Here is a 61,242-nt window from a genome sequence, read left to right as displayed (position 1 = left end):
TGCAAAATGGGGCCAGGCACTGGAGAGCAAAGAATCTTGAGCTTCTGGGAACCATAGCACACCTTCTTCATAAAGCTATCATTCCACAGGCCAGAAAGCAGAGCCCAGACACCTAATACAAAGGAAGAAACAGAAGCCCTGACAAAATGAGAAGGCAGAGGGATTTGATCCAATCAAAACTACAAGACAGAACCCCAGAAAGAAGGCTAAATGAAACAGAGGTCACCAATCTTCTTGATAAAGATTTCAAATTTAGTCATAAACATGCTCACGGATTTACAGAAAAGTATTCAAGATCTCAGGGAGGACTTCAACAGAGACAGAAAACCTAAAATAGAGCCACTAAGTCTCACATGATACGGTAAAGGGACTGCTGTAGATAGAAATGACCTGAAGGCTACACAGCTTTCACCCGTGAAAATAAGCCCACAGTAAAGGTAGTAGACCAACTAATTACCAAGCAAGCACAAAATTAAAGCAAAAGAAGCACCATCAACTATACACAAAATCACTCAAGGGATACACAAAAAGTGCAGATTATGACATCTAATACAAGAAATGTGGAGGAGGAAGAAGAAGGGAAAAAAGTTCCTTTAGATTGTATTTGAAATAGACTAATCAGCAATTTAAGATAGACTATTATATAGTAAAGAAGCTACTCTTGAACCTTTGGTAACCCCAAAACTAAAGCCTACAATAAATACACACACACAAGAATAAATAAATTTTAAGAAGAGAGAGAAATCCAATTACAACTCTAAAGAAAATCATCAATAATAGGAGGAGAATATAAGAGAGGAAGAAAGGAACAGAGAGGAGATACAAAAAACAAGAGAAAAAAATAAAAATAAATAAAAATAAAATACAAGAGAAAACAATTAATAAAATGGCAGTAAGTACATATCTATCAAATTGTAGGAGGGGATATTTGACAAGGTGATTCCAAAGTTCATCTGAAAAAATAAATGTGAAATCCAGAGTCATCTGGATTCCAAAAATTCATCAGGAAAGTTTTTAAACAAAAAATAAGGCAAGAATCCCTTTTCTACCAGCTAACAAAAGCCACCATAATAAAAGCAGTATACTGGTGGTCCCAGAAAAGATAGATCAGTAAAAGAAAAAAAATTAAATATAGAAACTGACCCACATATGTCTAATAATTTAGTATGTGGTAACAATGGCATGTCAAATTAGCAAAGAAAGGATGAATTATTTAATAACTGGTGTTTGTATATCAGTTGGAGATAAATGTAAGGCTGGATCCTTCCTTCACACCTTGGACTGAAATAAATTCCAAATGGATTTAAGACTTAAAGAAAAAAAGTAAGTATACTTACCCAGCATTGTGGTATAACCACAATATCTACAATATAAAAATATCTAAGTCACAAATAAAAAAGCAAACATATTAATCAGCATTTGCTTACAACCCACATTTCTTTCAAAACTGTTTTCCCCCCATGGCAAAATAAATATAATAGGTAAAGAGTGCTATGAGAACAAAATTTTATAATGACAGCAGAAACAATATCTGAGTCACAAAAACTCAAGTACCTCATTTATCGGTGCTTTCCTCTCAAACTTACATAGCTAAATGCCTCAACCTTCTACCAAAATGCCACCATCTTATTTACAGAATAAGCTGTTGTACGACTTTTAGGTTCTTAGGATTGAGTGGTACAGGTCATCCCTTGCTTAACCTCCAAATCCACTCACAAAGTTACAAGTTTCAAAAAATTTTCCCTGCCCCTCAAAAGTCAAAAGCCCATAAAGGAAACCATTATAGTGAGACACTGGTGGCCTGTCTTAATACATAATTGTATTCTCACTATGAAAAGAAAGGAATTATTTTTTTAAGATCCAGACTGCCATCTTATGGCTATTTCACCCTATGATTTTATACCTTTGTGGTCTCTATCCCTCTGTCAGATAATATGTGAACATGTCTCTTATAAGCAAGACCAAACATAACTAGAAAAATAAATATGCCAGGCAAAAAAAACCATGGTGAAGGGAACGCAAATTATGAAAATTAAGGTTTTTCAAACTATAAACACGTTGGGCTTATCTGCAGTACTGCTGCCCTCTAGCAACTCAACAGTCTTTTTTAAAATGTGTGGGACTAAACCAGGAAGAACAACTAGAGAAGGATGGACTGAACAATATATTTGAAATGCTTTAAAAATAAAACCTTGCATTATATATAATTTACCTTAATTAATTTGTAAGATATTGAATCATTTTAATCCAAATCATTATAATTATCCAAAAGAATCCACTGGGTTCTCTATTGTCAAAACACTGACTTATCTTCTATTTTATAAAGACATTTGGGGTATTAATTCTTAAACCTTTTTTTAATGTTCAAAAGAATTTTTAAAATTGAAGTATAGCTGACATACTATTATTATAACACATGGGGTATAACTAAATTACTATAAAAAGGGAACTTAGAGAATCTTACAGGTTTTTAAAAAGTTCTTAAAGTACAAAAAATGCAAAATCTCAATACATCTTCACCTAAAAACTGTCATCTCGAACCCTCTGTGGAATAAGGTAAGGTATGTAAACTACTTAATTTATAAAACAAATCTAAAAACTTCATTATCAAGAAAGAGGGAGTTTTTAATAAAAGTAAAATAAGAAATATTTTATTAGGAAGGGAGAAGCTTCTGTTAGTGCCATAAATGCATAGAAACATCACCTATTCTCTCAGAAGCATCCAGGGCTCTCTTCCCAATCTTCTCTCCTGCTTCCACTGAATCTGAGGGAAAGGGAAATCAGTACAAACCTTCAGTGACAGCCTTCACGAATGACTTCTAACTGCTGTGATTGGAGCACATGACAGACACTGGTACAGTGAGTGCAACTGGCACTCCCCCATTTCCAAGAAAAATACATTCATATTCAAGCACATAATAAATCAAGATATAGATGATCTAATGTTACAAAAGAAATTTAGCCCCTAGACAATTATTCTTAAACCTACAAAAAAAAGGCCAGAGGGTGAATAAAGAATATTTGGCAAATACTGTTTAAACAGCACTGTAGAACTTTCTGTAAAGATGGAAATGTCCTATTTCTGCAGTAATACAGTAGCCACTATCCACATGTGGCTACTGAGTGCTTGACATGTCACTAGTATGACAGATAAGTGGAATATTTAATCTTAAATATTTCATGTCTTGTTTAATTTTAAATAGCCACCTAGCCATTTTCCCTTTAGGGTACAAATCAAAATTTGGGAGGGAGGGAGGGAAATGCAAGTTTAATTTGAAAAAGCATGTTCAATGCCATAACCACACATGGAAAACAAACCTACTATTTCTGTAATACTAACTACAAAAGGCAAAACTCAACAAAATACTATAGCTTCACTATTTTCTGCTAATCAGCCCAGGGGAAGGGGTCAGATCCCCAGAGTTGTGTGTCAAATGGTCAGCTGTCACCTCAAAGTCACCACTGCCTCCTTCTGTGTTCTCTGCAACCACAGGGGAGAAGCCAGGAAATACAGTCCCTTCCTTTGGACCCACACAGTCCTGAGTTAGATCTACCACAGAGACATCCGCCTAAAGGGTGGGAAAGCGGGGGAAGCAGCCCTGTGAGCAGACCGCTGGCACAGGATCAGCAGCGCATGCGGGTGAGCTCTTGCAAACCACCTGCAGCAGGCCGAGGGTCGCTGGTCCCCGCGACACACACCTGTCCAGCCCTTCCAATGGGCTTGTCAGCCTCTCGTTCTTTGTATCAAAACCTTTCACACTCGGAAAACCTAGAGCAGCTTCTGTTTTCCTGACTGAATCCTGATTGATACAGGTTGCAAATCAAAACTGTGGTGGGGAGGAGAAAAGTCTGGGATTCTTCTCTTTATAACATAGGTTTTTAAAACTGCAGAATTAAAAAAAGTTAAAAACCTTTTCATAGATCCTCAATGCGGAAAGAAGATACTGAAATACATATCTCATTATTCCCCTCAACACTCAAAACAAACCATATTCTATTTCCTTCTCTCTAAAATTTCAAAATGAAGTCACTGGAGGTCTAATTTTGTCCCTGGCCCATAAAAACAATCTAATTTTCAGAAAAGTCAGTAAGTACTAGCTTTTTAAAGCAAATCTACTCAAGAAGGTTCCTTACACATACTACTGGAATCAATACATTAAATGTAAAGGCTGTATTTGCTGTTTATCTAGAGGCTTTGTTTTAATGCCTAACTTTGACTCTTAATATTTTACAAGATTACAAAATCACACGGAGCAATGATTACTTCTGCAAACAGGAATATGGAAGTTGAGTATTAAATGGGGGCATTTCACTTCTTACACTATATTACTTGAAAAATGTTTTAAAAACTATTTTAAAAAGAATTTAAGGTTATTCCATAGGAATACATAAGACCTTTTAGTTAAAACAGGTCTTTTAAAACAAGAACATATTCATATCCACACCTATAATAATTTATTGATTATACCATGTACTCACTAATAAAAACATTAAATGATAAAATAAAAGTTAGACTCATGAAGTAATTTATACCAAGGTTAAAAAATTCTCCCATATTATATAAACTATGTAGCCAAACAGCTTTAGTTAATTCAGATAAAATCTAATTTCATAATTACTCTGGAATGCTGAGATATTTGATCAGTGATTACTAATGTGAGCAACAGCATTACTTGAAGGAAAATAAACAATTCTCTCAAATATCATACCATAGTTGGCTACTGCTTTTCTGCCTTTTCTTCTTATTTCTGCAACAACTTTATCAGCAGCTGAAGAGCCTTGACCAATTCCCCTGTGGACCCCTCCTAAATCATTCACTGCAATGTAAGAACAAACAAGAATTCATTTCTAGACCTTCAAAACACAAATCGGAAATGGAATTCTATTACTAATGTATTTCTTCAGTTATCTATCTTCCCAATTTCCTTCTACCCCCATTGCCATCTTACTAAACACACTATGAAATATGTACTTCAAAATACACCTGTTTATAGATGTATATGTGAAGCAGCAAAAATATTTAAACACAGGTTCATGTCATGAAATTTGTAACTTTGCAATACCCTTCCTTTTTTCAAAAGAAAAAGAAAATGATTCAACCCACTTTTAGGAAAAACAAAGGAAGAAATAACCTTAGGATCACAGTAAGATTAAACACACAGGAAAATAATATGGAGGTTTCTCAAAAAATTAAAAATAGAATTGCTGTATGATTAATCAATCCCACTCCAGGGTATTTACCCACTCCAGGATATTTACTCAAAAGAATTAAAATCAGGATTTCAAAAAGATATTAGCACCCCAATGTTCACTGTAGCACTATTCACAATAACCAAGACATGGAAACCTAAGTTTCCATCAATAGACGAACTGATCAAGAAAATGTGGCACATATATACAATATAGAATACTATTCAGGTTTAAAAAAAAAGAAATTTTGCATTATGCAGCAATATGGATGAACCTTGACAACAATACATTTAGTGAAACAACCCATTCACAGAAGGCCAAATACTGCATGATTCCACTTACATCAAAGTATCTAAAATAGACAAACCCGTAGAATCAGAGAGTAGGATGGTGGTTGCCAAAGATTAGAGGGAAGAGAGGAGGAGTTGCTCATCAGTGGGCACAAAGGTTCAACAATGCAAGATGAATTCATTCTAGAGATCTGGTCTACAACATAGTACCTATATTTAATAATACTGTACACTTAAAATTTGTCATGAGGGGTAGATCTAATATTAAGTGTTCTTACTACAATTTAAAAAAATTAAACACACAATGTGAAATAACTTCTCTATGTCAAGAAACCTTTTGTTTACAGGAATGGTGATAAAGAACTAGTATGAGACTAAACTAGTAGACAGAGAAGCACACTTTTAAATCATAACAGAACATTCTGTGTCATGGGCTACACTGAAAGAAAGAAAAACAATGAAAAGAAGTAAAAAATTATCCACAGAACTAATACGTATTCAGTCACTAATTTATACTTTCTTTATATGTTCAACAAATAACTGCACTTACCACTTAACATCTCCTTATATCCAATTATACATATTAATTGAGCATTTACTATTTGCAAGGAAACCTACAGAGGGAGACAAACTTGTCTAAGAGTGGTGCCTGCCCTTGATGAGTTTATAATCTGTTAAAAGTTAAGTGTGTGATGACTACAGCAATGCAAAGAGTTTAGCATAAGGTATAAAAAGACCAAATTAACTTAGTAATAGGCACAAAAAACAAAGTTAACTTATACAATAATTTCTGATAAAATTTACAAAATAACATGCAGAACTACCAAAAAGATATGTAGGTCAGTGCCAAATAACTTGAAAAATAAAACAATTAAAAAAAAATACTTCGGACAAAGAATTAATTTGCTAAAAAAATTTTTTTTTTCTTCTGAGGAATGGCTCCGTTTTTTGGACTGGGGTGAGGGTTGCATGGGAGATTGAGTAGACAAAAGGATAATACAGAGAAAAAGTCAGTGTCTAGACACACTTAAAGTCAGCTAAGCTAAGTGTTTTTTTTTTCTTAAGGGAGATGAAGTTTTCAAACTGTAGACTATATTTTTTCTAATATAGTTGTATCAGTTTTACTGCAAATAAAAAATGCTGTGAAGGCACAAATGGAAACAGTCTTATATTATCCCTGAAGAGATTAAAAAATATGTGGTTAAGATTCTCAAGACTAGATTCCTATTAATCATTCATTTCCATGCAATTATTCAAATGACAGGAAACAACCAGTACAAAATATCAAGATTTTAAAACGTACAGCCAACAGTCTTTTAAAACCCTTTTTAACCAAGCAAGGAAAAGCTCAAAAGCCAATTGGCAAGTGTGATATTTCAGTAGAGAAAATTACTCAGTTGTGCAATGAAAGACTACCCCCAAGTGGAAATTGTTCAAAGTGCAACCAACCAGGTGAACACTGAAACATGGGTAAATAATTCATTGACATAAATCATGTGCAGTGAACCAATATCAGAATATGTTTATTCAAGACAAGTCTCTACCTTAGCACTAAATTAACACTGACCTCATTCAGTCATCCTACTATCACCAGAGCTAACTCACAGGGACTACAACCTAAACTAGAAAAGCCCAGGTTACAGGCTGAAGGGCTTGGATACAACAACGTTACAAGACTTTTTACTTGTATACAAAGAAAAATGTATCTATACTACATGACACTGTTACCATACAACTGTAAGACTAAAATTCTAATATAGTAATAATAAATAAAAATGTTAAATACCATCACTACTTTATACTGGGATGTGCATACTTTGTGTTTTCAAAGAACCATTATGTACACTGCTGCATTTGACCTCCAAGCAGCTTTTCAGGAGGTTGGCAGGAGCAGTTGTTATTACTTTCAGGGATGTGGAAACAGTTGGAAAAGGTTAGGTAACTTGTCCCAGGCTCCAAGGCTGCATGAAGTGGCAAAATTCAGTCTTGAACCTAGGTTAACTACAGTGTCACTCTGCTCCTCTAATACTGCAAGTTTTTGTTACCCTAAAACAGAACATAATTGTTTCCACCCAACAACAGCAACAAAAATCGTGTTTATATGGGGGAGGGAGTAAGGAAACAACAGATCAGCCACCTCTCTCAAGCAAAGGGCTTTAAAACAAGTAGTAAAAATTGTTAAGATCATGATAAAGACAGTGTACTTTCAGCTGAAACTATCAAAATATCCCAGAAATGTAATATATCTGTATGTCCTCCATATAAAATCCAGTTTATAACCCTGAAGGGCTTGTTTCCTGAAGACAAAATAATTTGCCTACTTCTGACACTAAACCAGAGGACCTGAATACACATTTTCCCTAAGAAGAGACACAGAGAGCCAACAGGGCTATCAAAGACTAGATAAATTTCTTCCTAAAAATCCATCCCCAAGACTTTATTAAAGTCAGCAGTGGCCTGCTATAAGCCAACCACTAGACAGGGATGTAAGGATCCAGGGACCTCTAAAACACCATTAGAGCTTATAAACATACTCTGTAAATAGGTAAATGGACACCTCAATACTAAGCACCACGTTATCACGAATGGATGGCCCGAAAATGGGACTATGTATTTGTGAGATTGCCTGCTTCCTCACTTCCTCACAACAGTGGATAATCATTCTTTGCAGTCTGCCAATTAAATTATTATAAACTGTAGCTCATTATTCTAATTTACATTTCTTCCAACACTAGTAAGGTAACATTTTATTTTCATGGGTTATTGTTTGCACTGCTTAAATCACATTTTATTTGGGATGTTTGTCTTAAAGATTTTTAAGTGTCCTTTATTTATAAAACATTTAATTCTTTATCATACATACATATTGCAAATCAAAAATTATTTTATTGAAATGTTGAGCGAGAAAGAGAAGTAACATCTGAGCATAAATATTAGTTGATAAGCATATGTACACCATTTTTCAGTATTGTCTCATGGAAACCAGATAGAGAAATCTGGATTTGTCTTTAGTAATCCTATGTGCTGTACTGGTCTCGTTGCTCTCAGAGGCTGATTGTCTTGCTCCTTCTCTTTGCCCTTCACCCCAGCCTTCCCTACTGGCCCCAAAGACTAAAGCAGTCTACAGATTCAATGTAATCCCTATCAAAATACCAATGGCAGTTTTTCCATTGAACTAGAGCAAATATGCATGAAACCACAAATGAAACCAAATAGCCCAAGCATTCTTGTTTCCCTTTCTCCCCCAACCCCCAAGTAATCTCAAGAAAGAATGAAGCTGAGGGGGTACCACACTCCCTGACTTCAAGCTCTACTACAAAGCTAAAGTAACCAAAATGCTATGGTACTGGCACAAGAACAGATACATAGACCAATGGAAAACATAATTACAGAGCCCAGAAATATACCCACACCTACATGGTCAATCATCTTTGACAAAGGAGGCAAAAACACACAATGGAGAAAGGACAGTCTCTTCAATAAATGGTGCTGGGATAACTGAACAGCTACATGCAAAAGAATGAAACTGGATCACTGTCTTGTACCATACACAAAATTAAACTCAAACTAGATAAAAGGTCTAAATATAAGACTTGAAATCATAAAACTTCTAGAAGAAAACACAGTAAATTCTTGAACATTGTCATTGGTAAGTTTTTTCAGGCTATGTCTCCCCAGGAAAGGAAACAAAAGCAAAAATAAAAAGCAGGGCTACATCAAAGTAAAAAGCTTGTACAGAAAAGAATACCATCAACAAAATAAAAACGCAACAGACTCTATGGGAGAATATATTTACAAATAATTTATCTGTTAAGGGGCTAATATTCAAAACATATAAAGAACTCATATAACAACACCAAATTAGACAACCCAATTAAAATATAGGAAGAGGACCTGAACAGACATTTTTCCAAAGAAGACAGATGGAGGGGCAACAGACACAGTAATCAAGTCAATTTGGTACTGGCACAAGAACAGACCCATAGATCAATGGAATAGAATAGAGAGCCCAAATATAAACCCTCACTTATATGGCCATTTAATATAAAATAAAGGAGCCACGAATATACAGTGGGGAAATGGCAGCCTCTTCAACAGCTGGTGTTGGCAAAACTGGACACTTACATGTAAGAGAATGAAACTGGATTACTGTCTAACTCCATACACAAAACTAAACTTAAAATGGATCAAAGACCTGACTGTAAGTCATGAAACAATAAAACTCTTAGAAGAAAACATAGGCAAAAATCTCTTGAATATAAACATGAACAACTTTTTTCTTAACATATCTCCTTGGGCAAAGGAAACAAAAGCAAAAATGAATGAATGGGACTACATCAAATTAAAAAGCTTCTGTACAGCAAAGGACACCACCAGTGGAACAAAAAGGCATACTACAGTATGGGAGAATATATTCATGAACAACTCATTGGATAAGGGGTTAATATCCAAAATATATAAAGAACTCACACTCCTCAAGACCCAAAAAACAACCTGATAAAAAAATGGGTGGAGGACCTGAAAAGACACTTCTCCAAAAAAGAAATACAAATGGCCAATAAGCACATGAAAAGATGCTCCACATCGCTAATTATAAGGAAAGTGCAAATTAAAACCACAATGAGATACCGCCTTGTACAAGTTAGGATGGCCACTATCCAAAAGACAAGAAAGAACAAATGCAGGCAAGGATGCCAAGAAACTAGAACTCTTGTACACTGTTGGTGGGAATGTAAATTGGTGCAACCACTGCAGAAAGCAATACGGAGATTTCTCAAAAAAGTAAAAATAGAAATACCATTTGACCCAGTCATTCCAGTCCTAGGAATTTACTTGAAGAAAATAAAATCCTTGATTCAAAAAGACATATGCACCCCTACGTTTATCACTGCACTATTTGCATATGGAAGCAACCTAAGTGTCCATCAATAGATGAAAATAGAAAAGAAGATGTGGCACATAAACACAATGTGGTATTATTCAGCCATAAAAGGAAAGGAAATCCACCCATTTATTTGCAACAACATGGATGGATCTAAAGGGTATTATGTTCTGTGAAATAAGCCAGGCAGAGAAAGACAAATACCATATGATTTCACTTATTTGTGAAGTACAAAATCAAAGCAAGAGATGGCTTAAAGATGGCAGTGTGAGAAGTGAGAAAGAAACTTCCTCCCCAAATCACATATAATATGAAAATATAGCAAATACAACTAATTCTGAAATAGCAACAAAAGAAAAGGCTGTGGCAGACTGCCTACACCTGGGGAAAACAGCCGACCTCAGGGTAAATGGGTAAAGTATCAAAGTCGTGATATGGCAGGATCCAAGCCCTTTCTTCACTCCAGCTCACTGAAGGGAGGAAGAGAAATGGAGCAGGGAGGGGGTGGGGGGCTAGGACTACTGAACACACAGCACTGGAGATCTTCTCTGGGAGCACGAACCAATTACATGGTGCTCTGGAGATTAGTGGGGTTAGAGAGATAAGACAGGTGGAATACATGGAGACTCTGAGATTCCAGCCACTTACGGAGACAGGTACCAACAACCGGCCACTATGGAACACAATAAAGCAGGCAGTCTGAGAGACTTCCTAACAGCGAGAGGGCAGCTCAAGGGGCAAGAGCAGCACAGAGCTTCCTGCTCAGGAGAAAGGACAGGTAAACAAAATTGTCCCGGTACACTCTGCCCAGCAGGTTGGGAACTTTCAGGAGCTTCAGAAGCTCCACTGCCCTGGCTGGCAATGCAGCTATGAGGCCCTCCACCACAATAGATAGCCTTCTGCTCCTTCCTCCTGTTGCAAACCAGCTACCCCCGCCATTGCACCAGGCCAGCCAGACGGTGGCTCCTCCTACAGCAGCTACAAGTGCATACATAAAGGCTCCCCCCTGCACATTCGTACCACTGGCCCTGGCAGTGGAGGCAGGCACTGCAGCCAAGCAGGAAAGAGCTCTTGCCTCCTGACAGGCACCAGCGCTGCACATTTGTGACCCCTGCCATCACTCCAGGGGCTGAGCAGCTCCAGAGAGTAGAACTTCTGAGCACTAAAGGGCGCCACCTACAAATATGAAATGTCAAAGGAACCTGGTTCAAACCAAAGTCCCACAAACACCAGAAAGAGGATCAACTGAAACTGAACTCACCTGAATGTTCCCGCAAGAGATTTCAAAAGAAGAATCATAAACATGTTCACAGAGCTACAGAAAAATATTCAAGAACTCAGGGAGGAATTCAGGAATGAGACAGAAACATAAAAAAAATAGTATCTGAAATGCAACATACAATGGAGGGATATAAAAGCAGATTAGATGAAGTAGAGGAGATGGTAAATGAAATAGAAATTAAAGAACAGGAACACAAGGAAGCTGAGGCACAGAGAGAAAAAAAACCTATCTCTGGGATGAAAAAATAGTGAGATAACTGTGTGACCAATCCAAATGGAACAATACTCACATTATAGGGGTACCAGAAGAAGAGAGAGAAAAAGGGATAGAAAGTGTCTCTGAGGAAGTAATGGCTGAAAACTTCCCCAATCTGGGGAAGGAGATAGCCTCTCAGGCCATAATGGTGCACAGATCTCTCAACACAATGAACCCAAGATAGCACCAAGACATATAATAATTAAAATGGCAAATTTCAAGGATAAGGACAGACTATTAAAAGCAGCCAGAAAGAGAAAAAAGATCACATACAAAGGAAAACCCATCAGGTTATCAGCAGACTTCTCAACAGAAACCTGACAGGCAACAAGGGAGTGGCATGATTTACTTAATGCAATGAAGCATAAGGGTCTCGAAACAAGAATACTCTATCTGGTAAGATAATCACTTAAATTTGAAGGAGGGATTAAACAATTTCCAGATAAGCAAAAGCTGAGAGAATTTACCTCCCACAAACCATCTCCACAGTGTATTCTGGAGGGACTTCTATAGATGGAAGTGTTCCTAAGGTTAAATAGCCATCACCAGAGGAAATAAAATCATAGTAAAGAAAATAGACCAATTAATTACTAAGCAGATGCAAAATCAAATCAACCACCCCCAAAGTCAGTCAAGGGATAGACAAAGAATACACAATATGATACCTAATATATAAAGAATAGAGGGGGGGGAGAAAAAGGAGGAAAATAAAAGAACTTTTAGACTGTTTGTAACAGTCCATCATTATGTTTTTCATCATCAAAATAAAATTTCTTTTGAAAGTGCCTTGGAAAGTGACTGTCAACTTCTAAAGTGAAGAGCAGTTATTCTATTTTTAATGTGTGATGCTAAGTGCCTAGGTTTTCAATTAAGAGGAACTGTTTTTTTGCAAACAGGCACAACATATCAAACTAAGCCATAAACCTCTTTACATACAACATGCTCTGACACATGGCACACTTGTTGGGGTGCATCTTGCCATATGGACCTCGAACAGGATCACAGTCTGCAGTGCACACCAGCTTTCAGTTTCTCACCATGTCCTGGAATTCATGGCACTGATCCTGCAGGTAGGAGTGAAAAAGAAAAAAGATGTTACTATGATAATCTGATCTTTACAACTGAATATAAAATTGCATGGTTAGATACAAACTCATACGCTTGAGGGGGAAATAAAAACCTAGGGAAAATTACATCTTAGAGATGGAATACGTTTTAAAGGCACCCTAATTCAATATCTGCTTAAGAAGTGGGAATCCTCTGCATAGCATCCCAGGCAAATAATTGTCTTGCCATGGTTGGTAGTGTAACAGGGAAGTTTTCTACTCCTTTTACTCTTCTTCTGGGACTCTTATAATGCAAATGTTTGGATGTTTGATATTGTCCCAAAGCTCTCTTAACTTATCCTCATTTCCTTTTTTTCTTTCTTATTTCTGTTCAGCTTGAGTACTTCCTATCACTGCCTTCCAAGGCGCTGACCTGGTCTTCGGGACCCTTCAGTCTGCTGCTGATTCCTGCTCATGTATTTGTCATCTGGTACCACTCCCTATCATTGCTCATGGGTGATATACTCATTAATTTAATAAAATGTTGGCTAATTGTTCTCCAAAGCAGCTACATAGGTCAATACTTCATTTTATATCATGAAGGCTCTTTGTTTTACCCATATGCTTACTATCATTTGTATAGGTTGATCAAATTTTTACCAACTTGGTATGTGTAAAATGATCTAATTTTTGGTTTGGGTTTTCCCAACAGCTGACAAAGCTGAGAGTATCTTTGGAAATGTGCCTACTGTTTAGTGGCTGCCAAGAGGCCAAGCCCATGTGGGGGGCACAGCGTGAGGCAGGACCTACTGGAGGTAAGGAAGGCTGCAGCTGGCTGGATCACGGCCTGGCTCTAGAGCAGCAAATGCATACTGTCCCTCAGGGAGGAGACAGTGGGGAAGTGGAAGTAGAATGGAGCTAACTTGAGTTCAAACCCTGTACAGAGCTCTTTTGTTTCCAGGAGACTGGGGCCTAGAAGAGAAGCCGGGGAATGAATCCTTCATGCTTGACAAGCACAAGATTCATGATGGCCATGGGATGTAAAGCCAGGGGCTTCCTCTTTCCCTGAAGGCTCTGGGGAAGCGACGGGGGAAAAGAGTTGCAAAAGAGACAATGGGTTGTTGAAATACATGAGCCTGTTCCCTACAGGGGGGAAAATTCAATAAATGTTGGGGCTGTGTGGAATCACAAGGTGTTTGCAAACCCACTATAAACATACACCTCACATATAACTTACATGTGTACATAATTTATATGGTACTGTTAAGATAGGACACTTAACCATGTTCTGTGGGGCAGGCATGGGTCTAAGCCTTTTTCTCTTAGGTAATGCCTTATCCTCACCCTTGGGGAGATTTAGTAATGTGGTTACCCTAGATGCATAAAGTAATTGTCTTTTGTTTAATCCATATCATTGGTTCCAAAATTCAATTTGATGGTAGAGTTTGTGTTGGGTAAAAGGTATCTCCCCGTCAGTGGTTTGCTCTGATGCACGTGTCACGATGCTACGGAACCCTGTCTGACTCACATCATAATGGCCCTACTGGTGTACGTAAGCCCTGGCCAGGCCAGTGAGTGAGTGAGTGAGTGAGTGAGTGAGTGAGTGAGTGAGTAGAGAGCCCCTTCAGTTGTTTGTTGTTCTTGAATATACAGACCTGCTTCTTGGCTGTCATCACTTGAACCTCTGGCAGCAGAGTTCCAGGGAGGAAGGCACCTGATTTAAAGTCATTATCTGAAGTGCAGAGCCATGAAGCAAAAACAAAAAAGGAAACATCTTGAAACCACACGTTCAGAGAAGGTGGGGCATGTGAAGGCCCAGGATGAAAAACAAGCAAACATCATAAAAGAGTTGGCCAAAACCAACCAGGTAAGGCATTTAAGGGAATATTTTACCATGTCTCTTACTAAAGCCTGCTTCTTCTGTATTTTATTTTTAAAGCCCACAGAGCTACCAGAGACAAAGATAGAGGCATGTGGCAGGAGATACTTGGGAATTCAGTCAATTGAAGCAAGGAGCCACTTTCACATCTTCATCAGGGCCTCTTTCCCTCCCTGCTAGTGTCTGGCCCACTTCATTCTCACTCTCACCCTGACCTCCACCTTCTGTTAAAATTACAATAACATCAAGGTACTGGCTGACTGGTAACATCAAGGTACTCATTGATATCAAGATGTAGTCCTTCCAAAGAGCAGATCCATTTTAAAAGGAAACTCTTAAAGTCAGATCAGTTTCGTAAAAATCCAATGGGCTAACATAATCATTTTATCATTTATCCACCTGATCCTGTACACAAGGCACACTGCCAGCCACCTTACGTAAATCATTTCAAATTTTCCAACAAATTTTCAATGTCAGAGTCATAACTTAACCCATTTAAGACAAAAGAACTGGTTTCAGATCTCAACCCTGTGAACATACTAGCTCTACTACCTTAGGCAAATTATTTACTAAGAAAGGAATTCACCTCCTATACTATCTGTAAAGTGCATATTCCCAATTGTTCAAAAACAGTAAATTAAATGACCAAGATGACACATCAGATTTAAAACCAGAACCCAGTCTAGGCTTTATTCTAGCCACACACACCCTTAACTTCACATCAAATCAATCAAAAGTTCTGCCTATTCTCATTGCCAAGGGTTTTCCAAATCCATACTTTCCTCTTCATTCCCCTGCCACTGCCGAACTCAGTACCAGGACAATTTCAGTAGCCCCTTATCCAGTGTTCAGGGTTCTAGTCCTTGACCCCCATAAAGCCAAGTCACGCTGCAATCTGATTGTTCTCCCTAAAACTTGATGATTGCATTCCTCCATTTGAAGCTTTTTAGTGACAGGCAGCCTAGTAAGGAAAGAGCATGGTCTTCAGAGGTTCAAAGCCTAGCTCTGCACTAGCTCTGTGGCCTTAGGCCAGTTACTTAACCTCAATGAATCTCAACTGCTTCCTCTATAAACTGGGAATAACAATCATACCTACCTCTTAAGCTTGTTATAAAGACTAAGCGAGCTAATATTTGGGTAACAGTCAGAAGTGGGCATTGCCACAATAAGCACTATAGAAGCTTCTTCTATTGGTATCTCTGTGGCATTTGCAGTCCTTCATGATCTGCCAAACTGCCAGCCTCTGCAGGCTCCTGCTCCCCCACCCTCTTTCTTGCCCTTTGAGCTCCATGAACACCAAAAATTCACCCACACTGGTCTCGCACACATTCTCAGGGAGGAACGCATTGACTTTTCTACTTGACTGACACCTTATTCTTCAAGACCCAGCTCTGGCAACGTCTCGTGCAGGAAGGCTTCTCCGTCCATCGACTCTCATGACCCAGTTTAAGTTGCTTCTTGTGCTCCTGCAACACCTTGTACTTGCCCCTGGCATGGGTCAGCACGTTGGGAATGCACAGAAGGCTCTGTCTCCCACATTAAACATCTTGCTTCTCATAAGTCCTGTGTTAGCCTCTATAATGCTGACACCCAGCTCTGTGCCTGGTGCTTAATAAATGCTCATCAAAGTTCACTGAGCCCTAAACTTTTGCTCCCATTGCCCAGTTAGAACAGAGAAGTTGCTAGTATGATTATGTGGCCCTGCCTAACTTGCCTTTAAATCATACTATATCTCACATATCTCCAATTCATGCTATAACTATAGCTTTTTGATCAAAATAAACCAATAAATCTTGATTGGCTCATAGCAGCCTCATATCAGCACATAACAGATTAACCCAGAGGTAGAGTGGGATTCACCTACAGAACAGCCAGGTAGACTTAGGTATGCCTACAGGGATGGTGTGAGGGGTGGAAATTGAGCATTTCCTTCACATTTCCCAGGCTGGGCAGCTGAACTTCATTTGGTTTCACAATTGAGTATGATTTTGAGCAACAAGAAATTGAATCTCCTCAGAATTATATTAATCTGAAAGCTATCCTTCTGGGCCCATTCACCAAATTTTTGAAATTCTCAGCTATAGGAAGAAAAACAGCAGGGAATCAGCAGTTATTAAATGCCTGAATGTCCCAGACCTCAGACCCATTTCACCATCTTCACAACACTTCCAATGGAGTCCTGTAAGCCCCAATGTTTAGAGGACAGGGCTGAAACTCAAAGAGTGTTGGTAATTTGCCAAAGCACACGCTGCTAGAAAAATAACAGGACTGGGATTACACCTACCATTGACACAAACTTGCCAGGAATTCCAGCGTTTACAGGGACATCTGGTTTTGAGGACTGGATGCAGTGTGGGGCGAAGGCAGGGGGATATTTTTAATCATGTTCCCAATTACAGACAGTTGCTCTGGCTAAATCTATTAAGAAAAACCCCAGTCAATCCCAAGATGGTGGAAGCAAACAGATTAACCAAAAGCTGCTCATTCTTTTTGCATTTACAGACACCATGTCCTGAAAAAGTGACCAGGGCAGATGTTTCTTTCCCATCCCTTAATATTCAACAGTTCTTAAATATATTTGCAAAAAGCTCATAAGCTTCTTAAAAGAAGGGCCCATGCCTTAGTCAAATTGAACCCTAAATTCCTTTTGTGATGTATGGTACATAGCCTAACAGATATGTGTTGGGTGAGCAAATGAACAACTGTGACTAACAACTTATCTCCACAGCTTGATTTCTGGTATACAGATGCCACCCACCACATAGCTGCTAACATGACATTCGACTTCTGAGTTAGTGAAAAGGAATCCTAGTCCATCCAGTCTGCCTTGGAGCAAAATAAAATGCACTATGAGCAAGTCCTATGCAAATAATCAAATGTGTCAGATATTCATACTTTGGGAATCTTGAAATTGATAGGGAAGTACTATTTTTTTAAATTGGACCAAAATTCACTCTGTGAGAGACAATTTACAGTTCCAAACAGACTATTGAAGCCTGCCAATAGAGATGATGAGCTCAAAAGTGGCCACTCCACTGCATCTTATGTTTGCTCTGATCTATAAGAATGACAATTACCTACATCTGCCATCTCTACAAGCCAGCCCCTGGTAAGGACTTAATGCATGTGAGCAGGCATGGATGGCTTAGCCACACTCACCCCAGGCAGGTAATCAGCCAGAGCTCAGGTGCTACTGGTAACTTCCAACACCACATTCTTGTATTTGAAGTCTTACGATACATAAAAGGAGACCCAAATAACAGTGCTCACCTTTGAGATGTGGGAATATAAAATATATACTAAATAAAGAATTCTCTATGAAAGAAATTCTTCCTCAGAGACTGCAAAAGCAGTGCAGTAGAATAAGACCTAAATCCAACAGGAGAGAATTCTCAAATGGCCAAAGATACAGAAATGCGTCCTTATGGTCCCAGACAGAAATAACAGGAAATCAGAATTTATTGAGCACCAAACATGGCCAGGCATGTCTGGGCCCTGGGGCAATGAAGCCCAGTGATGAATATCACAAATCAACACATAATCTAGAAAACAAAATGTGTTTTTATACTTTTAAACACTGGTAATTTTATGTACTAAGGGGTCCTCTGCTAATTCCCCCAGCCTTGTCACCCCAGAATTTACCTTTATTGAGATCTTCACTGCTCAAAACACTGCTAAGCACTAGTTCTTTCTCACTTGCTATTTCATGCCTATCTGCTACCTAACCCATTGCTAAAATTAAAAAGCCTTCTCCTGGCTGGGACAAAGATCCTGCAATGTCATATTTCAGAGCGGTAATTTACTGCCACTCATCACAATTTGATTGTACTTATGATACTGTTATAATAGCCTTCTTAAATATAAACTATTGAAATTAAGGAAAAACATGCAAGACAAGTAAACAAAAATGCATTCTTTTTCCTGGCTTAATGGCTTAAAAAGTAGCAGGCTATTATTTGTGGTTGTTGTTGATCACCGTGTTTTTGCTGTTTTTGCAACGGGTTGTGAAACAAATACAGAAGTAAATAAATGGAGCAAACGTATTCAAAATTAACTTATGCCAGCTTTTCACCCTTTCTAATTAATATATGGATGTATGCTTTCTATTTTTTTATAAATTCTTAGAAATAGACAATTTATAAATATACCTACAAGACTGCAGAAATTAGTAGTGTGTTATGGACTCTGCTTACCCCAAGGTTCAGCTGATATTTCAATTCCTTCATCTAAAAGAAATCTCCCCTCCACCCTATCTACCCCTTGGTGACTGTCTTGATTTACTTCACAGCCAGGTTTTTCAAATGTATGCTTCAATTATAACTTCACACTCTTCACTTTACTTCATTAATATAGACCTGACCTAGTTCTTTGTAAGAATTCAGCTAATTCTTACAAAATATCTAGCCCAAGCTAAAATAAATTTTAGCTGGCCAATTTTGTATAATTTGTTTGAACAGCAAGGTAAAAATGAAGTACTATGTTTTCCTAAATATCCTGGTAATTTAGACCAAAAAGCTAGTTGCTTGACATGGATGTGGATAGTAGAATAAATCACTGTGACAGAAGAGACCTATGCAGGTGGCATCAAATAGGTCCCATCAGACACCGCCACCCCTTCCCCACTTTGGTCCTCTAGGCTTCTCCTAGCCTGAAACAATTCTGACTCAAACAGAGGTCTACATTCAGATCCTCACAAATAGTGTGTTTTTCACTTTGTCTTATGCCAAGATACTTCTTTGCTATTTTCATCAACGACGAAAGTGTTTAACTACCTATAAAAATTACTTTATCTAATTAGGACATGATTTCTAGAAATTGGTCCAAATTAGCCACAGTTGTGGGAAAGCCACATAATTAGATAGTTACCTTCCTCAGAAATATAAATATGTAAAGTGATCTATGCAGACAAGAACTATTTAAAATCTTGTCTCCAAGTACTAATTATATAGATAATTTTATTTGCATATTAATTATATGTGTTACTTCATGTCAGTCAGTAACAGAAGAGGGCTCTAAGAACAGAAGCATCTGGTTGGACCCAGGCACTAGCCTGAATAAAACCACATAATGGGCTGGTTTGACACAATGATTTACTTAGACACCCTTCATTAGACAGTACATATGAAACACTTTTTAGAGCATCTGTGTGTGACATTTTAATTTTCAGAAAATTAAATTACTAAGATTTGATTTTAAAGTACCAGGTTTGCTTCCTCTTTTTTACACTTTTACAAAATCATAAAAGGCTAAGTCCAAAAAAGCAAATAGTATGTATATACTAACATACATGAACAAATTGGTAAATAAGTGTCTGAAGGGAAGCGCATCCATCAGACGGTGCCTGAAGAAGCAGAAGCCATATTTAGATGGAGCAGTTAAAAACCCCACTGTTTGTAATAATTTTTAGATATTTGTATTTTAGATACATTTTAGATTATCCTTAATTTGATCAAAAGATAAAATTAGAAAATGAAGTTATTAATGAAAGGAATTCAGAAAACAGCTATTAATATCATAGTAGAACTCAAATGATAAAATTAAGTAAAATCTTATTAAATCAACATAAGATTATGTGAGAAATGCAAAAGAGATCTACAGTAAACTGACACAGTGATCAACACTTCATATTAGTGTCTAATGACCAATATATTGTTTAGTCAGACACAAATTCATTCTGCAAGTATATACACAGTTCCATCACATAACTATTCAATCTAACAAATCATTCTCTTGACTCATCCCATTCATTTTTCCTTCTGCTCTACATTTTTATGTATTACTTGCCCAAGAGTACAACGGGTCATACTGATACCTGTTACAAATGTCAGAGATGTTGGTCATGGTGGAAAGCAGAACTCCATGACAGATGAGAATGTGAATTTCAGAGTGAGGCTGTCTGGGTCCAGTCCAGTTTAAACCACGCATTTGATTTTTTTTTTGGTATCATTAATCTACGACTACATGAGGAACATTATGTTTACTAGGCTCCCCCCTTCACCAAGTGCCCCCCACAAACCCCATAGATATTGAACATTGAAAATTTATTTATCTTTTATCCACCTAGTTTTCATCATCTTTAAAGTAATGGTTCAAAGAAGCTTCGTGAAGACTGGGACCATAAAATCATTCTCTGCCAGGTCTCTTTACTACAAGTAGAGGAAAACCAGTTATACAAGTGCTTACATGAGTGCATGCATGCACACTCACACATTCACACACACACATGGCACAACAGAGGATAGCTAGAAGCTATCACCAGATGCTCTCTTTCCCTCCTAATAAATTAGTGCCTTAACATTTATTATCCAACACAAAGGTATGACTCAAGTATTGGGAAATCCATGTCAATAAATGTCGAGTTTGATACATGGTAACCCATTTAGGGAGCTACTAGAACAAATGGGATCTTGTGTAAACTGGAAATCATGCTTTTTGAGTAATCCCCATCCTGCTGGTGTGCAGGCATGGGGAAAAGGGAGCGGTCCAGACCAGCCCATAAGGCACCGTCACAGTGACTCTGCCTCCCTTCCCCAGGGCGCGCACACACATACACACACACACACCGAGTCTATGGCAGTTGTATATACTGGCCCAAAGTTCTCCATCCTTCTTTGTTACTCTAAAAGTATCAGAGGGAGGGAGTCTTGAAATCATCAAAATAGAATTCATCTTGCCTCTTCCCTAAACTTCTTACCTGCTTTCTGACCTTGGTTCTGACAGGTTATATTGATACCTCTTACAAATGTCACAAGACTTCCTGGAGAGCTGGTCATATGGGCAAACTTTGCACAAGCCTTACTGCACAAGAAGACTAACTAGAGGGCTGGGGACAGGACACAAGGATTTTGCTCCTTGTGATGGAGGCATTGTTTTATAATGAATGGTCACAGCTACAGTACTGAAGCCAAACATCTCTAGGTTCAATTACCAGCCACCTTATTTTACCAGTTGTGTCAGCTTCGGAAATCTACCTAACCTCTATAAAAATGGGGGTAATAATGGTACCAATTAGTAGTGTTGATGTGAGCATTAAATGATAATATGTAAACACTGTGTTGAGCAGAATGCCTGGCACATAAGAAAAGCTCAACAAACATTAGCCATTTACATTATTAAATAATTGTTTATCCTTTCACCTACATTTAGGAATTTATTTTAACGAATTAACAAATCTCAGAGTGCTAAAATAATATCTGAGAGAAAGTAATTTGGTTTCATCTGCTTAAGATTGGCCGCTGTTTCATGCAAGGGCTCATGAAAATAAAATCTTTCCCTAGTTCTTAATTTCCAGCCTTAGGTTTAATTTCTAGTCCCTGTCAGCAACAGTCTGGCATGGTTCTGATGTCCTCGTGCAGCTGCTTTGTGGAAAAGTCGTATTTCAGCTCACACGATTTTCTTTTGCTGCTGTTATCACAAGATATAAATTGATATGTGTCAGTCTAAAAATATTCTTAGATACCAGCTTCCTGTGACTAATACTGCCTTAGGTCACAAATCAACCTCAATGACCATAAAATTTCTCTTTTACCTCATTCCTCCACTTCTATTAATGCAGATTGAGCAAAAGCCATGTTCTTTGGAGCTTAAAACAATTAATTATGTGTGTAGTGACCACCCAAAATATAATTTCCAACCTTCTCAGGCCTTGTATGAGTTTTACTACAAAGTGTCCCACCTGATTCCAAATTTGTTGTCACAATGTTTTTTCTCAGAAATCCCAGGTTTATCGTAAGCCAAAAGCCAAGCATAGAGTTAGATATAATCTGCATAATAATGTGCTTGTCAGTGAAGTTAATGAAAATCAATATTCATGAGCAGTACTTGGTATCATGTGCTAAAAAATCTCTAATTAGGAGTATACCTTCTTTATATTCTGCCTCCAAACTCAGATCAGTTAGTCAATCAGCAAGAAGGAACCAAGAAGAGTGGGCTCTGCCAGTGTCACAATTCATTATGACAGGAAATGTAAGAACTCAAGAGTCAAACAACCACACACAACCAAGGCCTGGTCCAAAGATATGCTAGTCTGTGAAGGAGTCATCAGTTTTGTGACAGAATTATACTGAGGTTCACTGGGTGCCTATGGCTTGCCAATCACATCTTTCACTTCATTTCATTCTCATCACAATCCTGGCTGGCATGGTTGATCCCATTGTAAAAGTGAGTAACTGAGGTTCAGAGAAATAGTTAACCCACCCAAGGTAACACTAAGCATTAAGTAGCCAAACCTGGGTTGGAACCCAAGAGTGTCTGACCACAGAGCCTCTTCCCACTAAATCACTGCTTCCTCATTTGATAGAATTTATTGAAGTGAAAGAGTGCACGATACTGTCCTAAATGACTAGAATGAATGCTAAATAATAGACTGCATCTTCCCATCTAGGACTTACTGCTAACAGATGGAAAATACATAAGCAACAAAAGGTGGGTAATGCCTTTTTTAAATATAGAATCAATAGGAAATAAGATAATCCAAATGAGGAAATTTTCAGAAAAGGACAACTTCCAAAGAATCCATTATTTTAAATATTCTCACTGAAGCTACAGTGCTCTACCCTGAAAAATGAAGTATACTGAATAAAGGTTATGCTTGGTTGAGAATGTAGCATCACCAACATGCCTGCATGCATTGCTGTAAGACGATAATAACCTCAACAGTTATTTAAGTCACTAAAATATACTGGGTCATTTGGATTGACACCAGAGGACCACTATGACTTCAGTGTTTGCTAAGTCATGTTTATGTAGTTTTATTTCTTTTTTCTGCTGTCAACTACCACCTATTGATAGTATGCTTGCTTCCTGTGATTCATTTTCCCTGTATCCAAAGCATTCCTTCTAGGTTAAACAAGCTCTTTATAAGTGTATCTAAAATAAGTTGAACAATGTTTTTTGTGAGGGTGTTGGTAAATCTATATATGGTTATACCATAGTATTTAACATATTAAGGAACCTAACAACAAGTTTTATTACAACCATGTATCAATGGGCAATAATAATTTGATCCTATCAATAGAGCCATATGAATTTCAAAATGGCAGTCATTATTCTTCCTGGTAAAAGATGAGTTTTCTTGTTAAAACCAAAAGAAAAAAAATGCCTTCTTTCACCACTATTATTTTCCATTATTTAGAGTTTTGTCAATGCAATAAAGGGGGAAAAATAGCTATTGGAGAAAAGTTTGACTTTGGTAAATAGATTAACTAATTTTTTGCAAAATACAATTTTTTGCAGAATATACAGAAAGCCCTAAAGACATAACTAAAAACATCTTAGAGTAAAAAAATCATTTTTAAACTAATAAAGTGGTTAACAGATAAGTATAACCAAAGCAATGTTTTTTAATATATGAATAATAAGCAGTTCATATGTTTAATGGGGAAAAAGCCACTCACAAGAGTAACAAAAAATACAATGAATAAGCAAAAAAACAAAATTTTACTGAAGAATTGGAGGCACCTATTTTATGGTCCATTATTAACTATAAGATTCTTCTCAAATTTATTCATAAATTGACATAATTCTAATCCAAAGCACATTTTTTCTCTAACAATTCCATTAATTTCTAAAATGATTCTGACAAAGCATTTATTAAAAACAGGTGAAATTCCTAAAATTTTGTAAAAAGAATGGAACATTTTACTAAAGACTAAAATTCAGTATTAAAACTATAGTTAAATATGGTTTAGTTCTTATACAAGAATAGGAAAACAGATCAAAGGAGCACAATAGAAAATTTCAAAACAGACAAAATACACAAAAAAACGTATGCATCTGATGACAGTGGCATTTTTGAAACATAAATGTTCAAGTCAGGCATACTTGCGTTCAAATTCCCAACTCCACCACACACAAATTGTGAGGATTTAAACTTTTTGAGCAACAATGTCCCATATGTGAGATAGTGAGAATATTAGCAAGATAATATAATGCATGTAAAGCAGCACCTGGCCCATATTAAGCAAATAGGTGTCCAAGAGAAAACGTCAGGCCGTTGCATGTGCCAGTCGCAGGAGAGGCAGAGGAGTGGTAGGTTCAGGGAGAGTCCAGAATTAGAGACACAAATATGGGCAACCATCAGCTCACCATTAAAGCCATGGTTTCAATAAAATGATAACTCAAGAAGAGATGAAAGTACAGCAGAAGGAAGAGGTATAAGCCTTCTGGTCGCCAACATTAGCCCCCCCAACGATTCTTCCCGCATCTCAGTTCTCCTCCTCCAAACCAGCCTACCCATTTTCTAGCTCTGTAACCATGGGCAAGTTATTTAAACACTTTGTGCCTCCATTTTCTCATCTGCAAAATGAGGATATTAATCTCATGTGAAGATTAAATGAGTTAATGTACATGTGATTTGATCAATGACTGGCACATGGTGAGTGCTTACTATTAGTGTTATTACTCATGTTTTTTCTCAGCTTTCCAAGTGCGAGATGGTCAGTATATTTGTGCATAAGAATATCCATTGCTGCCCGTGTTGTGTGTATGTGAATATGTGTGCTTTGGAGAAAGTTGGGGAGTGACAGAACAGTGCTGACCAATATCAATATAAAGCAAGCCAGTGTACGATCTTAAATATTCTAGTAGCCACACTTACAAAGTCAAAAGCAACAAGCGAAACTAATTTTACCAATATATTTTATTGAACCCAGTATATCCAAAGTATTACTTCAAAATGTAATTAATATAAAACTTATTTGCGAAATATTTCACATGACTCTATGATAAGTCTTCAAAATCCAGAGTAAATTTTACACATCCAGCAATCTCTATTTTTGGACAAGCTCTACTTTTTAAGTGCTCTATAGCCATGTGTGGCTAGACTACCATGTGGAACAGCACAGCTCTACATAAGTGGGAAGATCTGAAGCCAGACACATGACATGTCTAAAAGGGATAGTTGGAGAATAATGAAGAAATGGGGCAAACTTGATCTAAGAGAAAAAGGAAGAGGAATTTTCTGTAAATGAAAGATAACTTTTTCTTTCTGTGGTAAATGTGTATTTTATCATTTTCCTGTCAAACAGAATCTTGATTCATGATCTGCAAAAAGAGATTGAGAAACAGTTTGATGTTAAGGAAGATATCCCAGGCAAGCACAACTGTGCAAAATACAATAACTGGGACAAGGTACAGAATAAAATGCCTGTACTTTAAAAAGAAATGTTACATCCAACATTTCTTGTCATTTAGTTTTCTTTCATTCAAATTCCTCAAAATTGGTTTTGCTCTTAAGATTGTTGCTTGGATGGATAAAATGGTGCAGAAGTGTCCTGAAATGGTCTCTCATATTAAGATTAGAACTGTTGAGGATAACCCACTATATGTTCTTAAGGTTAAAACAATTTAAGAACTACTGATTCTTATTACTGTTGAAAAATATGAGTTCAAAAGTTACTTTGTGACACAATTAGCTAATTCTGAGATAATAAAAAGTCTTATTTTTTTTGAAGGATATATTGTAAACACCCATTCAAGAACAGAAATGACAGGTGGTTTTAGATGGAACCAAAAAAAATCCCTGAGTAAACCATTTGTCAGACACTGTGGGCTGACCAAGACCGGTATTTTGTTCCATATCTTTATTGTAAGAGTTTATTATGTCCCTGATGTATAAAGCAGTTTTCCACCCATTAAAACTCAGTGAAACTGATGGCTGAATGTCATGAAGAAAAGAGACATTTAAGTATTACAGAATTATAGGATCCCGGAACAGTAAGTGGGGCACTTCCACCTGTTATTGATGGAGAATTCCCTTCTATAACCAGGCTGACAACTGACGTTCAGCTGCCGCTAATTTTTACATCCTAAGATGCTCCTAAATTTTACATCCTAAGATGCTCCCTGACGCATCCCCTTACTACCTGGGAAGCCCTTCCTTACCTTGAATTCTCATCCACTCATTCTCTCCAACCACCCAAAACAAATCAAAACTCTCTTCAAAATGACAGCCCTGCAAATATCCAGCCACTACAAACTCTTTTCCATTTCAGGCTAAGCATCCTGTTTATGAAGCCAGAAAAATAATTATTTTGTGACTTTAACTCTAAAAGCAACTCTGACCTTAGGAAAAAGTTTTGAAAAATATACCGTGTACTAGATTATGAATTATGTATAGACATAAGGATATGGCCCTCCCTGAGAACAGTATGTGCATAAAAAGTTATTCATTCAACAGGGGACAGGGGAAAGAGTTGCTTTGAGAATATGAATGAGTTATTGGACAAAAAGGGATCAGTGTGTGAGTTCAAGCAAAATAGTATCTGAAGTCTATTTTTAAATAGATGGGGACAAAAGAAGAAAGAAGAAAGGTTATTTTTATGGATTGTGGCATTCATGCACGAGAATGGATCTCCCCAGCATTCTGCCAGTGGTTTGTCTATCAGGCGAGTGAATTGGAACACACACAATTCTCCTTCCATTGTCAAGACTCCAGCACTTCACTGAGCAGCAACACCCCTTTCCAGATGAGTGCAGTTCCACTTACCTAGAAGAGCCCACATCTGGTGCCATCAGGAAATAAATGCTCTGGATTTTACTCATCGTTGCAGTTTTTATAAAATTGACACCTTCCTTCAAACTCCTTGACTCCAGCTGACAGTTTATAAAACTAAAAGAAATTTTTTTTAGCTATAATATGGATTTTCCTATATTTAAATATGAAAAATCTGAAACTATCCATTTTACAGCCTACAAATGTGGTCTTTCTTCAATGAGCTCAGAGCACAAACCTTTAGTTCCTGTTTAAATACTTAATTGGATATGAATGCACTTTGAATTTTCCCACTTAAATTTCCTTTCTAAGTAAAATATAACTCCCTTTTAAAAAAGGCAAATCCAGTATATAAATTTGTTCTTCTCACTCCATTGTATTCTGACCCCTACTATCTTTTAATTTTCCCTTTGCTGCCAGCTTTCTGCACGCAACATGCTGATGGAATATGCATGGCAATGGCTGTCTGGGCTCACATACTCTCACTAGGAATGAGTCTTCCAGAGACTGATGTATCCTGTGGTGTTTTAGCTCTTCAGCTGAGGACTGAGGGCTCCCCTTACTCAGCCCACATAGGAACACACGAGAGAGGGTATAAGAAATCTCCTGGCTCTGGTACACACATACCTGGGAAACACTTTCCAAGAATGTTAAGAGAGATTTCAGGTAGCCATAGAAGTCCAGATAACTGGAGAAATTTCAGTCCAATGTGAGAAAAAAATTTTGATTGGTCAATTTAAAAGTTTAAGTTTTTTATTAATTAAACTAATACTTGACTTATTAATAGAGCATTTTGAGGAATTTTTTCTTTGATCCTGTTTATAATTAATTTTTGAATCCTCTCCAATATTTATATTTTTGCTTATAATTTGTGCTTATCCCTATGCTTATCTTTACCTAAAGGATGTGAGGAACAGACTCCATTTAAAACAAGTTGTACTGACAATTTTTCACTTGTCCTCCATTATTTCTATGAAACGTATCTTGCATGTTTTATTCAGAATGTTACAAGTCTTAATAATTAAATGGTCATCTAAAGAATGTTTAGTTCAGTTAATTTCAGTAGTCTAAATAAGTGTCATCTTTTTCTGTCATCTATATGGGTTACCTATTTTTATGCAGTTTAGGGAAAAATGTTTGAAATCATGTGACCTTGGCCAAATGACTTAAGGAGTGGTAGTTTTTACTATTATAACCACAGTCTTCCACAAACTAGCTAAAATGTACACCAATATGTTAATTTTCTCCTACCCTTACAGGCAACCAAAACTTATGGAAAAAACAAAATTATGACCAAACTCCTATACCAAATGAATTTTTATGTTCTTCCTGTGTTCAGCGTTGATGGATATATTTGGTCATGGACACAGGTACTACTCTGTATTTACTGACTTTAGTGCAGATTGATTGCTGTGTATTAAGTTTAAGGTTTTTTTGTTTAAACTTTAATTTCAATTAATTCCAATTCAGAAAAGTATGTTTTTAAAAAAAATCTCAATTTCAGACTGAAGCAAGCATGATTTTCTAGTTGCAGAGGGACCTGACCTTGAAATAATATTGTTTTTTTCTGCTCTTGAAGCTAGTAATGTGAAAAAGTGAAATAAAGCAGTAATTATAAAGGAAATATGTTATAAGATATAGCAAAAGCATATTCTAGCTAAGAATAAAAGTCATTTAAAGACATTATGAACATATTGACTCCAAAAGACATTGTATTCCATCAACATGGGATGGAATTTGAGGTGGAACAACTGTATAAAAAAATATGCAAGATCGTGGATGTTTTGTTGCCCTTGTCTAGCTTGGATTAATACTTAGTCTATAGGCACAGACCTGATCATCTACATTTGCCCTCTTATAGCACTAAGTTATATTTTCTACCTTTATCTTGCATCTACCTACCACTTCAGCATTTTATTAAAAAATAATAATAATAAGGGAGAAATGTGAGATCCAAATATAAATCAAGTATAAAAATCAAACGAATAATCATATCTGACTTGATTGTTTATAGTTCATGATGCGTGATCAAAACTGAAAGTTTCTGTGATATGACTGCCCTTGCACTGTTCACCATGTAAGAACTTATTCACTATGTAAGAACTTGTTTGTTATGCTTCAGAAGATTGGAGACTGTTAAGTATTAGGCTTGGGGTGGATTAATGATTATGTATTGAGTCCCCTATACAGAATTTTATTGTTGTTAACAACCATTTGATCAATAAATATGAGAGATGCCCTCTCAAAAAAAAAATATGCAAGAGTGACACAGATATCTGTTTATCTGTCTTTTTAAAGGATTATTCATTGCCCTGATATTGCTAAATAAGATTAATATGGAACTTTCAGTATTATTAAATTTATACTATGCAGTAATAACTATGTTATGATCATTACTATACTGTTATATTTATATATTATCACATCAAGTTCCTTTCTGAAAATTATGCTTCAACAGTCACAATTTAACTTGTATTATATCTGAATCTATAGATGGTGAAAGATAAAATGAACTTATGATTTAAATTTTAGGTAACTTCAGAACATCATTGGTCATTTTCTATTACTGCGAACAAAAGAACAGTTTTTAAAACTAACAGAACTTTTTAATCAAGGTCTTAGAATGTTAATATAAAAAACAAAATTTCTGAAAATATTACAAGTTATAAGAAAACAATATAGTTTTCTTTATATGGGCCTCAGGTTAACTAGAAATATTTCAAATAACTGCAGAGAGGATCTCAAATGATCAAACTGAAAAATGCAAACTGATTTGGTGTAAACACTTCCATCATTCCATCCCACAGAACCGCATGTGGAGAAAACATTGTTCCAAGAATCAAAACTCCAAATGCATTGGCACTGACCTCAATAGGAACTTTACTGCCTCATGGAACTGTGAGTAGCAGACTTGATGTCAAGGAAAACAGCTATAGAGTGCCTAGACACCAAAATGAGTTAAACTTTTTTCAGAGAAGATAGGTATTCCCTGAGTGAGTGTTAATTTTCTAATCTAAAAAGTGAAAGATAATCATCAGTATCATAGAATTCTTATGGATATTTTGTTGTGTGGGAGGAAGTGGGGGATGGGGTTGTTTATCAAACTATTCCTTACTTAATATATCTAGCTTGCTAAAAATCAGGCACATTCCACACAGGCAAAAATTTAAATAATCTGAAGAGAGGTCTCTGGTCCTGACTCTTCCTGGTCTGAAAAAAGTTGAGAAATACCAGTGGTTAAAATGAACATATGGATAGTTATTCAGATTTTAGTGAAAAGAAACATCTGAGAAAAGGATTAAAGATGGTGGTGTGAGAGGTGAGACAGAGGCTTCCTCCAAAAACTGCATATAATACAAAAATATAATAAATACAACTAACTCTGAGAGAGCAACAGGAAAGAGGACTGCACCAGACTGCACACACCTGGAGAAAACAGCAGACCTCACCGAACAGGGTAACATACCAAAGCTGTGGCCTGGCAGGACCCAAGCCCCTCCCCCACCCCAGCTCACATGTGGGAGGAAGAGAAACTGAGCAGGGAGAGAGTGGAGGCCTGGGACTGCTGAATACCTGACTCCAGAAATCTGCTCTGGGAGCACAAACCTACATTTCATGGTACTTTCATCATACTCCCATGATTTCGGGGTTGGAAAGCTGGGGCAGGCAGAGTTCCTGGGGAGACTGGGATTCCAGCTGCTTGTGGAAAGTAGGCATCCATATCCAGCTGCTCTGGGACAAAAGCTTATACCTGTGTGACCAGCCCACTAGTTCAGGCAGTGGAGGCAGGCATAGCAGCCAGGTAGCAGGACACTTTCCTCCCCCCAGGCACCAGTACCACTCCCCTGCAACCCTTGACATTGCTTCAGGGGCTGAGCAGCTCCAGAGAGTAGAGCTTCTGGACACTAGAGGGTGCCATATACAAATATGAAATGCCAAACTTGGTCCAGAGTAAAATTATTAATACAACTCCTGAGAAAGATTTAAATGACATGGATGTTGTAACACTTCCTGAAAGGGCATTCAAAATAAAAATAATTAACATGCTAATGGAGGTACAGAAAGATATCCAAGAACTCAGGAATGAATTCCGGTCAGAGATCCAATCATTGAAGAACACAATATAGGGTATTAAAAGCAGGTTGGACATGGTGGAGGAGACAATAAATGAAATAGAAACCAGAGAAGAGGAATACAAAGAAGCTGAGACACAGAGAAAAAAAAGGATCTCTAAAATGAAAGAATATTGAAAGAACTGTGTGACCAATCCAAACAGATCAATATTCACATTACAGGGATACCAGAAGAAGAAGAGAGAGAGAAAGGGATAGAAAGTGTATCTGAGGAGGTAGTTGCTGAAAACTTCCCTAATCTGGGGAAGGAGTCTCTCAGGCCATGGAGGTGCACAGATCTCCCAACACAAGGGACCCAAGGAGGACACCACCAAGACATTTAGTAATAAAAATGGCAAAGATCAAGGATAAGGACGGACTGTTAAAAGCAGCCAGAGAGAGAAATAAGATCACATACAAAGGAAATCCCATCAGGCTATCATCAAACTTCTCAGCAGAAACCTTACAGGCCAGAAGGGAGTGGCATGATGTATTTAATGCAATGAAGCAGAAGGGCCTGGAACCAAGATTACTTTATCCGGCAAGATTATCATTTAAATTTGAAGGATGGATTAAACAATTTCCAGATAAGCAAAAGCTGAGAGAATTTACCTCCCACAAACCATCTCTATGGTCTATTTTGGAGGGACTGCTATAGATGGAAGTGTTCCTAAGGTTTAATAGCTGTTACCAGAGGTAATAAAACCATAGTAAAGAAAGCAGAACAGCTAATTACTAAACAAATGTAAAATTAAGTTAACTACCCCCAGAGTCAATCAAGGGATAGAAAAACAGTACAGAATATAATACCTAATATATAAAGAATGAAGGAGGAAGAAAAAGGAGAAAAAGAAAAGAACCTTTAGATTGTGTTTGTAGTAGCATATTAAGTGAGTTTAGTTAAACTCTTTGATAGTAAGGACGTTAACCATGACCTTTGGCAACCATGAATCTAAAGTCTGTGATGGCAATAAGTACATACCTATTGATAATCACCCTAAATGTAAATGGACTGAATGCACCAATCAAAAGACATAGAGTCATTGTATGGATAAAAAAACAAGACCCACCTATATGCTGCCTACAGGAGATTCACTTTAAACCCAAAGACATACACAGACTAAAAGTGAAGTGATGGAAAAAGATATTTCATGCAACTAATAGAGAGAAAAAAGCAGGAGTTGCAGTACATGTATCAGACAAAATAGACTTCAAAACAAAGAAAGTCACAAGACATAAAGAAGGACATTACATAATGATAAAGGGGTCAATCCAACAAGAAGATATAACCATTATAAATATCTATGCTCCCAACACAGGAGCACCTACATATGTGAAACAAACACTAACCAAATTAAAAGGGGAAATAGAATGCAATGCATTCATTCTAGGAGATTTCAACACCACTCATTCTGAAGGACAGAACAACCAGACAGAAATTAAGTAATGACACACAGGCACTGAACAACACATTAGACCAGGTGGACCTAGCTGACATCTACAGATCTCTACACACAAACGCAGCAGAATACACATTCTTCTCAAGTGCACATGGAACATTTTCAAGAATAGATCATACACTAGGCCACAAAAAGAACCTCAGTAAATTCAAAAAGATTGAAATTGTACCAGCCAGTTTCTCAGACCACAAAGGTATGAAACTAGAAATAAATTATGCAAAGAAAATGAAAAATCTGACAAACACATGAAGGCATAACAACATGCTTCTAAATAATCAATGGATCAATGACCAAATAAAAACAGAGATCAAGCAATATACGGAGAGAATTGACAACAACAATTCAACACCACAAAATCTGTGGGAAGCAGCCAAGACCGTGCTAAGAGAAAAGTATATTGCAATACAGGCCTACCTCAGGAAAGAAGAACAATCCCATATAAGCAGTCTAAAGTCACAATTAATGAAACAAGAAAAAGAAGAACCAATGAGGCCCAAAGTCAGTAGAAGGAGGGACATAATAAACATTAGAGCAGAAATAAATAAAATCAAGAAGAATAAAACAATAGAAAGAATTAATGAAAATAAGATCTGGTTCTTTGAGAAAATAAACAAAATAGATAACCCCCTAGCCAGACTTAACAAGAAAAAAAGAGAGTCTACATACATAAACAGAAGCAGAAATGAGAAAGGAAAAATCACTATGGACACCAAAGAAATACAAAGAATTATTACAGAATACTATGAAAAATTATATGGTAACAAACTGGATAACCTAGAAGAAATGGACAACTTTCTAGAAAAATACAACTTTCCAAGGCTGACCAAGGATGAAAGAGAAAATCTGAACAGACCAATTACCAGCAATGAAATTGAACTGGTAATCAAAAACCTACCTAAGAAAAAACTCCTGGGCCAGATGGCTTCACTGATGAATTTTATCAAATATTTAGTGAAGACCTAATACACATCCTCCTTAAAGTTTTCTGAAGAGTAGAAGAAGAGGGAATACTTCCAAACTCATTCTATGAGGCCAGCATCACTCTAATACCAAAACCAAGCAAAGACACCATAAAAAAGAAAATTACAGACAATATCCCTGATGAACATAGATGCAAAAATACTCAACAAAATATTAGCAAACCAAATTCAAAAATACATCAAAAAGATCATCCATCATGATCAAGTAGGATTTATTCCAGGAATGCAAGGATGGTACAACATTTGAAAATCCATCAACATCATCCACCACATCAACAAAAAGAATGAAAACCACATGACCATCTCCATAGATGCTGAAAAAGCATTTGACAAAATTCAACATCCATTCATGATAAAAACTCTCAAAAAACTGGGTATAGAGGGCAAGTACCTCAACATAATAAAGGCCATATATGATAAAACCACAGCCAACATCATACTTAACAGCAAGAAGCTGAAAGCTTTTCCTTTAAGATCAGGAACAAGACAAGGATGCCCACCTTCCCCACTTCTATTCAACATAGTACTGGAGGTCCTATCCACAGCAATCAGACAACACAAATAAAAGACATACAGATTGGCAAGAAAGAAGTCAAATTGTCCCTGTTTGCAGATGACATGATATTGTACATAAAAAACCCTAAAGAATCCACCCCTAAACTACTAGATCTAATATCTGAATTCAGCAAAGTTGCAGGATACAAAGTTAATACGCAGAAATCTGTGTCATTCCTATACACTAACAATGAACTAACAGAGAGAGAAATCAGTAAAACAGTTCCATTCACAATTGCATCAAAAAGAATAAAATATGTAAGAATAAATGTACCCAAGGAAGTGAAAGACCTATACCCTGAAAACTACAAGACACTCTTAATAGAAATTAAATAAGATAGCAATAAATGGAAACACATCCCATGCTCATGGATAGGAAGAATTAATATTGTCAAAATGGCCATCCTGCCTAAAGCAATCTGTACATTCAATGCAATTCTTATCAGAATACCAATAGCATTCTTCAATGAACTAGAGAAAATCATTCTAAAATTCATATGGAACCACAAAAGACCCCAAATAGCCAAAGCAATTCTGAGAAGGAAGAATAAAGCTGGGGGCATTACACTCCCCAACTTCAAGCTCTACTACAAAGCCACAGTAATCAAGACAATTTGGTACTGGCACAAGAACAGACCCATAGACCAATGGAACAGACTAGAGAGCCCAGATAGAAACCCAACCATATATGGTCAATTAATATATGATAAAGGAGCAATGGATATACAATGGGGAAATGACAGCCTCTTCAACAGCTGGTGTTGGCAGAACTGGACAGCTACATGCAAGAGAATGAAACTGGATTATTGTTTAACCCCATACATAAAAGAAAACTCGAAATGGATCAAAGACTTGAATGTAAGTCACAAAACCACAAAACTCTTAGAAGACAACATAGGCAAACACCTCCTGAATATAAACATGAGCAACGTCTTCTTGAATGCATCTCCTCGAGCAAGGGAAACAAAAGCAAAAATGAACTCATGGGACTACATCAAACTAAAAAGTTTCTGTACAGCAAAAGACACCATCAGGAGAACAAAAAGGCATCCTACAGTATGGGAGAATATATTTGTAAATGACATATCCAACAAGGGGTTAACATCCAAAATATATAAAGAACTTACAGGCCTGAACACCCAAAAAGCAAATAACCCAATTAAAAAATGGGCAGAGGATATGAAGAGACAGTTCTCCAAAGAAGAAATTCAGATGGCCAGCAGACACATGAAAAGATGCTCCACATCACTAATCATCAGGGAAATGCAAATTAAAACAATAATGAGATATCACCTCACACCAGTAAGGATGGCCAGCATCGAAAAGACTAAGAACAACAAATACTGGTCAGGATGCAGAGAAAGGGTAACCCTCCTACACTGCTGATGGGAATGTAAATTAGTTCAGTCATTGTGGAAAGCAATATGGAGGTTCCTCAGAAAACTAAAAATAGAAATAACATTTGACCCAGGAATCCCACTCCTTGGAATTTACCCAAAGAATACAACTTCTCAGATTCGAGAAGACATATGCACCCCTATATTGATCGCAGCACTTTTTACAATAGCCAAGATATGGAAGCAACCTAAGTGTCCATCTGTAGATAAATGGATAAAGAAGAGGTGGTACATATACACAATGGAATACTATTCGGCAGTAAGAAAGAAACAGATTCTACCATTTGCAACCACATGGATGGAGCTGGAGGACATTATGCTCAGTGAAATAAGCCAGGCGGAGAAAGACAAATGCCAAATGATTTCCCTCATTTATGGTGTATAACAATGAACAAAACTGAAGGAACAAAATAGCAGCAGACTTGGAGACTCCAAGAATGAACTATTGGTTACCAAAGAGGAGGGGTGTGGGAGGGTCGGTGGGGAGGGAGGGTGAAGGGGATTGAGGTGAGGTGTATATGTTTAGTACACATGGTGTGTGGGATCACACGGAGAACAGTGCAGCCCAGAGAAGGCACATAGTGGATCTGTGGCATCTTACTACACTGATGGACAGTGACTGCACTGGGGTATGGGTGGGGCTTGATAATATGGGTATATGTAGTAACCACATTGTTTTTCATGTGAAACCTTCATAAGAGTGTATATCAATCATACCTTAATAAAAATAAGTTAAAAAAACGCATCTGAGGCAAAGAAAACTGAAATAAGTTTAATGGAAATGCAATGATAGGCAGAGAGGCCTGCTAAATCAGATGACCCTGTTATTGCTGCATAAATGACTTTATCTTTTTATACATTCAAGGAGGAATTAGCACTACCCCAATTCAGAAAACTTTTCTTTTCACAAATTTGTTGAAAATACAGCCTCAGTATTTTACTCTATTCTACCATAATGAATATGGTAATAGCAACTATCCCTCACTGAGAGCCGCCTGCTGAAAGAGGTTGAAAAAACTCAGGCTCAAAGAAGGTGATTTACACCAGTTCTCAGTGAGTTAGAGCTGGGGTTGAATTGAAACGGATCTATCTGGCTCCAGGCCCTGGGCTGCTTCTGATGTATTATTCCTGTGACCCTGGGAAATAGAAGGAAAATAAACAATAAACAAGGCTAAGAATAGTCCAGTGGGTTAAGTTTGTTACACACTGAGTTGTGTGTACAAAGCTAGCTGCAGTGGCTATGACACCAGAGACACTGAGGCAGCCCTACAAGCCTGGGAGACTAAAGTGTTTAAAATACTTTGTGAATTCACACCAGAAGAGGAAGGGGCTATACTGATGAAGAGCAGACTGTGATCTACCCATCCGTGTCTTCTACAGCATTTCCCAACACTAAGGACCCATGTGAGGATATCTATCGGGGCCATGCACCAGAGTCGGAGAAAGAGACGAAAGCTGTTACTGACTTCATTTGAAGCCACCTAAAATCACTCAAGGCCTACATCACCTTTCATTCCTACTCCCAGATGCTACTGTTTCCCTATGGATATACAACAGAACTGCCACCTAACCACGAGGACCTGGTAGGTAGAAAGAAGTTTTTGGTTTATGCATTGACACCACCATGGACTTTCAGTCTGTTCTTCATTAACAACATGTGTTATGTTGAAAGAATTTCACATTTTAATACCAAAGAAAAGAAGTGAAGTTTTCTTTAGAGTTATAACCATAATCCTTAATTTTTCATGTGATAAAAGTATAGAGATGATGAAATATTTCAATGTGATTCTAAAATAAAACCAGTGGGAAGAAATGTCTAGACAATCCAGGGTAGAATTGCATCACTACCCAGATCATTACATAGTTAAACATTTACTGTGGGTCATATTATAAAATCACACACAGCAAAAGTCGAACAGAACAGCAGAGGTATCTGTGATTCTGTCCTTAAGACACCAGATTTAGGAGGATCCACTGGATTGTTACCCTGGTGACCAACTGGGAAATGATATTATTTTATCTCTAAAGAAAGATGAATGCTGGAGAAGCTTCCTCACTAAATGCACTGCTTCCAGAACTCTGATTCACTAAGCATACCTCTCCCTTTATATGAAAAATAATCGTTAGCTTTAAAAAAAAAGCCCTCCACATACTGAGTCCAGTGAATCACAAGAACTGGCAGTGTGAATGAATGAGTATCCATAAAAAGGAATAAACGTGTTTAATTGCTGTAAAAAAAAAGAAAGAAAGAAAGCTGATAAAGTTCTCTATCCCAGATTCCATGTGGGCTGGCAAATATACTCAGTAAAAGATGTGGTTCAAATGCTACCTCATCAAATTTTTAATTTTTATAAAGAGGTCACAATTGTCATTCTCACTTAAGTCAACTGTATTCAGCACAACTGCATTTCATTTGAGTTGGGGCAGAGATTTGAACCAGTCATTAAAATAATTTATGAGTATACAACAAAGAAAATATACAAGCAATAGGTAGCCCACAGAGTCATCTATTTAACCAATCTGGTTGGGAATCTGAACCCATGAGTTTGATTAATTTATGCAAAGATATAGCAATGCAATTTCAATCTGCCCTTAGGAAAATAGTATTATGGATTAAAAATTAAAAATATACTCAATCCACTTTATTTCTTTGTTACACATGTTTTACATATGAACTAAAATTAAAATCTTCATTTAGAGTACAAATATGATAGTGACTATATTCCATTACAGCTCATTCCTCTCATCATTCCCAGCGAAAAACACTAATATGTATAAAGGTCATGAAATGCCACTCTGGAAGAGAAACTCTAACAGAACTATTTTTAAAAGGAGTCAACCACCTTTCTGCCTTTGGCATGCTGAAATGAGATGCAGAGAAAGTCCTACAGCAATGCAGACCATATAAAGAAAAAGGAAGGAGGAACATGGGAAAAATGGACTTTGGAAAAGACAACTACCTGAAGCCAAAAGCAATCTGAGAGGAAGAAGAAAGAATATGTTTTTTAGGAGGAAGGAAGGGAGGAGAGAAAAGAAAGGGTAGAAACACAAAATGAGACAAGATATTATTGTTTATAACTGATATCACATTTAGATCTTCACAATGACAATATTTCTTACTGAAAATAAATTTCTCTTTATTTTGATCTTCAAATGCAAAGAAAACTGGTAACACTGCCTTTTATTTATCTGCAGTAAATTAATGGCATTTACATAGCATACTATTATTCCACTCTAACTTCCCTTTTTCTCCAGGCTAAAGTTGCAAAGATTGGCACTAATGTTCTATCAACTCGATATGAAAGCCACTACATCTATGGCCCAATAGCAACAACAATTTGTAAGTCTTTCCTTACTTACTGTGTCATTTACCCTAATTATTTTTTTATAAATATTGAAGAAAAATATAGAATTTATAAATTAGGATTAAACACCTGGAGTTTGAACTTTAGTTTTAACAGGGAATTCTGAATTAATTTGTGAATCTAGGGCAAAGATACTGTCCTTTTGGGGAGTAAGATTTTTCTAAAAACAAATTATACTGAACTTTTATAAGGTTACGAGGTCAACATTAAGTTATTAAATCAAGATGAATTGACAGTTGAATTCATCCACCTTCCTGTTCCCCATGACCAACAATATTTTATCCTCACAGGAACTAACAAGAGTTACTTTGGGCAGAATCGATACTTTTTGTTAAAACCATTTAACTTAACTGGACTTTTCCTTCCTTGGCCTAGTCCCCATGCAAGCAGTCTTTCCTGAGTCCCTGGTAGAAAAATGGTAGACCAGCAGATTCAGCCCTGTCAAACCAGCTTCCTGTCCCTTGGACCAGCCCTTTCCTACTCTGTTCAACTGAAATGTACATAGTAAATTAAGAAAGGCGGTCATAAGGTTCTAGTTTTGTTGCTTTGTTTCAGTGTCTCAGCACTACTTCCCACTTTTCACTAATTTTACACTGTCTTTGTGTGTTTTGAAACATTGACTTGGATTTCATACAAGTCAGGCACTGCTTAGCTCTTGATTTTCACAATCTCAGTTAATCCTCACAAGACCCTATGAGGTGGGCAGTGCTCGCAACTAGTTAAACTGGGTTCAGTCCCAGGATTTTTAACAAAACCAAAGCCCATGATCTTGACCACTGTGCATACTGCTTTCCCATCTGGTTTTTCTAACTGGCCTTTTCTATTTTGATGCAATGAAAAGAAATTCACCTGATTCTCACCAAGGACCATTAATTCACACCTTGGGAAATGAGATCATTTATGCTCTTATAGCAAGATCACACTGATTTTAGTTTGGAAATACTATAGTAAAAATCACATTTTCTCCAAACCATTTCTGAGCTTCTGTTCTTAGGCCTAAACCTTACAGAAAATTCCCAACAAAACTGCTTACCAAACTGTAATTTCCTAAGAAAATTTAATTCCTCAAAGGCAATTGGTTCTGATTTCCTCTCAGATATAATAATATCTAGCACAGTGCAAGACATAGAATAACAGCAGAACTAAAATCTATAAACTTGCTCAATGAAAATGGTGCCCTGATTTATCCAAAAGAGGGAATGTGGATTGAAATCACAGACTAGACTTGATTTAGCCTGCATCACTGTCTAGAGCCAAGACATCCAATATTTGGGGCATGCTGCTGTTTCACTTTTGAACATTTCATGGACAACCCACCCGCACCAAATACACATGCTCATATTCATTATGCATTTAGAATTTGTTGAATGAAAAAAATATATGTGCATATGAATGGATGGATTCCTTGCAATACCCTAAATTACTTCCAAATCTATGCTAAAAGTGTAAACTTGGAACTGCAAGTCTATGCCCTTAACAACTACTATGGAATTTGAAAATGCCTCAGTTATCACATATAGCTTCTAGAGCCCACTTATCAGAAGCTCCTTTGGTGGTGTTAGAAAACGACTCAAAAAAAAAAACCAGGCAAGTTCCACTCCTAGAGAACATTCACTAGCATTCACCTATCAGCCAGTTATTGTTAAAGGGCTGAGATAAAGTACAAAGACCTGCATCCACCTAGATCTTGCTGCAACATAGCTATGCCAGGGATTCATTACATCTACAACTGATTGACAACAAGATTTCAAAACAGATGATACACTCAGATTCATGTGTATCTGGACAGAAAGTGAGCAAAGTGAAGAACAAAAGAACAGACGAGAACACCAGTTTAAAATGGTTATTTTAAACTTAGTAGATATGAGAAATAGCAGGAACAGATAAGCCATTATGACACAATGTAAGAGCAACTTAAATCATAAGCAGAAAAACACACATACTCTTGGCAGCAAAGAACAAAGGTTTCAAAGAGGAATAAACGTTGCAAATGGAAAATAGAGCATCAAAGTATTCATACAGTCACACTCTCCACATATATATATAGGTATATAGAAGCATGCAAAAAATATTGGATATTATGGCTCTATAATATCTACAGGAGGCAGAGAAGAAGGCGGAGGAAGAGGAGGAGAAACAGCAGGAGGCTGAGGAGCAGGAGGAGGAAGAGGCTCCGCAGGCCATCAGATCAAGGCAAGTGAGGATCCGCTGAGCTCCCGCCGTCGGTGCCCGCGGGCAGTGTGGCTGTTTTTTTCTTTGAACATTATCTAGGTGTTTTCCTCCTGGAATCTTATCTTCCCCTTCCCCAGCTGCTCATGTCTATCTTTCTACGTGGCGATCTTAACAAAGGTATCCAGGCAAATGTGGAGGCATCAACATTCAATAGGAAAGGCATAGTATTTACTGTTGGAGGGAAGGGGGATCGTTGCAGTCTGATGAAGGATCTCTCCTGGGAACTTGTATGGATTATATTTTGTCTTTTGATTCTGAGACAATATTATTAGCTTTTTTTTTTTTTTTTTACCATTGAAGGATTTGAAGGAAATGGCAAAGGTATTTCATGCTCCTTTTGTAAACTGGTAATGACCGCTGACTTAAGACAAATGTGGATTTAGTGGCAAAATGAAGTGTCTCGTTGGAGTAGATTGCTGATTTGTTGGGATATTGCCCTGCCTGTCTATGTGCTTCGGTTTAAGGCCCTTCAGCTGCTGTCTGGACTCCACCAGCCATGCGGACAGGCAGGGTTCATTTTCAGATGAGGCTGAGCTCTATTGGCATGGTTGGCGATGAGAACACTCACATTTGGGTGTTCAAGGCATAGCTTGTAAAGAGACAACATTGAGATAGAAAGCAAAAGCTCAAAGAAGTGCAGTTCTAGCACTTTAATTCCAAGGGATTTAAATCTGTAGAAATTAAAAACTGGAGTTACAAATCATTACAAGTATATTACCTCTTATTACAACCCATGGATTTATATTACCAGAGATCATTTCTTCATATCACTTAGAGTTCCTGTCTGCTGTCTACCTTTAATATGAACCTAAATTACTGCTGTTAGCATATCTTGAAGGGAATGAATAGTGGTAATGAACACCCTCAGATCTTATCTAGGATTATCTTAAATTCACCCTCATTTTTTAAACTTCTAATTATAACACAAATAAATCATGGGGATAGAAAGTGCAGCATAGGGAATATAGTTAATCATACTGCAATACCTATCTCTCTGGTGACAGATGGCAACTACACATATGTGGTGAGCATTTTGTATTGTATATAATTGTTGAATATAAAATTGTTTTTCAACAATGCTACAAATTTTTAGAAATGAAAGTCGAATCCAATTTTAAAAAACGTTATTTGTCTATAGTTAGGGCACAGAATTATAGAGATATAATTTGTGACATCAATATTCTATGTGGATGGAAACAGAGCTGTATAGGAGCAGAGCTTTCATATGCTATTGAATTTAAGATGGTATAGTCACAGTAGAATGTTTAGCCTCTAAATGTGAAGAGTCACCCGCCTAGTACATTTTAGAGACTGAATTGTGTCCTCCCCTAAATTCAAATATTAAAGCAATAACTCCCAGCGTGACTGTGTTTGGAGATAAGACCTTTAAAATGGTAACTTAGATCAGATGAGGTCGTAATGGTGGGGCTGCACCCAGTTTGAAAAAGACAGATGCACCTCTATGTTTATCACAGCACTATTTACAATAGCCAAGAAATGGAAGCAACCTAAATGTGCATCAGTAGATGAATGGGTAAAGAAGGTGTGGCACATATATACACAATGGAATATTATTCAGCCATAAGAAGAAAACAAATCCTACCATTTGCAACAACATGAATGGAGCTAGAGGGTATTATGCTCAGTGAAATAAGCCAGGTGGAGAAAGACAAGTAGCAAATGATTTCACTCATATGTGAAGTATAAGAACAAAGAAAAACTGAAGGAACAAAACAGCAGCAGAATCACAGAACCCAAGAATGGACTAACAGTTAGCAAAGGGAAGATAAGGGAGAGATAAGGGCAGGGAAAAAGAAAGGGGGCATTATGATCAGCATGTATAACGTGGGGGGGGTGCGGTACGGCGTGGGCTCTACAACACAGAGAAGACAAGTAGTGATTTTACAGCATCTTACTATGCTGATGGACAGTGACTGTGAAGGGGTATGTGGGGGGGACTTGGTGAAGGGGGAAGCCTAGTAAACATAATGTCCTTCATGTAATTGTAGATTAAATAATGATACCAATAAATAAATAAATAAATAAAGGAGGGCTGAAACTTCTTCCTACATTTTCTGTTTTTTGCCCAAGTTTCTTGTTTCACTTTATTACTGAAGCTTCTCAAGGAGGCATCTGACTGAGAGCTGCTTTTACTCATGGAGAGCTAATCGTTGATCTTTATGAGGGAATGGAGGCCGAGTCCCCTCATCTGGTATCTTTGTGATCATTCCCAGAAGGAATGGTTTTATCAATGAAATGTGTTTTTATAATTTCAAACTTTCTGCTTCTACTCACAATTATACTCAACAACATAAATGCATAACCACGTCTGTTTACCACAATGAAAACTAAACAGAAGAAACCAGTCTTTTCCCCCTTTTTCCCACTGTTTTCTAGTTACTTAATCCTATTAGTTTATAGCCTTCATTCACATCCTAAATTACTAGAAGATAATTTTAAGGAGTTTGTTCATCTAAACAAGTTCTTTGCAAGTTCTTTGCAATCATCATTCAGTTCATTAAATCTATTCAAGAATGAAGAATGATGACATCTTGCTTATTTCTTAAAATTTGCAATATTTTACATTTTTGTTCCACTGACACTTTCAAATAATTCTCCTTATACCAAACCCCATTAAAAATTCTTTTTCCTCTGAACTCTTGTCTTCTCCTCCATCACCCTCTCCACCGCCCACCTCCCCCTCTGTGTCCATAAACTCAGAACCTTTAACTCTGACCCTTCTAGTCTGACATAAATTCCAGGACTATTTATTCTGAAAACATCAAATGCACACTTACCTGTTCTTTATGTCCCTAAAATTAAGCATTTATAGAATAGAGTTAGATTTCCTTTCCTAATATATACTGTTTTCCTCTAAACTCATGCATCCACTCATTAATCCTTTCATACCACCTTTACTGATGTGGGCTTACAGACAATGGGCTCAGTGTTTCACATATAACATCAGTAGGACAAACACAGGCCCAGATTCAATTTAACATTTGGCCTATTTGGGAAAACTGATATTAAAAATAAGGCAACGTTTATGCTTGTTACAGATACAATAAAAGTATAATGGATTTGCTTAGAGGATACTGTAGCTAAGAATATGGTCATGTTTATAGAGGAAAGGATTTTTTCAGATGACATCAGGAAGAGAGAATTTAGATGTGTTAACTGTTTCTTGAAAAATAGCCTAAAGCGTACAAAGAAGTAAGCAATGTCCAGTAGAGATGGAGAGTGAGGGAAAGGAGACAGAATATAAGGACTTTAAAGAGACAGAAAGAAATCAGGAAAGGCTGCCAACAGTTTTTAATTCACCCTAGAGGCTAAAAACAAAAAAACAAAATAAAAACATTAATTGAGAAGGATAGCTTACTAAACACTCAAGGTTGAAACAGATTATTCTGAGTTTTTCTCTGAATAAAAAAAGTCCAGATGTATGCACAGGTGGAAACCATCCTTATGCTGATAGGTTGGTTCACATGTATAGCTCATTTCTACAATCACTTCTCTGATCTGTAAAAAAGATAATTTGCTTTCATGGAATGTTCTTTTCAGAGCATTATTCAAACATTCCTTAATGTATGGGGATATATTTTCTTTGCTATATATTAATAAATAGGAATTAACATATTTGTAAAAAGTACTGTTTTCTTACTTATGTGTTTTTCTCATCCTTGACTAAATTTAAGCCTTTGATGGCAGAGATCCTACCTACCTCAGTGCCTCAGTGAATGAGAATATGCATATAGCACTCAGTAAGTGTTAGTGATTTCTTTTAAAATAATGTTTTAGAATGTATAAATTCATATTTTAGAGAATTCTTATTACTTTATATACTTTGTCTTCTATTAATCCTATGAAATAAATACCATAAATTACAGTAATAATATCACCTATCACATGTTTTTGTGACAAGGGTAAGAGAGATAATCACATATGTAAAATATTAACAAAGTGCCAAATAAAAAAATATTCAATAAATACACATCCTGGTGCTGCTGATGAGGCTGTGGTGAGGAAGACAACTTGGCTCCTGACTCAGTAACAATAAATCACACCATATACTTTTTATAATTGGTTGTGGACCAGGACACGTCTGTAGGAGTTGCTCATTTTTTGGTGGAGTGGGGTGGGGTGATGCATGTTTTGTGGAAGTTTTTCTCCTCACTTTGCTACACTTGCAGGACTTTTACTTCTTGTTTAACTATAAGTGCTTTATAATTTATTCCCTGCAGACCTCTGATCCAGCAGGGCCCTTCCCCGGGGAGCAGCAGTGACAGGCCAGGCTTTAATCCTCGTAACAAGGTGCATTGTCTCAGGGACGTATCACAGAAACCTCATCATTTTGACAGTCTTTCCTACAAGGCCCGGTGAGTAGACCCATCATTCCAGGACAGCGTCACTATAAACTGTCCTAAGGCACAGCTGGATTCTGCATTTCTTTGTTTCCCAACATGCCGAGGCTTTCAGAAAAAGGCACGGATCCACGGAAGTGATTCCAGCTATGGATGCCATCCAAACCCTGCAGCTGTAGCCAGAGAGACTCTGCTCAGTCCTGAAAACATGCCTGTGAACGTCCACACATCTTCTGAGGTATCCTTCAGCATGTAAGTACACATATTACAATATTCTACAACTGGGGATATTTGCTCGCATTTCTTTTATTTTCTCATCCTCTCTATACTGTGATTGCCTCCTTTTCTTTCTCCTCCTCCTTTCCCTTATGCAAAGTGTGGTAGTTAAATGCTGTAGTCTTTTTAAGCCTTCACTTGATGGATGAGTTTCTGCCTTTCTCCTAGTGCCTTCAAGATGCCCAACATCTGCTCAGAGTCAAACACCTTTTATTTAACTAAGAAAAAGCATGTCCCAGAAAAACCTCTTAGTCCAAAATCATCTTTCCCTTCTCCACCAAGCTCATCACATTTTCTCTCCTTCAGCATAACAATCTGATTATAACCTTCACACAGCATCACCATGTTGAAAATTTTAGGTCTCAGTAATTAAAATGATTAGTTGTGTGATAGGATTCCAAAAGTTTATTATAAAGAATCAGAGAAAACACCAGCTTGGATCCAAAGTGAATTCATTTTCTCTTTACATCTTTAATTGCATGTGTCAGAGATTCTTTTGTGTCCTTGGTCCCATCCTCATTAAGCAGTAAATGTACAATAAATAAATAAAAGAAGGAATCCATATGTTGAGCAAGGAACTACAGCAAACAAGTCAGAAGACCCAGGAGACTGTCCCATTTCTATCACTGAACCTCTATGAGATTGAAGAACATTGACACACTCTCCAAGCCTCACCTATAAATCCATATTACAAAGACAACAAAACTCCACTCATCAAAAATTAGCTCTCTGAAACCTCTTATATCAGACCTTCATGTATCTTGTAATATTGGATAGGAAATAATCATGGCACCTAATCTGTGTTCTTGCCTTCAGTCACCTAGATGTGGGGGGCAATTACAGACTCCCAAATAGTCAGCTAGTAAGGAAGTAGTAATGTCCCATCTCTGCGACCTGTGCCTCTCTGTTCTGCATTTCTGGCCCACAGATTCTAGCATGAAGGGGTTGCTTCTCTCAGCTAATCAAAATCCGGAAGTGCAGTATTTCTACGCCTTTTGCTGAGCATTTGCTCTCTCTGTTTGTATTCCAAGATAAACACAGTCAATAGTGATAAATGAAGTCATGTTTCACCCTTTTCCATATCCATATGAGACATGGGATGATCTCACTCATTATGGAGCCTGATTTCTTACAGAGATTGCATTATATTTTGTATTGTTAGAAGTTAATGTAACAATGTAGAGACTGGAGCAAGTGAGTTAGGAGTCATGAACTTTTTGGAAAATGCCTATGATGTACTGATGCTCACTTATTTTTAAATAATTTTATTCCACCTATAAAATAATATGGCTAACTTAGAAGAATGTTCTTGCACATAAAATTAATGTAGAATTAGATTTCATTGTAACTCTCTTAGCATCCTGAAAAGCAGTCATTACATTCAGAATGGATTAATGACAGGCGATAAAAGATCACCCCAAAGAGACACTTTTAAGAATCTGTTTCACATGACTTGAATCCACTTAGAGGAGTCCCAGAGGGTTTCCCAAAGTATACGGTTGTCTCAGCCTTGATGCGGTACTGATGCTGTTGTAATGAGTGAATCTCACCCCTTAAATTTTGTACAGTTCATCTCAGGAGCTATTTATGCATTGAACATGTAACCATTTGTCTGGATTAATATCCCTCACTGGAAACAAAAGTTAGTTAATGGACATTGGCAGGGTATGTCCAGGGCTAATACAAAAGGATTAACCATCAATATTCTTTCTGTTATGCCAGGTGGAAGTGGGGACATTATGGATCACAGAAACAAGTCCCAAGTCACCGAATTCATTCTTCTTGGGTTTCAGAATGAGAAAGAGGTAGAAATTCTTCTTTTCTCTGCATTCCTGCTCATGTACATGACATCTTTGATTGGAAACAGCATGATCATCCTGTTGGTGTGTGGGGACTACCGTCTGCATTCCCCCATGTATTTCTTTGTCGCCAATCTTTCTTTCCTGGAAGTCGCCATCACATCCACCGTGGTGCCAAAGATGCTGGCCAACACGTTTTCCCTCACCAGAGCAATATCCTTTGCAGGATGTCTCACTCAGTCCATCTTCTACTTCCTCCTGGGATCCACAGAATTCTTCATTCTGGCCGTCATGTCCTTCGATCGATACATCGCCATCTGTAACCCCCTGAGGTATGCGATGATCATGAACAAGCAGATGTGCATATTGCTGCTTCTGGGATCCTACATGGGTGCCTTTCTGTCAATGTTGGTGCCATCCATCTTAACTGCACCTGTACTATTTTGTGGCCCAAACAAAATCCATCACTTCTTCTGTGACCGAGCCCCTGTGCTAAAGCTGGCTTGTTCGGATATCTCCCCGGCTGAGCTGGCCGACTTTGTCTCCTCTGCCCTGTTGCTCCTGGGATCCTTGCTCCTGACGGGAGTGTCTTACACGTACATTGTCATTACCATCCTTAGAATTCCCTCTGCCCAGGGACGCCAGAAGGCTTTCTCTACTTGTGTTTCACACATCACCGTGGTTACACTTTATTATGGGAGCTCTATTTTCCTCTATGTTCGTCCAAAAAAGGGCAGTTCAATGAACATCAACAAATTTGCCACAGTGCTGAACACCATTGTAACACCGATGCTGAATCCTTTCATCTACAGTCTCCGAAATGAGAAAGTCAAAGAATCCCTGAGAGATGCCTTCAGTAAATATGCAGGCATGCTACAAAAATGATATTTTCAGACATCAGTCATGTTGCATGACTAACAACAAAGTTATTGTTACTTATGCAATTATTTAAATGTACATAAGGGAGAAACACATGTGAACATATGATTTTAAATGTGTATTTTATGTATATTCTAAACCAGTATTTCCTTATCTAGGTCCAATATTCACATAGTCTTAAAATCTTTATAGAGATTCAGTAGACCCAAAAGTACATCACTACACTTTTACATATATGCTTACATATATACATATGTACATAAACCAGCCCTCCCCTCATACTCCCACTTTCCTGGGCATTCAGTGATTCCAAAACCAAATTCCTGCACACCCACTGCTCTGAAATCTTGAGAGCTCTGTTTGAGGTACATTTCACCTTCCATACCTAATTCACTGATAATTTTTTCTCTATCAGTATCAATATATTGCTGAATCTAATATAGAGTTTCTCCTTATTGTGAAATAACGATAAATTTCTTTTGAGATGATTTTTGAAATGTTGCCAATAAAATTATCCCATGAGCTACTTACATTTTAATTTATAAATTCATCTTCTCGAGCCTCTGCATCAGTTACAGTCTGCAACAGCTCTGCTCCTATTTCTGTGCCATGGGTGCTGAGGCCTGTCCATATGCCCGATGCTGTCATAGAAGTTTATCCATGTCGCCTTTCAGAGCCACTGGAATGACTTCAGTTGCTCACCTTAAGACCACATATATTTTTTACATAATGAGATTTTTAAAAGTCAAATAATTTACGTGGAAATTTCAGGATGACAGAGATTACACTTGAGTGAGCAATCAAAAATCTTGATCAAATGTGAGTGAGGAAATTGGCCCAAGGAAGTGTTCATTTGAGCATGAATGAAGATCCGTTCCTGTCACATGCATTATTTATTTGACAATAGCTAAATTCTTGTAAGAAACATGATTGCCAGAGGATACTGTTGGATGGAATGTTTACTGAAATACACATGTCATGAAGACGCCAACCCACCTTCAGTATAATCAGTCTCTTCCAGCGCTTTCTGCATGCCTCAGCTGCTGTTATAGGAAACAGGGCAAAGACCTAGGGTCACCTGCACTTATTTGCCAGTTATTTATGGCTTATTTCCAATCTATCAGTTCTGATTTCCAACTCGGTACATCTTCTATATGTTCAAGTACACATCTTGACTCTCATTCTCTAGAAAAATCAACATTAGTGATAATCTTTTCAATGTTCCTGTCTCTCCTCAGCACCTTCTCGTCCCCTATCTAGACTCCCAGGGCATTTCTGGAGCCTTCCGCAGTGCTCAGGGTACTACTGGCTAGTGGAAGAACCTGTAGAATGATTCTTCCAAACATAACCATTGGTATTATTTTTTTCCTATGTAGCATGAATATAACCTGGAAATATAATTGGGGTCTGTATGTGAGTAGCAGGAACTCTGAGGAAAAGCAGCTTCACAGCAGATGCTGAGGCTGATGATCAGAAAAGATACAGGCTGCCTGGCAGCAGTTTCTCCTCTTTCCCCTCGGTGAACCTCCAGTGAGGTGGACCTCACTTCACCCTCTCCGGTAATGCACACTCTTGGAGTTCAGCACTAACTGGTGTGTCCTCTATTTTTTTGACACTCATCCCATTATTGAAATTTGGTCATAAGATATCTTTCCCAGAGGACATGATGTTTCCTGAGGATATTTAAGATGACTGTATTATTCATTTTTGTGTTTCCATTGCTGACTAAATGTGTTCTACATTCTACATGTGTTCTGACTTCACATGCTAAGTGTGTGCTGACTTCATTGCATATGAGATAAATCATAACAGAGAAAATATTTCTTGTCCTTTTTATTCATTAGTCTACCCCTAATATCTATAACAGTGACTGAGAACAGTTAGTTAGTTGTAGATAAGTATTGATTGAATCAGCATTGAATGAATGAATGAATGAATTCTAAGTGGTCAATGTATACTTGCTAATTAATAAGGTGAACAAATACTGAGCAATCAATATGTATTTTTAATCAAATATTTAATTAATTAAAATTTATTATAATCATCTGATATGTGCTTTGTAATATTGCTTGAAGCACTTACCGGTTATTTAAATTAGCTTTTCATTTGAATCTCCTTATTACTCACTATGATATGTTCATATATTCAGTTTCTTCAGTTTGAATGTTTTTATCATGAAAGTGTGTTGAATTTTTTCAAATGCTTTTTTTGCTTCTATTGACATTATATGATTTTTATTATTCATTCTTTTAGTGTGTATCACCTTTATTGATTTGTACATATTGAGCCATCTTTGAATAAGAGCTGTAAATACCACTTGATCATGGTGTATGATCTTTTTAAGATACTGTTGAATTCGATTTGCTAGAATATTTTCAGGATTTTTGCATCTATGTTCATGAGGAATATAGGTCGGTGATATACTTGTTTGGTTTTAATGTGAGGATAATGATGATCTAATAAAATGCATTTGCAGATATTCCTTCCTCTTCAAGTTCTGGGACATTTGCAAAGGATTGGCATTAATTATTTAATGTCTGGAAAAATTCACCTGTGAAGCCATCTGGACCTGGCATTCACTTTGTTGGGACATTTTGATTACTAATTCAATTTCCTTCTTCATTACTGGTCTTATATTTTCTAATATTTTTATTCAAAATATTGAGGGGGGAGACTTACAACTCATTCTGAGGCTAGTATTTCTTTGATACCAAAACCAGAAGAGGACACTATGAGAAAAGAAAACTGCAGACCAATATCCCTGATGAACATACCTGCAGAAATTCTCATCACATCATTAGCAAGCCAAACTCAAGGACACATTACAAGTATTATACCTCATGAACAAGTTGGGTAAAAAGGCTGGTGCAGCATAAAACAATAAGACATTACATAAATTAAAGGTAAAAAACCACATGATCACCTCAGCAGACGCAAAAAAAAATGTGAGAAAAAACATCAGACTTTTGTGTAAAACTCTTAACTGATTTGGTATAGAAGGAATCTCAAAATAACAAAGGCCGTATGCAGCAAACTTTGCACAGGTAACAGTGAAGAATATTCTACAGCATTTCCTGTAAAATGAGGAACAAGATGAGAATGCCAGCTCTAACCACTCCTAGTCATTATAGTACCAAAAGCCCCAATTAAAACAATTAAGCAAGACAAAAAATTAAAAAATATCCGGATCAGAAAGGAAAAGTAAAATTATTGCTATTGGCTAATGAGATGATCTTCTATAGAGAAAATTCCACAGTCAATCTACAACTATTTTAATTAATCAATTATTCAGTAGTGTGACAGGATAGAAAAAAAAACATACAGAAATAAGTTAGATTCCTTTTCACTAGAGATGAAAGAACTTAAGAAATAAAACTATCCCATTCACAATAACATCAATAACAAGCAGTTAGCAGTAAATTAAAGAAGTAAGAAATCTGTACATTAAAAATTGTAAGATTTTGCTGAAAGAAATTGAAGAAGACACAAATGAAAAGTATATCCTGTGTTCATGGATCAGAAGAAACCTAATCACCATAAAAATACCAAAAGCATTATTCACAGAAATAGAATAAATAATCCCTAAATTTGTATAGAACCACAAAAATCCACAAATAGCCAAGTCAATCCTGACAAAAAGAACAAAGCCAGAAGTATTATACTTCCTGGATTCAAACTATACTACAAAGTCACAGTAATAAGAACATATGGTACTGGCACAAAAATAGACATGTAAACAGAAGGCAAATAGGACTATGTTAAACTTAAAACTTCTGCACAGCAAAAGAAACCATGAACTGGGTGGGGATCCAGTTTTTGTTTACATTTTTCATAAGTTTTCATTTACTTGTGTGCCTCAAAGAAATTTAAAGTTGGTCTTTTCTATATTTTCTGAAGTTTAAGCAGGCAGGTAGGATGACATATAGTTGGAGATTTAGAGTACTCTCAATATTAAAAAAAATTTTCAGGGCTGCAAATGTCCATACAGAGCCGCCCCTCTGAAGGTTATCAAAATAATATTAAGTTATAGGAAAGAAAATTTGCTGTAGCCTTAGGAGAATCAAAATACAACCATAAATAAGAAATACAAAATAAGGAAAATTACCATAATCAGAAAGAAAAAAGTAAAGGTATTGCAAAAGTCTGCCCTGATTGTAAGAGTGGGTTTCTAGGATTTAAATACCCCAAGGGATTTGATCCTCAGTTGAATTATATAAGAGATTAAATGATAAGGCATGGCACTGGCCACAGGATTGGCTAGAAAATCATTGTGCCAGACCTTACAAATGAGTGGAGTCTTGGTGGATATTGAATGCATGCAGGGCACAAAAGAAGGATTTTGAGATGAGGAGCACAAAAATGAAGTCTTGCTAGAGAGGCAGCTTGAGTGTTAATATAAATAGTACAGAAGATGGTTTCTGTAAGTGGAAAGAACTAAAAACGTCAATGTAGTCTGACCATGTTATGCAGAACCTACAAATAGAGATAAAGATTTAAAGTATTTACACAGATGAAAACACCAAACCACATAAATGTAGCAATGGGTTAGCAGGACATTTGGATGAGGATCCTGATTGGTCACATTTTGCAATATTTCAATGCACAAAAATCTATTCCACATGATATGGAAAATTCACAACATAAGGTAAAATTACACCTGAAAATCAGGCTAACTGCTGATTATTGCAGATAAGTCCCTGTATATCGAGAGGAAGTGACATTTGAACCCTGCAGACAGTGGTGTGTTCCAAACAGTATTATTATAGTCCATGAAAATGAGAAAAGGTCTTGGATGCATTAAAGGTTGAATAGGTTTGAGAAAGTGGCTGAAGGTGAGAACACATATAAATGGGTTTCAGATGATGTAATGCAAATCATGCAAACCTTGACTTGGAGAGTGGCAGGAGTCACTCTAGGATTTTCATATTGTAAGATTATATAAAGATAGATATGTTGGAAAGATAAACTGTTTCTTAATTGGCAAGAATTTGGAGAGCAGAGATACTGGGAAATTGAATCAGAATAGTATTTGAAAGGGTACCAGGGACTGTGAAGACTTTGAACAAGGGCTGCCAGGTGAAATGTTTGAATAGAGTTCCTCCTTTAAGAAAAATGTAAACTTGGAAAACTACTGAATTAAATAAGTATGTTTGACTCCAGAAAGAGGCCATGAAATCCTAGACTAAGAAAGAGGCAGAAAGCACACAATGGATCAATGATATATTTATAAAGATTCAGAACCCGGAGATCCGCTATGTTAAAAAAGACAAATAACAAAGGTGAAACGAGAATGACTTTAGAAAATTTAGCTTAGAAAACTGAGCAGAAGGTGGTACAAATAGCTGAACTAGGAATGATGAAAAAGCTGTTTGATGGTAAAAGAGAGGAATAAGTAATTTTTAGAAATGTGGAAAGTGAAGTATTTTATGGTATATTCTGGTGAATGAGGTCAAGAGTTGGAAATTCAAGAGTAAGACTCATTACATGGAGAGGATGATAAACACTAGAGAGATATATAAAAGCTCAGGAGATACATGAATTCCTTCAGATGTACTAAATAGAAAAATAATTCAGTAAACAAGGTTCTTATGGAAAACACTGGAAAAATACAAAAATTAATGTGGTGTTGAGTTATGAGACCAGCAAAGCTGGTAAGAAGCACATATTTGGTGAAAGAGGTGAGCTACAAATTTGTGTCAGTGTGGGCAGATGTGTTCTCATTGGCCAGATCACCAGTAGAAAACACCAGGGGAGGGAAAAGGAAAATGAGGTGTTAGGTGATATTTGCCTTCAATAACCCATCAAGAACTTTTAAATATCTACAAATTGTAGCTTTTGAGGGCTTAGTTCTTTCTTCCACAATACAGTTTCTGTAGGGTGACCTTCATATCTTTGCCTGAGACAATAGATAATATGATTCAATGTAGGTGTGAGAATGGAATAAAAAATAGATGCCACGTGAACCTGGGATGGGGAGTAATGGGAAGCAGGCCTCAAGTACATGAAGCTCCCGGTTCCGTAGAACAGAACAACTGTGGTCAGGTGAGAGGAGCAGGTGGAGAAGGCCTTCCACCTGCCATCCACAGAGGAGATCCGGGCTATGGTGGAGATAATCTGGAGGGCGAAGGAGCTCATGACAATGCAGCTGCTCACAGCAAAGCCCACTTCCTCACTGAGGTGGTAATCGGTGCAGGAGAGTCTCATGATGGGAGGGATGTCACGGAAGAAATGCTCAATGACGTTGGGCCCACAGAAGGGCAGCGAGAATGTGTTGAGGGTGTGGAAGGCTGAGTACATGGCCCCACTCAGCCAGGCCACTGCAACCAGTTCAGAACAGAGTTTCTGGGTCATCAGGGCCCCATAGACCAGGGGCTGGTAGATGGCTGTGCAGCGGTCATAGGCCATGGCTGTGAGCAGAAAACACTCGGTAGAAGCCAGTGCAATAAACACGTAAACCTGAGCTACACACTCCAGGTAGGAAATGACCCCAGACCCCCTGAAGGAGGTAACCAGAGCCTTGGGGATGGTGACTGAGGTGTAGCACATGTCCAGAAAAGACAGGTTCTTCAGGAAGAAGTACATGGGTGAGTGGAGGTGGCTTTCCCTAATCACAGCTGTGATGATGGAGATGTTCCCCAGGAGGCCGAACAGGTAGACAAACGAGAAGAAGAAGGTGACCACGGATCTCAACTCAGGGGCCTCTGCAAAGCCTCTCAGGATGAACTGAGTCACTCTTGTGTGATTGAGCATCTCTCGCTCTCCGTGAAGGTGTATTTAGATGTGGCTGCATTGAGCTAAGTGAGGAAACAACCAGGAAACCGAATTGACACTTGGCAATGCGAGTCCATTTTGTCCACAGAGGTCCATTTGACATCGTAGAAAAATCAAACACATTAAGCAGCTTATTTAAATGACAGTATTCCAATGAGTCATGTAAATATACTGATGAATAAATTTGAATTTTCCCTAAAGGTCTACCTAGTCAGTTTTCTAGATAACAACATTTTACAGAAAATAGAGGTTAAAAGAGGAAAGACAACTGCCGAAGTTTTCTTCCTCTTTTTTTCTACCCCTATCACCTTCTTTCAGGAATATTTACTGGGCGTCCTCCTCTGAACTTCCCTAAAATATTGATTTTCTTGATGTATCTTTCTTAGATCAATTGAAAACTACTTTTTCTGAAACCAAGGGGCAAAAAATGTCCTCTTGAATGAATACATTTAATTGAAAATATGTAAATTCTAAGCTTATATACCTAATTTCTTCCTGTCTAATGTAGAGTACACCAAAGTGTCCAAAACACAATTTTTAATCTTTCCCTTGAAATACTGGTTTTCTACTTCCTGTATGGTTGTATCAGCTAAGGACAGGAGTATCATCTTTAAGTTCTCACTTCAGGCCATGCCTTCTAGGTGGCCATGTCCATATATTTCCACCCATTCAGCATTTCCTAAGAGTGTCATGTACTGAATATCATCACCCCATCTGCACCAATATAGTGGATTTTTAGGAGATTCACGACGTCCATACTCACTTTTTTCCATCCAGTTTTCTAGCTGTAGCCACACTTGCTCCTCTCAGTTACATAGCTGTATGTACTACAGCTTGTTAAAGTTAGTCCAATGAGCTCTACTACTTAAGGATAAATTTTACACCCAGTATCGCAGTTCAGAAGTCCTAAATACTTCTCTTCGTTCATACTGAAATATTTACATTTCTCTAAAGGATACCACATTGTTTAATGATTCCCTACCTTTATTCATAGCATTCTTTCTTTCCTTCTGCACTATTTTTATTAATTAATGTAGCTATTCGTATATTAAAAGTGTTCTCCACATAAACTTGAACATTTATTCATCATTTTGTAGTTAAATCCCAGCAACTAGAGAACTTGATTATGCTTATTTACTTTCCTATCTATTTTTTCCCTTTCTGTGTGTAGATGTGTTCTTTGTGGGCAGGAACGATGCTTTAATTTTTCTCTACATGCAGTCACTATCAGGGCCGAACACATAGTATATACTCAGAAGTGAATAAATGGATGAGTCAAACAGAAAATGAGCCACAGTGAAGTTTTCTTTCAGATATTAGCCATTTAGGCATGGGTTTGGCAGAAAGAGCAGAACTTCCGGTTGTAGGAATGCTCAAGCTACTACATATCATCAGCCATCATTACCCTAATGTTCATTAGTATCATACTACGTAATGCACTGAAAACATTTATTAGACATCACCACATCCGATGAAATTTAGCTTCTGCTCTGAAACCCTCTTTCATCGAATTATCCACAGCTCAGGGAAGAGAAAATATAGCAGATTTGGAGAGCCAAACCATCACATTCTTATCTTTAATTCTCAAAGCCTCTATCTACACTCATGGTTAATAAAAAGTGGAAAGACTATAATTTGACTGGCACTCTCCTTTCCAAGCTCTGAGCTAATGTGATGGGGAAGCAGAAGCCCCGGCATGGAGGACAATGAAGAGGACTGGATGCAGGCACAGGTGCTGCACAGTAAGCCCCTGGGCCGCTGTAGGGGCAGTGCTGGGATCCTCCAGAGAACAGGTGAGTGTGTGGTGTGCAGGTCAAGGTAAGTAAGGGTTGAAGGAAGCTTACTACGTGCTGCGCTTGTTGTGGGGCAGAAGGGGTTTGGGGTCTTTTCCCAGCTCGGATTCCTGGTACAGCCTGCCAGGGACGTCTCCTGTCAGTGGGAAGCAGGCACTGCATGGGGGAAGAGTGGGCATTGAGGTCTGGTGAGACCCCGAGTTTCATGTAGTTCTGAAAATATCCCAGAGCAGTCAACACAATCACGTTCCCACAGAGAAAGAAAAGGCTGAATTTGAGAAAGAGCCTCCACACAGAAGAGAATAGACTCCTGGGGGATCACGGATGCCCAGTGGCCATCAGGATGTGTGTTGTGGTGAGAGCCAGACCCAGGGGGACTGTGGCCACTGGTTCCTACTTGGAAGACTGAGACACGGTGATCAGGCAACTTCACAGAAGCCAGCAGAGGATGGTGGTGGGCTTCCCAGTCCTGCCTCTCCCTTTGCCTTCCTGCATCTGCCCCTCTGCAGCAAGACAGGACACACCTGTGGACCCAAGTTCTGGAAGGGGCAAGTGTCAAATCCTGTGTGGCTTCAATCCACATTTAAAAAACTGATGAAAATGGTCCTTGCCAAGAGCTCCTGGAAACGGCTAGAATACAGTTTCTCTCATCAGGAGAGACTGAAGTTCAAGGCAGTTTATCCGATTGTATTTAAAAGCAAAAGCTATGTTTATGAACTTTTTGCATTTCTGGCTTGTGAAAATATACTTTCTAAGAGATGAATCATTACTCGAAGAAACAATGGGGTCCCATTTAAAGTCAGGAATAAATAATGTTCATTATTATCATTCAAATCTACTCTTATCAATGCACTGGAAATTAGATAAAATACATAAATACAGAAAAGCACAATAAGTTAATTTCTTTATGTAAATAGACTATTCTCATTTCTAAAATTCAAAAAATCTATAAACTATTAATGTGTGTTGTGTTTTATAAAATACTTAACCAAAAAGGTATAGCTATCCCAAATATTAAAGTATTCAAGTCTTTGATGTCAAATCTATAATTTGTACTAGTGAAAGCACCAAAAATACGTTTGAAACCTTCTAATAAAATTGCATGAGTGCTACACACCTTTGCTGGGAGATTTCAAGGATCCTTTCAAAGCAGATGTGAATAAATTTGGGCTCATGTCATCTGTCCTGAAAGAAGATAATTATTTTCAAGCTATAATCTATTCTCTAATTGCCCTAAAGTATCAACACAGTGACAATAAATATCTCTAACAAACTTTATATATTGAAAAAAATAATTATGAAACTTGTCTGGAAGAATGTGGACATAAAACCAAATGTATTGCAATATTGATACAATGGTTCTAACACATAAATAAACAGATGAGGTGATTCTAAAATAATTCACAAACTATAAAGAAATGATACATTAATAATAAAAAAACTAAAAGCCAGTGGGTAAACTATTATTAATTTGCTGTTGTACTAATTTGAATTAGTGTAAAAGTTCAAGTTAAATCTTTGCTCCTCTATGTTAAGTGGATTAAATATTTACACAAAATAAATGGTATTAAAACATATAGGATATATTTAATTGATCTCAGAGTGGGTAAATGCAATCCACACATAATGAAAGATCACATAGGAGAAAAAATTAGGTTATTTAGAATTTAAAATACTGAAATAACAGTAGCCATCAAAAATGATTAAAATCAATGACTATTGGAAAAATTAACATCCTCAAAAATAAACCCTTGAAGGCAAAATACATTTAGTATGCATATATTTAATATATGTAATACATGTAATACATTCCATGTAGTTATATTTGACATAGCTAACAACATATATTCAATAAAATTGCTGAATAAAAGGCAATCAGACAGCTCACTAAAAAATTAGAAATAGCAAGTGGGTATGTGAAAAAATCAGTTCAACTTCACTCCAGATCAAACACTTGGAAAAAAAGGAGTTGACAGATTGGTTTTCAAAATATTTTAATGAGTGGGTTTTAATGTGCAGCCTGGTTACTGGAAGGATTTTCCGGTTATGTTGAGGGCACCTCTGTGCAGATCCTGCAGTCCCAACACTGTCAAAAGGGCTGGGGAAAGACACTGAGTCAGGAAGGTGAGCAAAGGCCCCTGGAGAGAAGAAACGGAGGTCGCCCTCACCCGTCCCCAGGAGCTGAGCCTGAGACCTGCGTTCTGAGAGCTGGTGGAATTCTTCACCACAGAAAGAAACACTCTGACCAAATTTCCTGCTGTGGCCTAGGACAGTGGTTGATTATGCATGAATTTTCAGATTTTTGTCCCACTTCATTTATCTTCACCTTTGGTGGGATATCTCCCACCACATCTCCCCCAAATTTTACTGGAATTCCCAGAGTATGTGGTTTTAAAAGGCATGTTTTGATTATTCTATATTTACTGTCTATGAGTATGCAATTTTGGGCCCTAGAGACTGTATAAAGAAGGGCTAGCATTATACTAAAAAAAATAAAGTATATATATAATTATGATTTTTACCTCAAAGAGCCTCTTCTAGTCACCCAAAAACATTGAATCTCCTATGCTTATGTTCTGAATTTCATTCTTAAGAGTCTAACCCCTGGCTGGCATCCCCTCTAAAATCTGAACTCATTCACCTCCTTTCCCGGCGATTCTAACTGTATCTTGTGTGTCCCACAAACACTCACACTGCTCCGCTTACCACAGTGCTTTCCTGTCATCGGGCTTGTGTGGGAATCCCAGGCATGGTGACAGTGGCCAGCTGGGGGAGAAGACACGCCCCGAGGCCTTTTGCACAACCCCAGGGGCCAACGCCACGCAAGGGCTGTGTGCGCTCGGGGACAGCGAATTCCAGGGCTGGGGGCTCGTGTAATGCAGGAGTTGGGGCTCTTTTGCCTCAGTCAAAATTTTACATGGTAGTTTAAATGATCTGCTTTGCATTGATGATTTGAATAATTTATTTGTAAGCACATATTGACAACATGCTAATATATCTGACCTTGTATTACAGATTTTTATTTCAAAGATCAGTGGCTATGCCTTCTGGTGAACACTGTGTTACTTGGAAACCTGTCATCTCAACTGCAAATGCTGCTTAGTTTGGTGAATGTGCAGAGAGAAGCAGCAAACAATGTCCCCAGGACAGGGCATGGGGCCCGGCCCGTAATTCAAGATCACAGGCCCTTTGTGGCAACATGGATGGACTGAGAGGGCATTATGCAAACATAAATAAGTCAGACAGAGAATGACACATATACTATGATTTCACTTGTATGTGGGATCTGAAAAAAACATGAAGAAAATGGAAATAGACTCAGAAACACAGAAATCAATCTGGGGGGTGTCATGGGGGAGGGGGAGGGAAGAATGGGCAAAGTAGGTGAGGGAGATAACAAGGGACAAATTTTCAGCCATGAAATGAATAAGTCACAGGCATGAAAAGTACAGCATAGGGAATATAGTCAGTAAGACAGTCATACCTCTGTATGCTGAAGGTGGGAACTACACATACCATGGTGAGTGTTTTGTAATGTTTATAGTTGACTCAGTATGCTACAGACCTGAACCAGTATGATATTGTATATCAACCTCTCTTCAGTAAAAAAGGAAAAAAGGCCTTTCTACCTCAAGGTAAAGAAAAGAAATCAAAATCAAAGTAGGAGAGTCAGTCATTTCTTTCTGAGTCTAAAATGAATGCCCACTTCTAAATAGGGTATTAGCCAATGACAGAAACATCTTCTAAGAGCAGAATGTAACTTTCATGTGTGCATGACACATACTTCCCAAAAGGTCAACAATAGAATCATTAACATTTAAACTTGGATGTATGCATGATTTCCATAAAAGGCAGGGTGCCGCTTCCTTATGCATAAGCAAACAAAATCACACACACACATACACACACAATTATGTGAGTGTCAGGTTGGGTCAATAGGAAGTG

The 61,242-nt window shown here is 37.4% G+C and overlaps 1 protein-coding gene and 2 pseudogenes across 1 annotated transcript; 2 read left to right on the top strand and 1 right to left on the bottom strand.

Moving 5' to 3' along the window:
• Positions 1–10,981: 10,981 nt before the first annotated feature.
• Positions 10,982–45,798, top strand: LOC130679776 (mast cell carboxypeptidase A-like; annotated as a pseudogene).
• A 1,924-nt stretch (positions 45,799–47,722) lies between these two features.
• On the top strand, positions 47,723–48,739 carry LOC130679775 (olfactory receptor 6M1-like). The gene has a single exon (XM_057489212.1). It carries the CDS (start codon positions 47,723–47,725, stop codon positions 48,737–48,739), a length of 1,017 nt encoding a protein of 338 aa, XP_057345195.1.
• A 5,837-nt stretch (positions 48,740–54,576) lies between these two features.
• Positions 54,577–55,483, bottom strand: LOC130679774 (olfactory receptor 5A2-like; annotated as a pseudogene).
• Between the last annotated feature and the right edge of the window lie 5,759 nt (positions 55,484–61,242).

Source organism: Manis pentadactyla, chromosome 12 (assembly GCF_030020395.1).
Source record: "Manis pentadactyla isolate mManPen7 chromosome 12, mManPen7.hap1, whole genome shotgun sequence".
NCBI lineage: Eukaryota > Metazoa > Chordata > Mammalia > Pholidota > Manidae > Manis > Manis pentadactyla.
Note: the sequence above shows the minus strand (reverse complement) of the source record. Positions and strands in the feature narration are given on the sequence as shown.

Coding starts and splice junctions, on each gene's coding strand:
- LOC130679775 (XM_057489212.1), top strand. CDS start 47,723: ATGTCCAGGGCTAATACAAAAGGATTAACCATCAATATTCTTTCTGTT.